Raw genomic sequence first — 72,089 nt, 5'->3', positions numbered from 1 at the left:
TCCCAGATTGAAGATTTAAAGCAGAAATTTTCAGCCTAACAAAAGTTCTATGAGAACATAAAAATATAAAGTTCTTGCACATTTTTCTCCATGAAAAATGGCAGCTTAGAAGATGTTATGTAAACATTTTCCCTTTATTCACTTTACTTTGTAATTATTTGATTGTTAAACTAATGTGAGGTCTCTAGCTATCTAGCCTATGTTGGATTACAGTAACAAAATCAATGTTAATGTCAATGTTCTGAAATAGATTGTGTACTAGATATTCATTTTACCAAAAGGTTCAAAGGTGTGCTAGTAATTTTTATCTACAAATGCCGTTAAGATGTAAATGGATGCTATTGTATAGATATGCATAATATAAATTCTGTACAGCTCAATCCCCTTTATTTATATAACTCTTTAGAGATTAACTATGTGTTTTTCCCTTTTAACAAGATCTGTTAATATTTTAATTTTATTTATATATTTCTATTTTTCTACATTTACTACCCAGGTTATAAGCAAAGCGAGAATACTTTGTGTTGTTCTGTGAACCACTTTTCTCTTTGTACATTCTTATCTGTTCCTGTCCACTGGGGCAGATAATTGGAAAAGGACTCTGTTACCTATCACATTCGAAAAACAATGGAATGTTAATCCATTGTGATTGAGTGGTGCTTTCCTTGTCAGGGCACTAATTGTCTAAAGACTTATAGGACAAGACCAGTGACATGATGCTAATTGTTACTTTCATCACACTAATTTCCAACTTAATGCTTTAAGACAATAAAGCTAATTATGACCAAGAAAGCCTATGCATTTTCCCCAGCCATTTTAATCCTCTTAATTTATATCTACCTTTGCACCATTGTTGTATGTTTCATGTGTATATTCTGAATCCATAGAGTTCAATATCAGCCTGTACTTTTTAGCAATAAATTCATTTACTTAAAATATTTGTAGTATAATAGATATACATAAATTTGAATATACCAATCAATTTTGCAATTTAGGTGAATATATTATTATTGATGCCTCAAAAGCACAGTATAAATTTCAAGAGCTTTTATTTTTGTATTCTGATTCCCCTTTCCCTTATATTCAATTTATATTCTCTGTGAACCTGAATTGAAAAAAGTAGGCTGTGTAGTATATTTGTGATACACAATATATCTATGTATTTAGACTCTAGTGCACATGGCCCTTAGAGTCAAGGCCCAGTGAATACACTGATACTGTGTCTTTGTACAATCAATGTCTGTACAGAGAAATTGTATATTTATTTCTCAAAGATCACTAACAACTTCTTCATTCTATATAGAAAATATGCATACCTTACATAATATGTAGCATAATATTTAAATTTTTGAGGCAATTAATTATAATTTGATGTTTATCCTTCACAATTAAAAAAGTAACAATCTTCTCATTTTTTAAATTTAAAATCAACTCAAAAATGAAAATTTAAAATCTCATTTTACTTAAATAATTAAATATATGTTGCTAAGGTGTATCTGAATACATGGATGAATGAGGACTTATTCAAATGCAAACATATTTAAAACACAATTTTAATACAAAATAAATATCATAGAATACATTTTTCAAATAAATATTTGTAAGCATTTTATAGTCACACTAATATTTACAAAATCATTATAAAAGTAGAGACTATCCTTAACACAAAGAACATACAGAATTTAAAGTTCGATGAATTATTGTATTCACAGTCACCAGTAGAATTAGCAATTTAATTCTATTTTTGAAGCAGATTCTTTATACCCAATCTAATCTTCTGTAATACAGTCCATGTCTTCCAGATTTATTCTTTGTAGTAGTGTTTTTTAAAAATATTATTTAGTAGTCATCTTTGTCTTTGTATATTCTTTACCAGTTACCATCATTATTTTCTAGACAAAAATAAATATATAAACAAACAAATTAAAACAGATAATCTATGAGAAAATATTTATTTATTTATTTATTTATTTGCACCAGTGGAAATGACAAAATAATGCATACCAAGGAAGTTTTGTATATCATGATGCAGTTTATTTTCTGCTAACTCAAGTATGATCATATAAACTAACAATCAAAGTAACTTGAAATATTTCTCTCCAGGAATTCAGGATAGGATAAGGTAGAAGACACACTGACTGGTGAATTTTTTAAACAAAATCCTACTCCAGAAGGGAGAGATTTTGTAGTGTGAAATACCAGTAACAATGTGAATAAAAGTGTGAAGTGCTAAGATAACAACAAGGCAATCTCTCGCTCTCCCTCTTTCTCTCTCTCCCTCTCTCTCTCTCTCACACACACACACATACACAGACACACACTTTTTTTCTCTCATTCTCTCTCTCTCTATCTTGTCTAAGATAATGATTCTTCTGAGTTCTGTATAGTTCTCAAAAAGCAGTATTTCTTTTTGGCTACAGATAGATGCTAATAAGAAGAAGATCACATTTAAATGGTTTCAAGATTTTTGGCCAAACTTGCCCTAAAGTGAACTCAGTTAGGACTGAAACCTCCTATCAGAACAGAAGGAAAAGACCATCCTGATTTGAATTTCAGGCAGTGACCTTGGGCCCCCATTATCCCTCTGACATTTAAAGACTTAATGAAGTCTTCTCAGAAAGTTAACATGATGATCTAGCAAAATCAAATCCCAATGATGCAAATGCTATTTTCCAGTTGTCTTCCAGATGCTCTAAAGTGGAATGAGCCTATTGCACATTGAAGGGGTATACTTATTTCAAGTAGGTGGCAAATGAGAACTATAGAAAGGCAGTACTTCATTAAAATCAAGCGGGAAAGATCTATATTTATGTATTATTTAAAAGCAAGTTAACCACAAATTAAGTATGCAATTCCTTGCAGAAGTGAATTATCTCCCCTAGTTTGTTTCATCCATAGCTATAGTTTTTGGCTCTGATTCCAGTTTTATCAACTCTTTTTCTGACCTAATCATTTTGGTGATAAAATAATATAAATGATATGTAATTGAGGGAGTTATGAGACAGAATATAGCAAAACTGAAAAAAAAAGTTTGTATGATATTGGCTATTTCTAAGACTTACTTAATAAATGCTCATTTTTAACAATTCAAGAAATTCTTGAAGTACCATGGAAAGCCTTCCTCCCCCAATCCAATCCCACCCACATGGTGTTACACCATAACCAATTTAGGTATATGGTCTTCCAGCCATACATGAGGGGCATAAACATTTTTTAAACAGAAAACCAATTACAGTCACTGTACATGATAGTTCGGAATTTACCACATTGTTTTAACAGAGACCGAATAATAGCGACTTAAACAAGACGGACTTGTTTCTCTTTCACATGAGAGCTGGAGCTCATAGGTAGTCCAGGGTGGGTAGTGCCTGTGCCCCTTAAGATCATTCAGGGACTCGGGTTCCCTTTCACTTGTTGTCCCATCATCCTCTAGGTTGTCCTCATCTGCATGGTCAAGTCTATTGTCCTACTTGGGGTCAAGAGCAAGCTGGTTCCTTTTAAAGACATGACCTGAAGATGCACACAACACTTTTACTTGTATCCCATTGATCAGAAATTAGCCATATGTCCACACCTAGTTGCAATTGAGGCTGGGAAATGTTGTCTCTTGATGGGCCCAGATAAAATTTTAGGGGTGTCTATTACTAAAAAGGACAAAGGAGGAAATAATATTGGGGAGACAATTCACAGTATCTGCCACATTTTATTTACCATGGATTGATAAAGTCTATCCATGCATCCATCCAAAAATATTAAGAACCTACACTACATCAAATATTTTCCTGAGCCTGAGGACACAATGGTGAACACATCTCTTGCCTTCATATCCCCCATTCCTCTCCTACCATTAGACTGGTGTCCTCTTTTCAGGATAGAGCCCCAGTCAGTTCCTGGTGAGCATGTTATATCCCCTTCTAAAACTAGGGTTCTTCTCTGAGTTCCAGTCTACCTGGACTGGAACTAAAGTGACTAACCATTCTAACCCTGAGACTGAGGAGTTTCCTAGGACACAGGACTGTCAGTGATAAAACCAGGAAAATCCCAGGTAAACTAGAAGAGTTGGCCACCTTGAATCCAAAATGTTCCGGTTGGCTTCTGCAAGTCCTCTTTTTCCATGGGCTGAACACTTTCTCCCTTTCTATAGCTTCCATTTGCCACCTACTTAAAATAAGTATTACCTCTCCTTCTTGATATTTTCTACCATGCTTCTTCCCCTTAATTAGAATCCATTGACATCCATGCTACCTTATTTATTGAGCAGCTATTATATTCTAGGAGTTGTCCTAACTGCTTTATGTTTTGTAATAATTAAAGTATTACCTCATTTAATCATTATAAAAACCCTCTGCAAGGAGTAGTATCATTATATGTAGATTTTACAGATGAAAAGCTGAGGTGTAACTATGACTTGCCCAATGTCACATAGCATGACAGTGGAACGAATGAGAGATGGGTCTGGACTTATCTTTTAACAGAGATCATGTTTTTAACCATTTAGCTATCCTGTCACCTCTTGAGTGGGCTACTGTAATGTCCTTCTTATCTATTTGCTAAGCTCTCCAACCCAACCTTCCAAGAATATGCAGGTAAGGATTGCAAATACAGATGCCTTTAGGTGGGCCATCAGGTAACATAAACAGTGAAGCAGTCTGAGTGTGTGATAGTAGGGCTCAAGCTCTTCATACTGTGACCAAGCCTAACACCTGCCAATTTTCTTTGTCTTTTAAACACTGTAGGATCCAAAAATAATGTTCACACACAGAGTCCTAAGAAGATCCCATTGTAAAATACAACGTCTGGAACATTGTGGCAAGGCATTTAGCCCAAGTTGCTTCCATTTACCTTTTGCCCTGTTGGATTTCCTACTTGGCCTGATTCTGTCACAGTTCTTTTCTTGTTATAGTAGAAATGTTTACCATTGATTCCTAAACAAAGTATTAGGTTGAGACATATTAAATAGCCGGTTGTGTAGGTAAGAAATAAAATGGCCAATTGTTGATCATTGTACATGGCTTAACCTATATCCTAGGTCTCCAACCTATTATTCAATCAAGCAGGACAACTGGGGACTTCTATACATTTATCATTTGTTTTCCAATGTGATAAATATGGATGGGATTGTCTGTTCAGGCCTCACCACTTCCCATCACTCCTCTCTTCTGGAAACTACCACCATCAGCCACAAAGTTCTTACAATGTTCTTTTCCTAATCTGGCCTCATGGACATGACTAATTGTTCCACTTGGCACCTGATCAGGTTTGGGTTATGAGTTTTTTCTCCCACAGATTTTATAATCATGACACAGAGACTTTTTTATGGAGAGTTTCTTTTTTCGCTTTACTCTCTACCCTTCTGTCCCATTCTTCTCTCCTTGAAGACCAGTTTTTTATGCTTAGTCATCAACTTATATACCTGGCTCAGTCAATCTGCAGTGTCTTCCAATAATGTTCAAACTGGGGCTCTGTTTCTTCCAAACAACAGTCTTAAGAGTACACATGGTACATAACCTGGAATAGGGAGTGAGATCTTGTTGGTTTGAACAGGTCAGTGTGATGTCCCGATTCATCACAGAGTAATATAGGCAGAGAATAAAAAATATTTGCAGAGCCCCTCAAGGGACTGGGGAATAACATGGAAATATTATAACTTCCCCACCTGGGGAATTCCTGATATTCTTGCAAGCATTGGAGACTACCAATTTAATAGACCAAGCCCTTGATCTTGGGGCATGCCATTGTGAAGCTTGTTGCTGCAAAGGAGAGGCTAAGCCTACTTATAATTGTGCCTAAGATTCTCCCCCAGAGAACCTCTTGTTGCTCAGATGTGGCTCTGAGTCTAAGCCAACTCTGCAGGTAAACTCACTACCTCCCCACTATGTGGGACATGACTCCCAGGGGTGTAAATCTCCCTGGCAATGTGGGACATGACTCCCAGGGATGAGCCTGGCCCTGGCAACGTGGGATTGAGGAAGTCCTCTTGGACCAAAAGGGAGAAGAGAAATGAAACAAAATAAAGTTTCAGTGGCTGAGAGATTTCAAATAGAATTGAGAGGTCATTCTGAAGGTTATTCTTATACATTATATAGATATTCCTTTTTAGTTTTTAGTGTATCAGAATAGCTAGAAGGAAATACCTGAACTGTTGAACTGTAATCCAGTAGCCTTGATTCTTGAAGACAATTGTATAACTATATTGCTTACACTGTGTGACCATGCGATTGTGAAAACCTTGTGACTAATACTCCCTTTATCCAGTGTATGTACAGATGAATAAGAAAATAAAGACAATAAATAAATAAATAATGGGGGGATAATGGGCATGGGTTGTTTTGGATCTTCTTTTTTATTTTTATTTTTATTCTCATTTTTATTTTTGTGGGGAGTAACGAAAATGTTCAAAAATTGATTGTGGTGAAGAAATGCACAACTATATGATAGTACCATGAACCATTGATTGTACACTTTGGGTGATTATCTGGCATGTCAAGATATCTCAATAAAATTGCATTTAAAAAAGCAGTGTATAGATTAGAGAATAAGCCTGTGCTGCCCAGTTTAGCAGCTACCAGCAACATAGGGCTCCTGAGCACTTGAAAATGTAGCTGGTCCAAATTGAGAACTACTGTAAGTGTAAAATACCCTCAGGATTATAAAAACTATATGTGAAATAAGGAATGCCAAATATTTCATTAATAAAAAAAAGTGCACATGGTAGAGGATCAGGAACTAGTAAATATTTCTTAAGTATATAAATAAGATATTGTCAGAATAATTCCCTCTCAGTTTCAATGGATTAGATGAAAATAATTATTTTTCATTAAAAGTGGAGAAAGAATTACAAAATAAGTATTACTTTATGCACTCAACTATATTCCATGGGATCTTAAGAATTACACAAAATTTTGACATCTCACAAAAGTTACATTATTTTTACTTATTGGTTAGATATTGATAATACAGCTTTTGCAAGATAAGGAGATAGTATTATTAGGCAGCCCAATAAATTTTTAATTATGTTATTTTCAATAGCTTTTTTTTTCATTTCATCTGCTTGAGTAAATTTCAATTTTGAATTGCAAATAGGGCCAAATTTATCACATAGTGCTTACATGGATAAATAAAATTAGAATAGATCCGTATGGAAAGAGTAGACTATTCTACTACCAACTTTCTCAATTACTCATTAATTTATGGAATTATACATTAAAATTAAAATTGGATAGAAAGAAGCCAGTTACACTTATCTTAACAATATTATTATAACCTAGATCCAGAGTTTGATTTAGTAGAAGCATTAGAGACATTTTGGAAATATAATATTTAATAATTGAAATCCTTTCATCAAGTAATAGACAAAAGTGATTAATAGGCAAATCAGGAACAAAGATATTATAGTATACTAATCTCAGAGTTCAAATGTGTAATGTTTAACTGCAAATTTTCACGGATAAAATAAATTTCTCAAGTGTTTAATGATTAAAGTGAATCAAGTTTTTAATAAGCAGGCATCTGATATTAATGGTACCCTAAGGGTTGGTCAGTATCCTTCAGTTGTGAAGATTGTTTTGTGTCATCCTGCTATGATTATTTTAATGGTTGAATAAGTTTCATTGCAGAAACTTAACTGAGATTAAGTGCTCAAACCTTGATTTTTATTTGAAACCTATCCTGATGGAGGGAAATGTTGATGATTCTCTATATAAAGGGAGGTTGAATAAAATGCTTGTTTAGGAAGCATATTAATATGCTCTCAGTACTTTAAATTGTACTTGTGTACAATTTAATTTGTACTCATGTGCAAGCTAAAGAAATTATCATTCTGATAATGGGAATTGATTCAACCTTACTATCTTAAAAATATCCACTTTCCCCTAGATGAGCAAGATCTGTATGGAAGCTGCCAACATCATTTGGGGAAGTTTGAAAGGCATAGTCAGATAAAAAGCTCTCTCAAATAGCTCTTAAAATGCACCTTTTGATATGGCTCCAATTTTACTGCTTCATTACTTTTAATGATTAAAATAATATTTAATATTGAAAATAAATATATGGAAAGTTTTCAAGCTTAGCTCCCCCAATCATTTCCTCTAAAATACCTTTTTTCCCTGGTCAATGCTGCCAAAATCAACAAGCTCATCTATTTTCTTCAGCTAAAAACACTTAAATTTCTGAATGCTCCTTGTTCTTCTGAAATATGCCCTGCTATGCAAAAGTAGGTTAGATCAGTCCCCTCTCATATTTAATTTTTTTCTTTGTCTTTACTTACTACTTGATAAAGACAGCTGCCCTCTACCTAGATCGATCTTCTTATAGGCATCTGATAATAATTTGATTTCTTTCCCTGCCCTTATTCCATTGCTGTAACCAACTCACCTGCCCTCTCTATAAGTCTCCCTGCAGGTCCTTCCCTTTCCACCTATTTCTTTATGAAGGGACACATCTAACCATAGTTCTGAGTATTATTTTAGACTTTAATACATGCAAAGGAAAACCAGCTGTTTTCCCCTTGTGTGTAATTCAGTTAAAGTTTACTCGCTACATTAATGTCCAAAAAGTTGTATTGTCTGTGCCGTTTTGTACTTCCTGTGTTCTCTTACTTAGAGTTCTTTTGCTGGAAATGAAAGCACTCTACTCTGTGTCTTGGACTCTGGTGGGGTTTTAGGAGTGATAATTAATCACATCCCTGTCTTTCCTCATCCAAGTTTAAAACCAACTAAGTAGATGCAGATATAAGGCAGATGGAGATCAAAATGACAGCCTTGTTATTTATAAAGATGAATTGGAAATTGGCTCAGAACTTCAGACACAATTGGGCTTATTAACGCCTTCCCCCCAAATTGAACATATTCTCCCCAAACTGGCCAGCTGTAGACTACCCATAGGTACAAACAACTTACACATGAGGGAAGTGGCAAACCTACACAACACCTCTAGCCCAAAGAGAGTTTTATAATGCAGAGCTCTTTACATGGATCCAAATCAGAAGCAAATGAAGTAGATAATAACCCATAATTGTTTTCTTCATATCAGCAAAGAGGCACAATCAGAAATAAAGTGTATCTTTAAAGCATTGACATAAGTTGATTTTAGATTAATCAGCTACTCAGTTGTGTGTGTCAGTTCAGATACATTTAATCAGTGAAATCAACTGAAGAAAAAAAATCTGTGTGTTTTTATTATCCTAATGGTTAGGAGTTATTTCAACTCTTAGACCTAGATAAATAAACCATAAAATTTTATGAAAAACTCCCCTAGATGCCTGCACTTACATGATATATGCTAAATTGTCAAAATTTCATTCAATTGATACTTTACAATGGGCTGTGGTTTTTTTTGTTTGCCAAGGATGCCAAGTGGAGGAATTAAATAAAAGAAGACCCAAATAAGTCAGGGATGAAAAGGGCAAGAAAAATCACAAAGGTTAGGGCAGTACATTGAAAAGGTTGAAGGGCTTTGGACCCGGCAGCTGAAAAGATAAGCTATTGATTCAAGTTCAGCCACAGATGAATCCTTGAACATTTGCTACAACTTGGAAGATATTCAGAATGACTGAAATCAAGCATCAGTACTCAGGTTGGCCTGAAAAGGCTTGACTTAATTATTTACTCATTTGATTCCTTTCCTGTTTGATAAAGAATTTCAATTTCAACTTCTAGGCTAGGATTTTCTAAAGCTATTAAGATTCAGAACTGATAGTTGTCCTACTGACTTGCTGAACTATCTTTGAATAGATATAATTTCCACCAGAAATGCAAGCAACAAAATTTCCCTCAATAATTAAATAAGATGAAGGGGTTCTAACCCTGCTAAGATGCAATCACTTAAAAGATCTCCCTTGTTAAAATCATTTGGGTAAAAGAAAATAATACGCTTTTCCTCATATATGAGGATTGCTGTTTTTAATATTTGCAAAAATTGAGTATACTTCCATAGTGCTTGCTTCAGGTCATGTATATGTCAGTTATCCCTCAGGAAATTTAACATTCTCAAAACTATATATGTGTGTGTGTGTGCATGTATATCTATCTGTCTATATATCAAATCTATCGATATCTATTTACCTATTTTTCTATCTATCTCTATCTCTTTGTTGATTCTGTTCCTCTTGAGATCCCTGGTTGATATAATGCTAGAGCAACTTAAACTTTAACTCTAGGTCTACCACTTATTAACCATGTGGTTTAAGTATTTTAGCTTCTTTGGTCTCATGTTCATTCACATCCACTCAAAATTCACTGAAAATACATCCCCCATAGTTTCACAAAAAGGAAGATAAACACCATGATAAAAATTTAACTGCCACAAAACTACTGGCTTAGTGTAATGGGATACATTTAATATACTAAATGTAGGAAATTTTTGAACCTTAAAAACATTTGATTAAAAGCAAGTGTTGAGTATAGTTTACCAGGAGGTAGAAAGAGAGTAGAGAATGGGCAGATGATGCTTAAGGTGTACAGAATGTTTAATAAGTTTGATTGCAAATGTTCAAAATGGGTAGAGGTGATGGTAGCATGATATTGTAAATATAATAAACAGTGCTGAGTGTGAGTATGGCTGAAAGGAGAAGTCTAGGGTTGTGTATGTCACTAGAAGGAAAGCTTGAGGATAAAACATGGGACTGCATGACAGCAAAACCTATTGTAGATGATGACTGTGGTTAATTGTACAAATATAAGAAATTTCTTACATGAACTAGAACAAATGTACATCACTATTACAAGGTGTTAATAATAGATTGGTGTAAGGGAAAAAATACAATTAATGCAAACTAAGTGTGCTGGCTTGAATCTGTTATGTACCCCATAAAAGACTACTTCTTTTAATCCACTCTTGTGGGGGCAGACCTCTTGTGGTGGGACCTTTTGATTAGATTATTTCCATGGAGATGTGAGCCCACCCATTCAAGGTGGGTCATAATTAGTTTACCGGAGTCCTAAGAAAGCTCAGAGTTGACACAGACCCAGACACTTGGAGATGCAGACAGAAAGATGTTTGGAGATGGTAAGCTAAGAGATGAAGCTAAGAGTTTGCCTTGGAGAAGCTAAGTGAGAACCCACAGATGCTTAAACAGAAAGTCACTGGAATCAGAAGCTGAAAGCAATGCAAACCAGGAGCAAAGGACCAGCAGATGTCAGCCAAATGCCTTCCCAGCTGACAGTGGTGTTCCAGACTCCATCAGCCTTTCTTCAGTGAAGGTATCCTCTTGTTGATGCCTTAGTTTGGACACTTTTATGGCCTTAGAACTGTAAATTTGCAACCTAATAAAGCCTCTTTTTAAAAGCCAATCCATTTCTGGTATATTGCATTCCGGCAGCTTTAGCAAACCAAAACACTAAGGATTATAGTCAGCAGTAACATTGTAATATTCTTTCAAATGTAACAAAGGTACTATACGAAAGCTAAGAATCAATAATAGAGGGTATAAGGGGTATGTTTTTTTTTCCAGAGCAATGAAAATGTTCTCAAATTGATTGTGGTGGTGAAGGCACAACTATGTTATTATACTAAGAGCCATTGATTGTACACTTAGGATGGATTGTATAGTGTGTGAATAAAACTGTCAAAAAATAACCAAGCTCCATTAAATCACTATTTTTAAAAAAATGAGTGTCATCACAGTAACTAATTCCAATACATGGGCATAACCTGGTCCTAGTTCAAGAGGTAAAGATATTCTTGAGACAGTTGAGTAAGCCTGGATATAGACTGTGACTGTGGTGTAGGAAATATAAGAAATATAATCTTAAGTATTTAGTGTAGAAATGGCATGGTGTCTGCAACTTATTTTCACAGCATACAGTAAGAAATGCAAGAGAAATAAAGAGACAGACAAATGTGGCAATTCTTTAATAATTTATGAACCTTGGTGGAAAATATAATATTGTTCATTGTATTAATTGTTCAACTTTTGTATGTGTTTGAAAATTTTCATAGTTAGAGGGAGAATTTCCAATTTCCAGTACAACATGTAAACAGCTTTGAAGTATCTTTCCCACCCCCACAAAAAGAGAAAAGCTGGAAAAATGAAAATCAACCACTATTCTTTGTTCCTTCAGAGAACTGAGGTCACATGGAAAACTACTGTAACCTCTAATCCTGGAGAAAAAAGCACATACAGAGAATCACCGCATACTGAGAGCAGAAACCACTGCTGGAGCCAGCTTTAGATATAGATACTTAGAGGGTAATTGACTAATTTCTGGAGACTGGCTGTGGCCTAGCTTGAGATATCAAAACTCCTGGAATCCAAGCCTCAGGGGGATCTCCACAGTTTGTGAGTTTTAATACCAGGAGCCACAACAGGAAAAAATCCCCTAGCAAGGGGAGGGGAAAAGTAACCATTTAAAAATAAATACAGAGCTACTGTTCCTCCTAAAAATGGCCTTCCCTCAAGGGAAATAATTTCACTGGAACCTAACCAACCTGAGTTTTACAAAAGCCTAACCAAAATGAGGAAGGGAGATAACCAACTCCAGCTTTCTCTAGCCTTTGATTTGGGAGAAGAGAAATACCCAGCTCTAATCTCTAGCCTCCCTGTCTTATGTTAGTGGTGAAAATAATCTGAAAATCACTTGTGAAGGCCACAGCCCAGGAGCACAGCTTCACCAAAAGATGGAGATCTAATTATAGAATTACAAGAAGCTCCCATAACTTATTATCACATCAATCAGGCTCTTGTTACAACTGAAAAGAACTGCAAGGCTTGGTACCTATTTAAGAAGGACTCTCTAGGGAAACTGAAAGACAGCAAGAGAGACAAAACAAGGATGCCAGAGGAAATTTTAGCCTCTTATACCTACAGCTACAAGAAACCATAAAAATGCCTAAAATCTAGCCAGCTGTATATAAAAACTCACAGTAAAGACTTATTTACCTCAGTTCCTCTTATCCAATATATCATATCAAACTTTCAACAAAAAATTACAAGGGAAAATTGCAAAAAGAAAAATTCACAGTCTGAGGAGAGAGGACAAGCATCATAACCACAGTAACACATGGTAGAGCTGTTGGAATTCTCAAAGAATTTAGAATAACTATTATTAATATACTAAATGTTCTATGGAAAAAAGTGAGCAAAATGCAAAAACAGATTAGTAATGTAAGAGGAAAGATAAAAATTTTAAGAAATAATCTAAACGAAAAGTTAGAAATAAAAAAAACCATTATAACAAAAGTGAAGAATAGCTTTGGAGTGCTCATCAGTAGACTGAACAAGACCAAGTTTGGAGGTATTTCAATAGAATCTTCCCAAACTGAAAAGCAGAGAGAAAAAAAGACCAAAAAAAGGTAAACAAAATGTCCAAGAAATGTGGACAATTATTAATGGTGAGACACACACCTAATGGGAATATGAGAAAGAGAAGAAAGACGGAAAGGAAGAGAAGAAATATTTGAAATTATAATGGCTGGGAATTTCCCACAATTATTGACAGTCACCAAATCTAGAATCCAAGAATCTCAGACAACACCAAGCGTGATAAATACCAAAAAATCTACACCTGGGCATATCATATTCAAACTTCAGAATATTAAACACAAAGGGAAAAGCTTGGAGGAAGCCAGAGTGAAGAAGAAAACACTTTAACTTTAGAGGAGCAAGGATAACATTGAACTTCTCTTCAGAAACCATGCAAGCAAGAAGAGAGTTGCTTTAGTTTGCTAAAGCTGCTGAAATGTAGATGTCATAAAATGGGTGGCTTTTAACAATGAGGATTTATTAGCTTACAAGCTGACACCTCTGAGGTTGCAAAAATTGTTCAAATCAAGGCATAATCAAGGCCATACCTGGCCTCCTCTGTCAGATAACAAGGAACATGGCCGCATCTGCTGGTTTCTCCTTTCTCTTCTGGATTCCGTTGCTTCCAGCTTTGGCTTAAGTGGCTTCCTCCCTGTTTCTGTAGCTTTCTCTCTTAGCTTCCGTGTTTTTCTCTCTGTGCTTCTGTGTCTTTGTGCTTTTCATCCTCTTATAAAGGACTCCAGTAAAAGGATTAAGACCAACCTGGGGCACACCTCAACCAAAATAACTAATCAAAAGTTCCCACCTACAGTAGATTTACGCCAACAGAATAGAGTAGCTTTAAGAACATGATCTTCTGGAGTCCAAAAAGCCTTCAAATCATCACAAGACTGGAGTTAAATATTTAAAGTGTTGAAAGAAAAAAATGACACCAATTCATATCACTCCATGCTTAGATGGAGTATTTTGGCAGCATCCATTAAGAATGTTCCATTTATAGCCATTATCATTAATATCAATGCATGAGGCACGGAAGAAGATGGCGGCATAGAGAAGAGTGGAAGCTAGTTAGTCCCCCTGTAACAACTAATAAACAACCAGGAGCAACTAGAAAATAACCTGGAATAACTGCGGAGGGACAAACATGATCATCCACTCATTATACACCAACCTGAATTGGGAGGAATGTCTGAGATCACAGCATGAAATGTGTAAGTAAAAACTGCAGATCCAAGCTGGGAGACCCCTCTCCCCATGGCCCAAACTGCAAAGCCTCGCAGTGCTAGAGAGCAGCACTCTCTGAGCAAGCGAATATAGCCCAGCTGAGCTCTAACTGGGGTTTTAATTAACAAATGTGGTCTGCTCAATACAAGATATGAATCCCCAACAAGCAGACAGAGGCATATGGTGATGAATGACCTTAGAGAGCCAGAGGGTGGCTGTGGACTGGCCCTGAAGGGGGCTTTCTGTCCCTTTTTCAGCTCAGTGGAGAAAGCCTCAGCCATTTTCAGTTCCCAGTGCTCTGACCCAGACAAGGGTGGAGATAGCACAGGCAGAGACCATTCAAGTGCTAATGACCTCTCCCTAGGGGGTCTATCTTCCTTAAGAGGAAAGATGCAGTGCCAAGCTCTACAACCCACCTTCCACTCAGAACCAGACCCCAGAGCCTGGGGGAAAACAGCCACGAGCCTCACCTCCTTACACCAGTCTGGAGTGACAGTCTGGAGTGCCCACCTGCTGGGCAGAAAAGCACAGTGACTTGAGGCCTTACAAGCTGTACCAATTTTCTAAGACATACCCTCAGGGAAACCGGATACTGAATAGTTCTTCCTTCTGGAACCTGAGCCTGTTCTGGTTTTGGAAAACCTGATTGAGGTAACCAAGGAAACCAAATGCCTAGACAACAGAAAACTACAACCTACACTAAGAAAAATGAAGCTATGGCCCAGACAAAGGAACAAACTTACACTTCAACTGAGATACAGGAATTGAAACAACTAATAATAAGTCAATTCAAAAAGTTTAGGGAAGATATGGCAAAAGAGATGAACCATATAATGAAAACACTGGGCGTACATAAGTAGAAATCAAAAGTTTGAAAAAACAACTGGCAGAATCTATGGAAATGAAAGACACAACACAAGAGATGAAAGACACAATGGAAATATACAACAGCAGATTTCAAGAGGCAGAAGAAAACACTCAGGAACTGAAGAACAAGACACCTGAAAGCCTAACCACAAAAGAACAGATAGAGAAAAGAATGGAAAAATATGAGCAATGACTCCAGGAATTGAATGATAACACAAAATGCAGGAATGTACGTGACATTGGTGTCCTAGAAGGAGAAGACAAGGGAAAAGGGGCAGATGCAATAATAGAGGAAATAATCAAGGAACATTTCCCATGTCTTTTTGAAAGGCATAAAATTACAGATCCAAGAAGTGCAGTGTACCCCAAACAGAATAGATCTGAATAGGCCTACTCCAAGGCACTTAATAATCAGATTATCAAACGTCAAAGATAAAGAGAGAATCCTGAAAGCAGCAAGAGAAAAGCAATCCATCACATATGAAGGAAGCTTGATAAGACTAAGAACAGATTTCTCAGTAGAAACCGTGGAGGCCAGAAGGAAGTGGGATGATATATTTAAGATACTGAAAGAGAAAAAACACCAACCAAGAATTCTATATCCAGCAAAACTATCCTTCAAATATGAGGGAGAGCTTAAAATATTCTCTGACAAACAGACAATGAGAGAGTCTGTGAACAAGATACCTGCTCTACAAGAAACACTAAAGGAAGCACTGCAGACAGAAAGGAAGACAGGAGTGAGAGGTTTGGAAAACAATTTTGGGGGATAGTAGTACAGCAATGTAAGTACACTGAACAAAGATGACTGTGAGTATGGTTGAAAGAGGAATGTTAGGACCATGTGGGACACCAGAAGAAAAGAGGAAAGATAAAGACTGGGACTGTATAACTCAGTGAAACCTAGGATGCTCAACGATTGTAATAAAGGGTACAAATATGTTTTTACTTGAGGTAGAACAAATGAATGTCAACATTGCAAGGTGTTAAAAATCGGGTAGGATTGGGGGGAAAATACAACCAATGCAAACTAGAGACTACAGTTAACAGAAACATTGTATTATGCTTTCTTTAATATAACAAAGGCAATACACCAAAGCTAAATGCATATGGAGGGGTGGGGAATAGGGGAAGGGTATGGGACTCCTGGTATTGGTGATGTTGTGTGACTATTCTACTTTAGATTAATGCTATCTTTCCTTTTGTTGCTTTCTAGCTGTCATGTTATTTTTTCTTCACTCTTTCTTTTTTCTTTTTCTTTTGTCTCTCTGTCTTCTTTGACTCTTCCTCCTTCTTTGTGGAAGAAATGGAGATATCCTTATATAGATAGTGGTGATGGTGCTGAATACATAAATGCATGACTATACAGGGAACCAATGATTGTTTACTTAGGATGGAATGTATGGTGTATGAACAAAACCATCTTAAAAAATGGGTTGATGAAGAAAGCTTGAGGGCACTATATTGAGTGAAATAAGACAGCCACATAAAGACAAATATTGGAGGGTCTCACTGATATGAACTAATTATAATATGTAAACTCATGGACATGAAATATAAGTTACCAGGATATAGAACGAGGCTAAAGAATGGGGAACAGTTGCTTATTATGAGCAGAATGTTCAACTAGGGTGAACTTAAACATTTGGAAAAGGACAGAGGTGATGGTAACATGCTGTGAGAATAAGTAACTGTTGAATGGTATGTGAAGGTTGTGGAAAGGGTAAGCTCAGAGTCACATATGTCACCAGAAGGAAAGTTGGAGGTTAAAAGATGGGAATGTATAAAGCAGTGAATCTTGTGGTGGACAATATCTGTGATTAACTGTACAAATATTAGAAATCTCTCTCATGAACTAGAACAAATGTATGACATTATAACTAGAAGTTAGTAATAGAAGGGCATATAGGGAAAAGAAATATACCTATCATGAAATATATACTACAGTTAGTAGTATTTTAGCATTCTTTCACCAACAGTAACAAATGTACTATACCAAAACTATGAATCAGTAATGGAGGGGGGCATGGTTAGGGGTATGGGAGGATTTGAGTTTCCTTTTTTTGTCTTTATTTCTTTTCTGGAGTAATGAAAGTGTTCTAAAAATTGAAAAAAAATTAATTGTGGTGATGGATGCATAGCTGTATGATGGTACCATGGGCAATTGATTGTACACTTTGGATCTTCTGATAGTTGTATGGTATGTGAACAATCTCAATAAAAAAATTAAAAAACATATCAATGTACTCCTACTTGTTCTATAAAACACAATAATATTTTTTCATCTATAACTTTATTTTTGGGCTTTTCCTAATATTAGAGTACATTGCATATATCAGGTTTTCTATAAAGTTTGATGAATGAATAAAAGAATGAACAAAGTAGAATGTCATATTTGGAAATGCTAAAGCACTATCCATATTCTTAGTTACCTAATGTAAAGTGATATTTGGAATATATTCCATTTGTTTTCTCTTGGACCATAGTTTAGAATATCCTCTCAAAGTCATGCTATAAAGAATATGTAAACACAACTTTCTAATGAGCAATACCAGTTACACATAAACTACATCCAACATCATACTCCATATAATTTATGGAAACATAGTCTTAAGAGATACCAGCATGTGTACACATTATAATAAAAGTTCTCTGAGACTAAACTGTATACACCAATTTTGTCAACATAATATTTGGTGATTTCTAATTTGACATATTACAGTAGCTGAAAACTAATTTTCTATTAGTTAGCAACCAGTGATTGACAAAAGACAAGTTCTAAAGAGTTATAAATAAAGTAATTACATTGGTGATTTTTTAAACAATAATTAAATGTAACATGGTAAAAGCCTCTAGTTAAATTCCATATCTACTTTAGGGTCTCGTGATTTACTGTGAGAACATCCGTATTAGTTTCCTAGGGCTGCCATAAAATGGTACCACAACTGGATGGCTTAAAAGAACAGCAGCATATTGTCCTACAGTTCTGGAGGCTAGAAATACAAAATCAAGGTGTTGGAAGGGCTGTGCTTCCTCTGAGCAATGTAGTAAAAAATCTGTCCCGTTCCTTTCTCTTGGCTTCTGGTGGAGGCTTGCTGGCAGTTTATGGTGTTCTCTGCTTCAGTCATCATGTTGCATTCTCTCCCATATCAGTACATCTGTGTCCAAATTTCTTCTTCTTATAAGGATACCAGTCATATTGGATCAAGGGCCCACTCTACTCCAGTATGACATCGTTTTAATTTGACTAATTCCATCTGCAATAATCCTATTTCCAAATAAGACCACATTTTGAGGTACTGGGCATTAGGACTTCAACATATCTTTTGGGGGGACACAATTCAACCATAACACCCTCTGATGAAAATCTACTGCAGTTTTCATTTTCATGGTCACCCTAGTGTATATGGTTTTCAGCATTCATGGCAAATGTTTTGGTATCATATCTTTTGGAAACACAGCTAATCATGCTAAAGCTTCAGATATTGTTTTGCAAATTGTGGGAGGAGAAAAGTGATTGAGGTCTATTGACTGATTTCAGTCTCTGCCATGGACCCAGGAATTAGAAAATAGGGCAAAGGAAGGAAGAGAGAAAGGCAGGGCTGTCAGCACTGTCTGGTGGTGGTGGTGGTGGTGGTGGCGGTGGTCGTGGCGGAGTGTGGATATGGGAAAGATCTCAGGAAGGGCTAGAAAAAAAATGATCTCTTGGGACTCTGGACCCAAGATAATGTCTGTTGAGTCAAAGTCGTATTACTGGGGGACTACTGGAAAAACTGATTCCTAACATGGTCAAATAAAACACAACTAATTTATTTAGAACACAGCAATTATGAGCATGACTAGCAAATATACTTTCAAACATTTATATGAACTTTATATTGTTTTGTTGATAAATTAAAATTTGCTGGGAGATATGCATAGCATACAATTCAATATATTTTTAAAATTTAGGAACTCACCACCTTGTTAGTAATGCAAATGATAATACTCCAGGGTGATCCCAAATCAGAATTGCTAAATAGTCTATTAGCAACAAGTTGCTTGGCTTTCTGAATGTACTCCTCATGGTCTGCTGACATCCAGGACAAAATTTCCAAGATTTCTGTTGGTTGTTTGCAGTTTGAAGGTTTTTGTTTGTGGGATTAACCAAGGTAATGACATGAGTGGCATATATGGGAGACAAAACAAAGATAGTTAACATTCTGGTATTCATTACCTAGCTCAATGATAATTCTATAAACTTGACCTTGTGAGTTTCAGAATAAGAATAATCATGTATGAGATAATGACATTTTGCTAAATTAAATAATCCCCAATTCTTTATGTTTGAGACCAAATGTTTTTCAACATTGGATATTGGAAAATATTCCAGTATTAGGAGAAATGTTTGCTAATTATTTTATAACTGCTAAACCCAGAAAAAAAGCTAACATAGTTTAGAAATAATAACAAAGAGCAATAAATCCACAAAGTTTTCATCCATAATATTAACAAGATCCAAATCAAAGATGAATAAATGCTAAATTATGGCTGGAATCTATTTCAAAGCAGAGAATAGTCAAGAGGGTTCATAATTCTCAATCAACCATAATTTCTAATGCCTTTTGATGTACAGCATTCAAATTGTCATCCACATTATCTTTCCAAATCTTTGAACTATAACATCATAATGCAGTTATTTTAACCATATAAAATTTTGCTTACTTCTCTTTACTGTCTCTTGCTTCCAACCCAAAATGACCAAGATTAAAATATTGAGGTTTCAAACCTGTAATAAAAATAACACAATTATTACCACACATATATTATTATTTTTCACAATATCATGGCTCTCTGATAGGGGGAAATTAGCGATATCTGCTGAATTGAATTCAGTTCCTTAATTCAAATTGTTTAATTCCAATAAAGGGCTATGCCTCTGATTATTATACAAAATATATGTAGGTAGTAATTCACCTTAGTATAAAAAAAACATATCAGCACTGTGAATCTGATGATAAATTTAACAACTCTATGTAAATCATGAACTTGTTGTTTCAACAGGGACATATATTTTAGTGAAAAATTCAATGAAAACAACCAACCAAATTTTAATAATTATACTAAACAAAACACATTAAAAATCATGATAGACTTCCCATTTTTTTGAGTTAGCATCTACCTGGTGTATGATGCAGAAAGCCAATTTCCCAAATTTTCTCCTAGGTGATACCATGAAAAATTCTAAGTGAAATGCCAAACTAGGTTTCTCTGTTACTCTGAGGGAATATATTCAAACATCATTGAGAAACAAATTTGATGCAAAAATTTAATGCAAAATTCTGTGAGTTCTATTAAACTGCAATTAGTGAATTATGTTTTAACTCATATTTTTCTCTTGCCTAGATAAATTTCAAACACAGCTTGTGATTAATTGAAATTGAAAAGTGTTCATATTTGACACTCTTGAATTTGTTTAAAAAAATCTAGTTGAAGATACATGCCTTGGATTTGATTATGAGTAAGTAATGCAGAAAATATGTTCATATGGTAGTGATCCATTCCTCTCTTTCTATTCACTGGGGTGATATGTGGCCCACCCAACACCTAAATTCAAATTGATCATCTCCTTAAAATTTTATGTAACTTCCATGAAATTGACTTCTTCAAATATAGTCACCATTTAAATCTCAGGTTAATTACTTCACATGTTGTGGGGCTAACTCCATTTACAAGTTTGTTTTTGACAAGCGAGTTTTTCAGATATCTGTGATTTGGCTCTCTCTCAATTAAAGCATCAAAACTCAATTGTCATATAAAATTATAATAGATTTCAGGTGACAATAAAACATAAATTGAGAAAATTAAACACATCTGCTCAGTGCTTTGAAAGCTAATTTCTAAACCTTTCCAACTTGACAGCCTCTTGTATACTCGAACTTTGAGGTATCAAAACAAGATTTGTAGGCCAATCTTGTTCTGGGCAATACATATTTTCTTAAGTATTTTGCTATTGGTACTTTGACTTTCATCTCTTTTCACCCTCAAGTTTCCTAAATTGAAAGACAATCTCTTATAACAATTAGAAACATATTTAGCAATGACCAATCTTTATTTCTATTCTAAGATAATTTGCAGAAAATGCTGAGTATCCTCCTAAAGTAGACCCACATCTAATTATAATTAGAGTCATAGCTGCTCTTGTCAATCAAAGTAAGAACTAAGCTCCATACACATCAGTCTCATTTCATTAATATGCAAAGTGATTTTAATGTATGGGAAAGCCTGTGGCTTAAAACTGGTACCTACTGAGGTTTACTATAAGGCCAGATTTCTCCCTTTAGGGCTGAGAAAGATAAATAATGCATGGATCTGACCTAGTAATGGTGGCTGAATAAGGTTGGACAACAAGTTTGGGTGGACAAATTAGCAAGGGCCTTACAGAACATGCTAAGGAGCTTTCATTTCTTCTTAAAGGCAGTAAAGTGACATTGATTGTTTTGTTGTTGTTTTTAAGCAGGACAGTGACATACTTAGCTATAGCTATGCAAGAAAAATCATTCTAGCAGTGGGTTGGAAAAGGAACTACAATGAGAAGGGACTGGATGCACAGAGACTATTATGGCAGGATAATCCAGGTAACTGACAATGAGGACCTGAGCTGAAGCAGTAGAGTGGTGGCAGGAATGGAAAGAAGGCACGAGCTTCCATAGGTATTGGGCAGGGACGATAGAGGGAAATTGGTGAATGCCTGTATTAGGAAGGATAAGGCAGAAGAAGAAACGGTGCTATATGTGGATCCACTGGGTCTGTGGATGACCCTTTGCTGAAGTATAAAATTAAGTAGCCAGTAGTAGTCAGTATAATATTTTAAAGTAGAAGCCAGACACAAGGTCACATTTGTATAATTCCATTCATATGAAATATTTCAAACAGGTATATCCATAAACACCAAATGCAGATTAGTGGTCACTGGGGATTGGGGGAAGGGGAATGAGGAATGACTGCCTGAAGGGTACATGTTATCATTCTGAGGTGATGAGAATGTTTTGAAAATAGAGGTGATGGTTGCACAACATTGTGAATGTACCAAATGCCATTGAATTGTATACTTGAAAATGGTCAATTTGTTGTTTGGTATGTGAATTTTACCTCAAAAAAACACAGACAGGGAAAAATTGTATAGGATAGATACTATCATATTCTACCATGCTAAGTAAGGGCATGTATTGTTCATGGTACTCCCATTTCAAGTGTGTGCAGGTGTGTGTGTATGTGTAGTCAAGGCTTGGATAGCAGGTTGGATGGAGAGGAAATTGAGCGAGATAAAGTACACAGAAGGGATTTTTCTCAGAGATAATGAGCATGCAGCACATTCATTTGAATATCAACAATGCAGACAGAGGCATGATTTGGAAGTTTAAGAGGGGTTCCAGATGGAGCTACAGAATCCAAACACACAATAAAATAAAATGCATTTAGTCCAAAATGCATATTTAAAGTGATCATAAGTTAAATAGAACCCCATTAATATTTTCACCATAAATAAAACAATGGCTTTGCAAAATAAAAAAAAATTACAGAAGAAGATTAGTCAACATATGCTGCAATTGTGAAATAAAATAAACTATATTTTCAAACATTTGATAATAAAACACACTGAAAATTATAAGTTTTGGGGGGATTAAAATCAGTTTTATTGAAAATAATTAATAAAAATTGATGACATTTGAATAATTGGAGAATATAACTTGTCAAATTTACCATCTGGCAATATATATATATATTTTTATTCAATTTTATTGAGATATATTCACACCATACAATCATCCAAAGTGTATAATCAATTGTTCACAGTACCATCATATAGTTGTGTATTCATCACCTCAATATATTTTTTGAACATTTTCCTTGTACCAGAAAAAGTGAAAATAAGAATAAAAAATAAAAGTAAAGAAGAACACTCAAATCACACCCCCCCCACCCTATTTTTCATTTGGTTTTTGTCCCCATTTTCTACTCATCCATCTATACACTGGATAAAGGGAGTGTGATCCACAAGGCTTTCACAATCACACTGTCACCCCTTGTAAGCTACATTCCTATATAATCATCTTCAAGAGTCAAGGCTACTGGGTTGCAGTTTGATAGTTTCAGGTATTTACTTCTAGCTATTCCAATACACCAAAACCTAAAAAGTGTTATCTATATAGTGCATAAGAGTGCCCACCAGAGTTACCTCTCGACTCCACTTGGAATCTCTCAGCCACTGAAACTTTATTTCGTTTCATTTTGCATCCCCCTTTTGGTCAAGAAGATGTTCTGAATCCCATGATGTCAGGTCCAGATTCATCCCCAGGAGTCATATCCCACATTGCCAGGGAGATTTACACCCCTGGGAATCAGATCCCATGTACGGGGGAGGGCAGTGAGTTCACCCGCCGAGTCAGCTTAGCTAGAGAGAGAGGGCCACATCTGAGCAACAAAGAGGTACTCAGGGGGAGATTCTTAGGCACAATTATAAGCAGGTTTAGCCTCTCTTTTGCAGTAACAAGCTTCATAAGGGCAAGTCCTGTGATACAGGGCTCGGCACATCAAACTGCCAGTCCTCAATGTTTGTGAGAATATCAGCAACAATCCAGGTGAGGAAGCCCAACACCTCTGCATTTTCCCCTGGCTCCTCAGGGGGGCCTTGCATATATATTTTTATTCTATGCCCAAATTACTTTGGGATGTGTTGCTATTTCACACTAACCTATGCAAACCTACCAGGTCTCACTTCCTATTAAAAGTTCCATGTAATTATGGCATTTGAACAAACTGCAAGTTAAATTGTTTAGGAAATATAGATCTTTCACCAACTAAACATCTCTTCCCTTGGTCTCACATGAATTTGAAGTTTTAAAATGCAGTCAGTATTGTCCTTTATCCTTTGGCCCAATTTGCCCTAGTCCTAACCACATCTGCTTCATTCATATCTCTAGTTGAAGTCTGGATTCTTTTTCAGCTTTTTTAACAGTTGCTATATGTGCTAATACTGGCATTCATATCTGCTGAGTTCTAGCTCTGAGTTTCAGGTGTCACACAGATACCCAAAGTTCCAGGGATCAATCAGGTTATACACAAAGGGATCAGCATCTCAGAATCTGGAGATAGCCATTACAATTCAGGAATAGATGTGACTGCTGTAAGAGCTTACAGTCTAGGGACCGTTACAATAAATGTTCCCCTGATAAGCTGTACTCTACGTTTCAATCCTGACTTTACACATTGTAGTTAGTCAATATTGGTGAGGCATTATAGTATTTCCCTTTGTTTCTGGTGTAGTTCACTCAAAATGCTGTCTACAGGTTCCATTCACCTCATCGCATGTCTCACAGCTTCACTCCTTCTTGCAGTAGCTCAATATTTCATTGTATGCACACACAACACTTCACCATTCTGTTCCTCAGTCAATGTACACTTAGGCCACCTCCACCCATTGCAAATCATGCCTACTCTCTCCCCAAACACCAGTGTGCAAATGTCCATTCATGTCCCTGCTCTCAGATCCTCCAAGTAAATGCCCCCTAATGAGGTTGCTGGACCTTATGGCACCCACATACTTAGCTTCATGTGGAACCACCCCACTGTCCTCCAGAAAGGCTATACCATTCTGCCTCCTAACTAACAGTAAATACGTGAATCCCTCTCTCCATGTTTTCTCCAGCACTTTTATCCCTGCTTATAATTTTGCATACAATTTTATAGAGCTATATTCACATACCATATAATTATCCACAGTGTACAATCAGTTGTTCATGGTATCATCATACAGTTGTGCATTTATCACCACAGTCAGCACTTGAACATACTGATTACTACAAAAAAATTAACAAATAATAAAAAAGATAAAAAGAAAAATAAAATATCATACAATACAATATAATAGAAGGGTCAGAAAACAATACCACTACCAAGAATCCCATATCCCTTCCTTATATCCCCCTCTCATACACATTTAGCTTTGGTATATTGCCTTTGTTAAATTTAATGGAAGCATATTACAATGTTACTGTTGACCATAGACTCCAGTTTGCTTTGATTATATTTTTTCCCAATACCATCCCCTTTCCAACATTCTGCATGGTTCACATTCATTTGTTCTCCCACATGCAAGAACAGTTTTATATTTGTACATTTAGTCACAATCATTGACCACTCCAGTTTTTGCTAAGTTAAACAGTCCCAGTCTTTATCTTCTGTCTTCACCTCAGGTGTCATTCATGCCCTTAGCCCACCTCTTTCAGCTTTACTCACGGACATCTTTGTTCAGTGTAGTTTCAATATTGTGCTACCAACACAGAGTATTATGCTATCTATTTCTGGATCTATACAATCAATCCTGCTGAACATTCTGTAGTCCTTCAGCATCAAATGCCTGATCTCTACCCTCTTTCTATCTCATGGTAGCCTGTGTTATCAGCTTTTAACTCTCAAAGTTTGCTTATTAATGAATGTTAGTTCATATTAGTGAGACCATACAGTATTTTTCCTTTTGTTTCTGGCTAACTCCACTCAACATAATGTCCTCAAGGTTCATCCATGTTATTATATGTTCCATGTCTTTGTTCTGTCTTACAGCTGCATAATATTCCATCATGTGTATATACCACAGTTTGTTTATCCACTTATCCATTGATGGACATTTGGGCTGCTTCCATTTCTTGGCAATCATGAATAATGCTGCAATAAACATTGGTTTACTAATGTCCATTTGTGTCTTAGCTTTCAGTTCCTTTGAGTATATACCTAGCAATGGAATAGCTGGGTCATATGGCAAATCTATACTTAGCTTCCTAAGGAACCTCCACACTGTCTTCCAGAGTGGTTGCACCATTCAACATTCCCACCAATAATGAATAAGTGTTCCTCTTTCTCCACATCCTCTCCAGCACTTGTAATTTTCTATTTTTTAGATAATGGCCATTCTGGTAGGTGAGACATTATATCTCATTGTGGTTTTGATTTGCATTTCCTTAATAGCCAGTGAAGTTGAGCATTTTTTCATGTTTTTGAGCCATTTGTATTTCCTCTTCAGAAATGTGTCTGTCCATGCCTTTTGCCCATTTTTTAATTGGGTTGTTTGTTTTTCTATTGTTAAGTTGTAGGATCACTTGATATATTCGAGATATTAAACCCTTATCTGATGTGGTTTCCAAATATTGTCTCCCATTGTGTAGGCTGCCTTTTTACCTTTCTGACAAAGTCCTTTGATGTGCAAAAGTGTTTAATTTTGAGGAGATCCCGTTTGTCTCTTTGTTCTTTGGTTGCTTGTGCTTTGAGTGTAAGGTCTAGGAAACCACCTCCTATCATAAGATCTTTAAGAAATTGCCCTACATTTTCTTATAAGAGTCTTATGTTCTTAGTGCTAATGTTTAGGCCTTTGATACATTTTGAATTAATTTTTGTATAAGGTGAGAGAGACAGGTCCTCTTTCGTTCTTTGGGAAATGGATATCCAGTTCTCCAAACACCATTTATTGAAGAGGCTGCTCTGTCCCAGTTGCTTTGGCTTGAATGCCTTATCAAAGATCAATTGTCCATAGATGCGAGAGTCTTTTTCTGAGCACTCAATTTGATTCCATTGGTCAGTATATCTGTCCTTATGTCAGTACCATGCTCTTTTGAGCACTGTAGCTTTGTAAAATGCTTGAAAGTCAGGTAGTGTGAGACCTCCCACTTCATTCTTCTTTCTCAAGATGTTTTTGGCTATTCAGGGCACCTTGCCCTTCCAAATAAATTTGGTTATTGGTTTTCCTATTTCTGCAAAGTAAGTTGTTGGGAATTTAATTGGTATTACATTGAATCTATAAATCAGTTTAGGTAGAGTTGACATCTTAATTACATTTAGTCTTCTAATCCATGAACATGGTATGTTCTTCCATTTTTTTTAGGTCCTGTTCAATTTCTTTTAGCAGTTTCTTATAGTTTTCTTTCTTTGTATAGGTCTTTTGTGGCCTTCATTAAGTTTATTCCTAAATACTTGATTCTTTTGGTTGCTATTGTAAATGGAACTTTTTCTTGATTTCTTCCTCTTTTTGCACATTACTTGTGTATAAGAACACTACAGATTTTTGCATGTTGATCTTGTAGCCTGCTACTTTGCTCTATTCATTGATTATTTCTAATAGCTTTGCTGTAGATTTTTCTGGATTTTCTACATATAGAATCATGTCATCTGCAAAGAGTGAAAGTTTTACTTCTTCCTCTCCAATTTGGATGCCTTTTATTTCTTTTTCTTGCCTAATTTCTCTAGCTAGAACTTCCAGCACAATGTTGAATAACAATGGTGACAGTGGGCATCCCTGTCTTGTTCCTGGTCTTAGAGGGAAAACTTTCAATCTCTCCCCATTGAGTACGATGTTAGTTGTTGGTTTTTCATATATTGCCTTTATCATATTGAGAACATTCCCTCCTATTCCTATCCTTTGAAGTGTTTTCATCAAGAAAGTATATTTAAAAGATTGAAATGGGAAAAGATGCAGAAGCAAAAAAGCTGCATGTAGTCTGTGATTGCCAGTGGTCCAAGGAGCAAGATACAAATTAAGAGGTACTTGTTTCAGTCATCTAGAGAAATTTTTTGAAATGGGCTGAATCTAATTTACCTTTTCTTTAAATGCCAGTTGTGCCAATAATTAGACATTATGATTTTATATAGTAAATGCATATATTGAAGGCTGTAATATTTATATTATAAGGGACAAAATGGATGGATTATCTTAATAATTTAAAATGCTACTACTAACTCCTTGAGCTCCTTATTTCTCAATAGTAATGATAAATATTTATTTTCACCAAGATCATTTCAAACTTGCAAATATAAATAAGAAGAGGGAATTAAAATATTATTCCCTATCTGATAAATGAAAAACAAAAATGGTAATTTTAAATTTAACCAACAGTAGCATCTTAAAAATGGATTGTGTGGTTAAGGGTACATGGGAATACTTTATTGTCTTTACAATTTTTTGTGAGTGTTAAAGCTCCACTCTGTGATAACAGGCAAAAAAGAAATAGACCAGTGTTCAGAGGTACCAAATCTGAATCTCAAATCCTCTCTATTCTGACTAGATTAATTTGATTTGGACTGCTTCTCACTTATCTAAACAGACTACCAGAAGCAAAAGTAAACTTCCAATACTCTTTTACATATTTACTTTTTTGATATGAAAAGATTTGATCCATTTAACACAGTTTACTTTCCAGGTCACATCATACTTCTGGTATTGAGCTGTTGTAGTATTTCAATAGTCAATTTCAGTAGATATTGGGGCTCTAAAGTCATATGATGGTAAAAAGTAAAACTGGGGAAGATATGTGTAAAATCTTGTCCATACGTTTAGGTTTCAAAATAAATTTGGCATGAAAACTGTGAAAATTGCTAGAATTATATGCTTTAAAATGCACTGTTGATAACTGCACTATGATAAGTTAAATGCCCATTATGGTATATATATTTTTTAACTTTTTATCTTATGGTGGGAAAGTCGCTTCATTATTATTTTGCATATTTGCAAAAATAGTGCACTTAGCCCTAACACGTGTTAAATAAATGCTCGTCAAACTTAAGCAATTTAAATTTATTGCCTGAACTGTTACAGGAAATTTAATTTAATCAAATTTATTATGTTGAATCAAACTTGTGTATATTTTCATGTGAAGGCTATCAAATGACACAAAGCTCTGGAGGGTTATATTTATAATCAGAATGTGCTCAGCTCCAAGGAAAACAGAGATTTTGGCAGTCTGAAGGCATAACTGTGCTGGTATCCCAGCTCTGTCACCTTAGATTTGTGCAAATTTGACAAGTCAATTAAGATCTGCCAACTTCAGTTTCAATCATCTATAAAATGAGAAGAATGATTCCTACCTCATACATGGAAATTTTATGTGTTTATATATGTGTAAAATGCATGGCCCAATGACAGTAAGTATTAGCCAAGATTATGTCTTTTAGTGTATGCTGATAAAGAAAATTCAAGATTTGTTCTCTGCTCACAAAGTTCATGCAATCATACTGCGGAGATGTAGTAGGTTGAATGCTACCCTCACCCCTTCGCCCCCATAAATAATATTTTCCCATCAAATTCCTAGAACCTGTGAATGTTACCTTATTTGGAAAAAGGGCCTTTCCAGATGTAATTTAGTTAAGGATCTTGAAATAAGGAAATTATCCTAGGTTATCCGGATGGGTACTAAATCCAATGACAAGTGTTCTTAGAAAGGCCGATGGAGATTTGGGACAGATGGAAGAGAAGGCACAGAGAGATAAGGAGACAATGGGACCAAAGAGTCAGAGCCTGGAGTGATGCAGACACAAAGAAGGAAAGCCTGGAGCTACCAGAAAGAGGCAAGGAATGCAGTCTTTCCTAGAGCTGACACGTTGATTTGATTTCAGACTCCCAGCCTCCAGAATTTTGAGAAGATAAATTTCTCTTGTTTTAAGCCACCTGATGTGTGGTAATTTGTTATGGCAGCCCTAGGAATTACAGGAGATCATACTAGCCCACTTTCCAATCATAATTTATCAAAAGCGCCACTATGATAAGTTATATCATTATTTTCTTGCTCTAAATGTAAAATTTCACATGTGAAGTCATTTATTCATTCATTTCGATGATAAATACTTGGTTCTGATTGTACGACAGATCAGGGCCAGGGGCATTGATTTGAATTATTATTACTGTGAAAGAGCTTATAAACTAGCAAAGGACATTTTCATGGAGTATGAAATGCAATGCCATGTACAAATCATGCTTAAGACACTTGTGGTCTTTGAAATATTAATTGATAATTTAGAAATTATCTTTGAAACAAAGTTTATTATTTTACTAAAGTAACTGATTTACATATATATATATCTATATATATATACACATCATAAAGTTTTCAGAAATAAGTTAAATGCTAAAAGATCACCAGTCAGTGATACCTTTTATTTAAATTATCTCTTTTTTTGCCAAGGGGATGCTGTGGTAGGTTGACTTATGCACTCCAGAAAAAAATGTGTTCTTAATCTTAATCCATTCCTGTGGGTGCAAACCCATGGTAAATAGGACCTTCTGAAGGTGCTATTTCCAGGTAAGGTGTAGCTCAATTGAAAGAGGTTGGACCGTAATCCTATTAGTGGAGGCTTTATGAAGAGAAAGCCATGTGGAGGAGCAAAAGCTGGAAGTGAATGGAACCTGGAATAGACAGGAGAGGACACTGCCATGTGCATAGCTATTTGACAGAAAAGCCAAGGGACACCAAGGAGTGCTGGCCAGCCAGAAGAGACTGACCCTGAGAGAAATCCAACCTTCTAGCCTCTGAAACTGTGAGCCAATAAATTCCTATTGTTAAGCTAACCCATTATATGGAATTTGTCTTAGCAGCTGGGAAGCTAAGATAGGTGCTGGATGACTATTGGAGAATTTAAGTGGAAATTGATTTTCCTCAAAGTAGTTATAAAGTTCAATCCCTACTCCTGGTAGAATAAGTTTCACTTGGTCCAATTTTTGTCCTCAGAAATATTTTGTTCACAAAATTTGAAGTGGAAAAAAGGGTATATACAGAAATATTTAGGAATTATTTAGTACAATATTTCATTATTAGTAGGCAGCAAATCACATTTTACCAAGGTCTAGTTGTAGACAAAGGCTTAAACTAAGAAATGGATAGTAACCATTTCAGGCATAAATCAGAAACTGGTAATGGCTATAATTTAGAACAAGGTGATATTTTGACATTTATCAAATCACATTACAAGGTTGACAAGACAACCTTGATAAAAAGATGCTGGGAGAGGTAGTAATGGGAGAGATATTCACAAAACATACCTTCAAAATAGACATTTCGGCTTTGCCCATGGCTATTTCAGAGGAATCAGCTCACAGACTATTTGCTTGAATACCCTTGTGAATAAATGAATGGGCAAATAGTACATTTTAGGAGAATGGAGATAACAATTAAGGCAATGAACAACATCTGGTGAGGAATGTTGAAACTCAAGGGTATACACACATTTACAGTTATATTAGAGAAAATATTTATTAGAAATCTGTTTTAATTGTACATGCAATGGAAAATGGTTATCAAAATAGTTTCAGAAATATTAGAAAGATGGTATCTTAAAATAAATGGGCATTTAAATTCCTACAATAGAATATTCAATGCTCATAATCATTTAGAAGAAGAAATAAAAATATAAAATGTAATGCACTGAATAATGGCATTATGCCATGAAGTTTGCTAATTTCAAAGGAAACCTTTATAGAACTGGTGTAGGACTCAGGCTCCTAGAAAGTTTCTAAGGGTCAAATGAATCAATGACTATAGCAAAGGAATACGCCAGAATGAAAAATACCATCAATCATATATTGGCCTAGAAACCTTGCCCAGGGCTTTAGATGAAAAATTGAAATGGGTTATCTTGGTCTAGACAATTCTTCTGGTCTAGTCCTTAGATATTTTGCAGGGAAGATCAATGTCAGTTCAAGGGCATGCTACAGCTTCTTCACAATAGTGAAAACACAGAGATCTAAACCACTGTGTTCTAAACTATTTTAACTACGACTGGAGTGATGCATTTTACATCACTATCTGATCCATATACACACAGTCTGAAACAAAAGTTTCACAAAACAATATCTACTCTTACCACATGCCATGTTCTCTGACACTTTCTATTCTCCTTTTTTCTATTCTATTCCATAAAAAAAATAATGCTAGTTTTGACCCACTCTTTGTTTGAGATCTGCAAATTGAAAAACCTTGGTCTAAATACAAATAAAGCAGTGGAATATAGAATTGCATTACATCTTATCATCATATAAAACTTGAACACAAAATGAAACAAAACCACTTTAAACCTACTCCTTTCTCAGTGAATTACAACCCATCTAACAGAAGTATGACCTAGTACTACAAAGATGCTATAAAATTCTACTGTTGTCCGAGTCATAAAGGGTAGGAAATGAGACAGCAGCTACGGGGAATTTATGTTACAGCTCCTCCTTCCCACAGCCACAGCAAATATCATAACATCACTTAATTAGACCTATCCACTTGTTCTGGATGCCACCTCAAAATCCTTTAAGAGCAGCACTCCAGACACCATCATGGGTTGATTAGAGCTGCCTGCACTGCAATCTCTTAGGAATCTCAGGAATCAAATTCACTGGAATCTCAAAATCAGCAATAGACACACTAGATATGAATTTTTCATTACAGCAAAAACCTTTAAGCTTCCCATTAACTGTGAGGTATCTCTGCTATGGTAAAAAAATGTCAAATATAGCCATGAGAGTATAAAAATAATTTCTTAATTTAATTATGGTTTGAAGATTATTTTCTTCCAAGTTTAAATATACAAACATCCCTAAATGACATTTTGAAAATGTTATTGTATAAACAATTCATATTGTAAATATCCACCTGGTAAAGTATTGTTACTTCAAAAATATTTTAGGAAATGCTGATTTTCTGTAATATTTCTTAAGGCTATAAAAATTAAATACATTTTAAAGTATTTATTAGACTCAGTAAGTAAATGAGAACAAAATTTTCACCATTCATCATTTTATGAAATGATCAAGAATGTTTAAATTCATTCTTGTAACACCTCCCTTATGTTATCTATAGAATTTCAGAAATGCATAAGTATCTTGAGCAAACTACATGGAAAATAAATTTACAAAAGACCATCTGCAAAAATGATTCATTGTCTTGCTATCTAAACATTCCTGCAGCTCCTCCACACACACCCCATTCCACTCTATGATAAATTGCTCATACAAAACAGGAAGTACAAAGTCAGTTGAATTTCTGTGAGTACTGTATATAAAAAGAGTTTGAAATATTGGATAGTATCTCTGTTACCAATGGCATGTTCTTCCACTTGAATGGGTGGGCTTTTTATGTTAATTCATGTTTAGAAATGTTTGCCTGATTTCTTTTGAAACTCAAATGAAATCATGACTGTACATGTTGACCTTAGAATCTGTCTTTTATCTTCACATGGACTCTTTTAGGTTCAATATTAGAGACAATTCCATTTTAAGGTGTCCAACATATTTCTCCTGTATTTAAAGAGTAGCTTAGCCAGCGTAATGGCTTCACATCCTCTGAGTAAAAGAATTTTTTGCCTGTTTAAAGAAATCGCTTCCATTTTTTCACAATCCTTTGTAAAAGGATTAAATCATGTGTATTAATCCTGTAAAATATAAGATTTTTAAATATGAAGGATATTCAAAAGAAGCTGAAATTTAGAAAATCAAAAAAAATTTAAACACTCAGTAAAGCTCAGAATAGTATCTTAAAATATGAACAAAGGGATATATTGAATTTTGCAAGTGATAAACCTTTCCAGAAGAAATTTGAATACATATAGACATTTTAAAACAAATGAAATACATTTTTAGCATTAAATATGATATAATTTATATGTAATATTCTTACAGAAGAAGAAACATTTGAGAGGTAACAAGCTCTAGACACATGTTGGTGTAAACTACCCAGCTGAACTACTGTTCCAGAGAACACGGTTTGAGAAATACTGTGCTGGATATTCTTTGGGAAAAAAAAAATAACTTGAGTTTATTTTATTAGAGATAAATTTCAAGAAAATTAAGTGTGCTGGTTTGGAGCTGTATTTACCCTAGACAAACATGTTCTTAAAGTTAATCGGTTCCTGTGTATGTGAACCCATTGTAAGTAGGACCATTTGATGAGGCTACTTCAGTTAAGGTGCGACCCACCTCATTAAGGATGGGTCTTAATCCTATTACTGGAGTCCTGTATAAATGGAACGAAGAGAGAGCAAGAGAGCAAGAGCAAGGGTGAGAGAGAGAAAGAAAACCACAGAAGCAAGAAGCTGAAATTAACAAAACCCAGAAGAGAGGGAAGAAATGTGCAGATGCTGCCATGTAACTTGCCATGTGGCAGAGAAGCCAAGGATCTCTGGCAACCCTCCTTTGGGAAGAAAGCATCACCTTGATGATGCCTTGATTTGGACATTTTCTCAGCCTTAAAACTGTAAGCTAATAAAATCCTATTATTTAAGCTAACAACTTTCATGGTATTTGCTTTGAGCGGCCTAGAAAACTAAAGCTTTAGGTATCTTTAGTAAATTCACGTTGGATTTCTGACACAAACAACTGCAACTAGTCAATGATTTGATATGTTTTCAATCACCAATAATGCTGTTTCTAATCTTATAAGGCTAGCTGCAGCTATGACATTGAGTTTCACTCCTACTTTTTCTAGAACAACTTTTGCCAGTTAGTGATAAAGTTCCACAACACTTCAGAATAATTGAATTAGGACACACTTTTCTGAGCACCATGTTGCCTCTGCCCACAGATAACTAGGTCTCTCATTTGAACATTGGCCAAGAGTATATGTCATGTAAATTAGGAATGGTGTAGAAAGTGAACATCCAGTAACCCAAGAATAAGGGAGTTATAAAAACCAAAGCAGATGTTTGGAGACAGATAAAAGGGTTATCCATCAGCTATCTATATTAGTTTCAGGAATATTAGAATGATGGTATATTAAAATTAATGGGCATTTAAATTCCTACAATAGATAAATCTCTTCTTATACTGAGGCATGAACTTTAAAAATTTTTAATTTTAAATTAGTGAATGTCTTTCACCAACATATGACAGATGTGATGGAAAATATTGATATAATTTTATACAATAACCCTATAATTTAATGTAAACAATTGTCTGCTTCAGTTTTTCTTGTATAACCTATATGAAATTTAACCTATTGTCTATTCCACAAGGTATTCTCCAGGGGAAATTATTCTTCATGTCCTCTAAGGCACTGATCAATAGTCTATTCTGTGCATTCCTCCCCAGCTCTACTTGACTTTAGACATTCTAAATACTTTAGTCAGCATTTTCTCATGCATATTTCTTTCTGTTAATATATTTGCTTATTATTGTGTCTTTTGGGGGAATTCTGTATTTATGTATTTGTGACTAGGCTTTCATGTAATTCTTTAAACATTCAAAGACATGAATATGCACAAACACTCACACTTAATTTAACATCACTGAGATTGTGTCATACACATTATTTTATCTTGGATATCTCATTTAAAATTAGTCTTTGTTTTGTTTTTGTTGTTTCTGCTTACTAATCCTCTCCATACCCACAAATTAAATTCATATCCCAACATAATACCTTTAATCCACTCTTTCTTAATGCTTCCAGTTCTCTACCATGGGCTATGATAAAGGCTAATATACTCTTCTCCCCCTCCTCTATCTCCTCCATTATAAAATATTATTCAATAGTTTAATCATTTTAAATTAAGCTTTTTATTTTGAGATATTGTATATTCATATGCTATTATAAAAATAGTAATACAGAGACATTCTGTGTACCCTTTACCAGTTTCCCTCAATGGTAGCACCTTGCACAACTATAGTATAATATTACAACCAGGATATTGACATTGATACAATCTATCAACCCTATCCAGATTTACTATTTTACTTGACATCATGTGTGTGTGTCTGCATGTGTATGTATATACGTATGTCCATCTATTTAGTTCTGCACAATTTTATCACATACATAGATTTGTGTATCCACCACATAGCCAACATACAGAAAAATTCCACATGAGGATCTGTAAGATTGCCCATTTATAACCACACCTACACACCCCACCACCACCACCATTCCCACCATTATGAAATCCGGGCAAGCACCAGTCAGCTCTCCATTTCTAAAACTCTGTCTTTTGGAAAATGTCAGTGTAATGCAATTATAGATTATGCAAGCTGCTTAGATTGTTGTTTTTCCCACTCACCATAATTTCCTAAAAATTCATCCAGGTAGTTGAATGTATCAATTGTTTGTTCTTTTTATATCTGAGTAGTATAAGATGACATGGATATACCACAGTTTGTTTAACTATTCACCTTTTGAAGGACATCTGGAATGTTACCAGCTTTTGTCTATTACAAATATAGCTTATATGAACACTCATGCTCAGATATTTGTGTGATCATAAGTTTTCTGTTCTCTGGGAAAAATACCCAAGAGTATAGTTGTGGGGCCCTACAGTAATTGTCAAACTGTTTTTCAGAGTGGCTGCACCATTTTGCATTCATACCAGCAATGTATGAGTGATCCAGTTTCTTCTAATTCTCACCATCAGTTGGTGCTGTCTTAATGCTTTAAAGGTCATTTTATCCATTCTAGTGGGTATATACTGCCATCTCATTGTAGTTTTAATTTGTGTTTTCTTAATGGCTAATGAAACATATTTCCATGTGCTTATTTGCCATCTGTATGTCCCACTCAGTGATGTATTTTAATCTTTTGGCCATGTTATAATTGGATCTTTTTTGTAAATTGACTTTTGAGAATTCTTCATATATTCTTGATGCAAATTGTTTTACAGATATGTGGTTTCAAAATATTATGTCCCACAGTTTTTTTTCCCCTTAACAGGAAATTTTGCAGAGTAAATCTTTTGAATTTTGGTGAGGTCCAATTTATCAGTGTTTTCTTATGTATCGTGCTTTTGTGTCAGGTCTAAGAATTTTATGCCTAGCCCTAGAGCATGCATATTTCTTCCTACTTTTTTTTTCTAAAAGTTTTACAATCTTTTATTTTACATTTATGTCTGTTATTCATTTGAAGTAAATTTTTTGTATAAGGTGTGAAACTTTGGTGGAAATCATTTTTATGTTTTTGCCTATGGATTTCCAATTGCTCCAGCATCATTTGTTGAAAAGGCCAACATTCCTCTATGTAATTGTTTTTTACCTTTGTCCAAATCAGTCAGGTGTATTTGCAAAATTAATGTTTGTCTTTGTATTGCAATACAAACTGTGACAATATATTAACTTTTGAAGGTTAAGTCTGCAGAAGTTAGAGGAGCTTGGTAAACACCTCTGGCTTTCCAGAGATGCACACTGACAAAGCATTAAACCTTTTGAACACAAGTTCAGAGTGATTAGTTAATACTCATACTGTCTGCTAGAACAAGAATCAATACTGTTCATATGAAGATAATGGAGTCCATCATTTCTATTACATATTATTCAATATGTCCATTTTCAATTAAAAGTATCAAGATATACAAAAATATATAAATTTTATCAGAAAATTGTTCTCAACAATTAAGGAATAAAAGCAGTAAATAGAAGCTGAATTCAAATGGTCCCAATGTTGGACTTGGAAAAAAAGTACTTTTCCAAATATAGTCAATTAATTAAAGGAAAAAGTGTTCAAAGAAATAAAGGTAATTGGATTTTGAGAAACTCTGCAGAAATACAAACCATAACAAAGAAACAAATGAAACTAGAACTGAAAGTAAGAAAATTAAAATGAAAAATTATGGAGATTGGTTCAAGAGGGAAGAAGAGTAAACTTTAAGAAAAAGGAATAGAAATTATCTAACCTTAGAACAGAGAGAAAATTAACTGAAGAAAAATCAACAGGCTCAAGAGCTTGTGGAACAATATCCTAAATGGAAAAGATAGTGAGACTGGTTCAGAAAAAGGAAAAAACTATTTAAAGAAAGAATGGCTGATGAAAAACACCAATTTACAATTCCAAGAATATTGAGAAAACCAAAGCAGGATAAATATAAAGAGAACCAATACTATGCTTTTCATAGTCCAATTGCTATAAACTAAAGAAAGATAAATATTGAAAGCAGAATGAAAAAAAAAGACACATTAGGAAGAGAAGTAACAGTGGAAGCCAGAAGATGGCAAAACAGCACATTTCAAGTGTTCAAAGAAAAAAAAAAACTTTCAACTCAGAATACAAAACTGAATAAAAATATCCCTCAAAAATGGGGGTTAAATAAAGATATTTTCAGATAAGTGAAAGCTGTGAACTTTAGCATCAGGGACCTGTACTAGGAAGCCTGTAAGGAAATGATATAGGATGGAAATGTGAATCTGTAGGATTTAAGGTGTGATAAGCACTAAAAATTGTAAATAATTTGGTATATATAAAGGCTGTTTTCCTTCTTTTAATTACTTGAATGACAAGTAAGTATTTAAAGCAAAAATAATAACATTAAATGGTTGTGTTTATAACATGTTGGTATCAACATTTGACAAAAACTTTACAAAAGTAGGGGGCAGGTAAAGGGAATTACACTTATATATGGTTATTAAATTCATGAAGTGAGTTTTCAAACGATAATTGTGAAGTGGGAAGTAGGAAGAGATACAGTATTGACTTCTTAATAGTGAATGTCATCCCCTATGACAGGGAACAAAGCCAGAATATTTTGCCTTTCTGTATCTATTCAGTTTTGTACCAGAGGTTCTAGTCAGTACAATAAGACAAGAAAAATAAATTAAAAGCATACAAATTCGAAAAGCAGAAGAAAATCTCTATTTATGACTGCTTTTCTGAAAGAAGATCCCAAGAAATCTACAAAAGATAAATTCTAGAACTTAGAAATGAATTTAGCAATGCCACAGGATACAAGTTTAATATGTAAAAATCAATTATTTATTAGCAATAAATGATTATATATAAACTATTATATATATTATATATATAATCAACTATTTATTAGCAATAAACAGTTGAAAAATTAAATTAAAAGTGTTATTTAAAATAGCATCTGTGATGGCTAGGTTCATGTGTCAACTTGGCCAAGTGATGGTGGCCAGGTGTCTGGTCAACCAAGCACTGGCCTAACCATTACTGCGAGGGCATTTGTGGCTGGTTAATAAACCAGAAGGCCGGTTTCTTAAATCATCAGTCAATTGATAGCAGCTGTGACTGATTACATCAACAAAGAGCATGTCTTCCACAATGAGAGAATTCAATCAGCTGGATTCAATCCAATTAGTTGAAGACTTTTAAGGGAGTAGAGAGAGAACATTTACTTCTTCTTTAGCCAGCCAGCGTCTTCTGGGGATTTCATTGAACACCTTCATTGGAGTTGCCAGCTCACTGCCTGATCTACAGAATTTGTTCTCATGAATTTGTTTTCACACAGTTGTGTGAATTTGTTCTCACACATGAATTTGTTCTCACACAGTTGTGTGAGATACTTTTATAAAATTTCATATTTACAGATATCTCCTGTTGGTTCCACTTCCCTAGAGAACCCTAACTAATACAGCATCTGAAACCCAAAATACCTAAAGAAATTATGAAATATATACCATGCTTCTAAAATGGAAAGTACAATACATTGTCAAGAGAAACAAAAGATGTATATAGATGGAGAGATGTACCACCTTCACAGAGTGGGAGACAAATTCTTAAGAGTTTATTTTCCCCCATATGATCTATAAATTTGATGTAATGTCATTCAAATTTAAGCAATCATGGTTTTTAGAAATTGATAAGCTGAAACTAAAAATTAATATGAAAAGGAAAACTACCGAGAACAGCCAAAACAATTTTTATAAAGATAAACAGAGTTGGAGAATTTACACTATCTGAATTAAAAGCTTACTTAATGCTATATTAATTTTTAAAATGTGGTATTAGTGCAAAGTTAAACATATAGATCAATGGAACAGTATAGAAGCTACAGAATTAAACAGACATATATAAAATGTAATTTAATAGGAAATGGATAGTCTTTGCAACATATGGTATTAGAATAACTGTGATATCTGTATGAAAAGGCAAACTCAACAGCTACCTCAAACCACATACATACACACACACACACACACATACACATACCCACATAACAATTTGGATTACAGATCTAAATGTAAACATCTAGAAGAAAACATTGGAGAATATGTTCATTACCCTTTGATTGGCAGAGCTTTCTTAGATAGGACACCATAAGCACTAACAAGAAAATAAAAAGTCAATTAACTGGCCTTCATCAAAATTGATAAATTGGACTTCATCAACCTTAATGATCATTCACTCTTTCAAAGACATGGCTAAGAAAATGAAAATGCAAGTACAGACTTTGCAAAAAAATAGATACATAAGATAATGGTCTTGTACACAGATTTCATAAAGAACTCTAACAAATTAAATATAAAGCAAACAACCTAACTTTTTAAAAACTGAGCTGAGAGCATGAACAAACACGTTTAAAAAGAAGATGTATGAATGAACAATGAACACATGTAAAGATGCTGTAATCAGGTAAAAGGCAAATTGGAACCATGATGAAATACTTCTTCACACCTATTAGAAATGCTAAAATTTAAAAGACTGATCCTGGTGAAAAGGATATGATATAACTAGAACTCTCAAACATTGCAAATGGGAGTATAAAATGCTGCAATCTCTTTCAGAAAGAGTTTAATAAACATCTAAAAAAATTTCCCTGATTTGTAGTGTTTCCCAATGTCCGTGGTGTAGTGGTTTGGAGCTGTATGTACCCCAGAAAAACATGTTCTTAAACTTCATCCATTCCTTTGGGTGTGAACCCATTGCAAGTGTAACATTTTGATGAGGTTACTTCAGCTAAGGTGTGGCTCAGTATGGGTCTTAATACTATTCCTGAGTCCTTTATAAGGAGAATGAGACTCAAGCAGGGAGAGAGAAAGCCATGGGAAGCAAGAAGCTGAAGTTCAGTGGAACCTGGAAGAGAAGCAAGAGGCCAGGACAGGCTACCATGTGCATTGCCATGTGTCAGAGGAGCCTGGGACCAAGGATCACTGGCAGCCAGCCCCAAAATCCAGTCTTTGGGAAGAAAGTATTACTTTGATGCTGCCTCGATTTGGACTTTTCCCCAGCCTCAAAATAAATTACCATGGTTTAAGCCAATCCATTGCATGGTATTTGCTTGAGCACCTAAAGGAAACTAAAACACATGGTGTAAATAAATACTCCACCATGACTGACTTCAAGGTGCCAGCAATCACTGCAGGCAGTGATTATAGATGCAAACTGTCGGCCTTTGCAAGCCTGTTGAAGCCAGCCCCAGTACACCATTGTCTCTATCAGATGCCTCAGCATAAGATGCATAAATTTAGAAGTGAGAAATGAGGAAGCGGGCTAGTGCAGTTTGTCATTCCTCCTAGATCGTACAGCAGCAGAGATAGCCTGGCTATCAGAGGCCAGCAGTGGTGGCATGTTTGCCTTCAACATTATCTGCATGAGTTATGAGATCTGTGAGGGCTACGGCGTTGGCAACACACACCAGCAGCATTGGTATTTCCCCTAGAACACTCTTACGATGCGTTTGGGCAATCTTCTCTGTATGTACATGTTCCCAGCTGACATCAACATACAACTGATTTTTATTTAGTACTGATATACCAATGACATAAGCACACCCTGGGATGAATTACTATATAAATGTTTCTTTTATATTATTCTTCATCAGTAAAGGAAATTACAGAATTTTCAAACTGCAAATCTTTCTTCTCTACTAAAATGTAAAAAACAGATACAGCGTCACTTTTAATAATGCTATGCAGTGCCAAGCAAAATGCTTTGTACATAGTTGCTTAAGATGAAATTAATGAATCATAAATAAATAAATGACGAATGAATACAAATTTTGAGCTCCATATTTTTTCATGTAAAAGAAAACGTTTTAATTAATGTATTTAAGAAATCAATGGTTTTTTTTAAGCATTAAATAATAATTCACCCAAGAGACATTTTTCAGATATAATATTATATAATATTTTTGCTGTTCAAAAATAAGCAGAGTCATGTATAAATTCTGAAAAGAAATGAGGGGAGAATATCTGAAGTGAAAATCCTATAAATCTCTATGAGGTAGAATATGGAGCAGCGGAAAACACAATTTTGATTCACTTCCATTTCAAACAAAGCAGGAAGGTGAACTTTCTGATGCCATGAAGACCAATGCAATATTTTGCACTGAGAAGAAATTTCACTCTTGCAGTATAAAGATAGCACAGGATGTTTTAGCAAATGGTCATGAAAATCTAAAAGAGTTATCTTCAGAGAGCAGGGTTTGGGGTTATTTTTTGTCTTCTTTGTACTTCTTTGCAATGTTATTTGTTAATAATAAAACAAATGTACATTTTTACAAAAGTAATAAAGATATTAAAATCCATCAAGCCCAAAGAAAATGCATTCTTTGTATACCAGTATTGGAAATTATTTCTATATTTGGTCTGAACATTTATGTACATGGTTGTGTCTCTATTTTAAGAGATATTTCATGTTGCTTGTTACATTTTCTATTTATACATGTGTTTGCTCCTTTAAAATTCTTTTTATTTTCTGATTACTGCTTCAGTTCTACTCATTTATGTTTCAGGAGTAGCTTGGGGCCATGAATTGTCAACATGTCTAAAAAATAACCCAAAGCCAAGATAACCTGGGAAATAGGAACTAAGGAATTCTGACGCTGTAGATATAAAGAAGTTAAAAATAAATAACTAAATAGAAAAACAAATAATAACAGTTTGCATGATGTTATAGGGAAATATTCTCTTTTTCATTAAAATTCACATTATACACAGACACAGTTAGATGTTTTAAAGGAGACTGTATCCAGTGTGAGAGAATTAATTATTACAAGAACAAATAAAAGGCCGTGAAAAGCAAAAGCACTTTAGAGAGACTAAAAAGGAAATGACCTAAAATTACAACTATTTGTGAGATGTCACCCTACAAAAAATTACTATTTCTTTTAAAGGATGAAAAAAATGATACTTTCTAAACTGCTGCTTCAAGCATTTCAAAATATCAACCATGCTTAGGTCAGGGGCAAGTATGCTTTAAATTTAAGCTTTCCAATACAGTTACCACTAGCCACATGTGACTATTTAAATTTAAATCAATTAAAATTAAATTAAATAAGAAAAATCAACTTCTCAATTGCAGTATTCATACTTTAATTACTCATAGCAAAATGTGCCATAGTGGCTACTGTATGAGACAGCTCAAAATAGAGTCTTTCCACTATTACAGACAGTTCAATTTGACAGAGCTGTTTAAAGTTTTCATTTTCTTATCTTGCACACTTTACATAAGCATTGAAACTGAGAGAAAAACTGGCAAATATCAAACATATACAAGAGGCAGCTGTAAATTAATTCACATAACCTTTAAAGTGTCTCTTTCGCAATGTAGGCTGAACACAGGCCTCTCCTTTCAAAACTCTGATGAAAAAGACAGTAAAAGAATACAAAATGGGGAAATACATTGGTGAGAAAAACAAACAAAGGGGAATTGGTAAACAAGTGAGAGATTTAAAAAATTCTGAAATACATAATGAAAACGAATGCCAGTTGCAGATGAAACAGAAGAGAAACTATGGCAATGTACTGAAGGTTGCTCCAGGATAGAGCAAGCCAATTTTCTTGCACAGCTCAGTGAGGAGTTCAACTCAGAGTGGCAGTAACAGAGAGGGTGATGGCAGAAGGATGGATTAAACATGGATTAAAACATACAAATAAACACTAAAATAGGATGGATCATCTCTTTTAAAATAATGAATATGAAGAGCTAGAGTTATTTCAAGGCCCTCAGGGTAAATCCTTCTCCTTCTGGCATTTAAGTGAAAGATACAGTCTATCTGCCCACTTCTTGTCTGCTCATTCTAAAATCTAATCAGACAACCTAGAAACCCCATCACTGTCCTGATATTTCCAAGCCAGCATGAATCTTCATGGAAGAGGTCTATGTAAACTTAGACCCAAACAAAGTAAAGTGGCAGAAACCTACTCCAGTTATCAAGAAAATTGGTGTTTCATTCTTAAGTACAAAGGATCCTCAGATGTATGAGGAAAGCCAGGAGCAAGAAGGAAAGAGAGAGCAAGACGGCAAGTAAACAAGAGAGAAGAACTAAGACAAACAAACTGAATGGCTTAGCCAGAAGAAAGAGATAATTTAGGGAACAAAAGAGCACTTTGGAAAAATTACTGTATTTGGTTCCTAACAGAGACTGAGAAAGATGAAGTAACCAAAGAACAAGAATAAGTTGGGAATTGAAAGTGTGAGAAGAAATATGAGAAGAAGTACAAAATGGGAAAGAGTCGCAAGGCAAAATATGAGGAAATCTCCCAGAATATTGAACAGAAAGACAAAAACGTAGGGAAAAAAATGGTGACACAGAGGATTAACTCAGAATTCCAAGATTCAAATAATAGGAGTCCCAAGAAGAGGAAAAATAAAATAAAACTAAACAAGCACAAAGAGGAAATAGAAGAAAATTGTCAAAGCCATTTTATAAAGGAATTTTCCAGAGCTGCTGAAAGAGAGGAATCTTCATAATGAAGAATATCATTGAACACCCAGATGGTTGCTTGAAAAAAAAATCCCCATGAAAGACATATTCTTGGCCTATTTCATACTGCCAGATAAACAGAAAAGTCTAAAATCTTCCAAAGGAGAAACAAACACAACTCTCTTCAAATGGGCAGGACTTCAGAGTTCTCATTGGTAAACACTATATGTTGAGGGAAAAAAAGAGAAATACTTTCAAAGATTGAGAAAAATTTATTTGAATTTAAAATTCTATAACCAACCAAATTTTAAGTATGAGGGAAAAATAAAGTTTCTGGGGACATTCAAGAACTCAAAAAGTTTGTCACAATTGAATAATTTTAAGTTTCCCGAGAGCACAGTCCAGTAAAACAAGAATGAAAACTCGAAAGAAGACAGCATGGGTACTCTAAAAAAACAGGTAACTAACAAGAAGAAAATGAGAGGCTATCTCAAGGTGTCAGATACAGCAGATCTAGAAAATAATGGGTGAAAATTAGAAGAGTAATTAAAATGTTTCCTAATTTTTAACAATTCATGGTATATAAGAAACTAGAAAATTCAATCAGTTGGGTGCTGAAACCTCACATTCTCCCCCACTGACACAGTGGTCTTGACCCTGGACCCACTAAGGAAGAAATATAATTGTAGCTCACCATTGATTCTACAGTTAATATAGTTATGATAACATAAAGGCTGTGTTTGAAATGATTTTATACTCAAAGCATAGAATACTTCCTTTCGTTTTCTGCTCCAAAAACTTTATTGTTTACACTTGGTTCAGGACTTGTTAACAGGGCAGGCAAGGTGGCTGTTTAAAAAGATGCATCCTGGCTGGAGGGAGGGGCTCAGGCAGAAGCCTGGATGCCAGAGGAATGCAGAGGGGCCCCCTAAAGGCGTCTGGGCTCTGGAGGATCCTAGTCATGCTTTGAGAGTGAGCATTTAGAAGAGACACTCGCCTAGCCTGGCCTGCAGAGATTGGTCAGGTGGTTGCCCATCTTCTGGATGAGTTTCACCTCCTCCTCTAGGGAATGGTTCTTCAGGAAATCGCAGAGCTGAGGGTCTGTGTTAACAGAACTTAGGGCATGCTGATCCAATAGGGCCTGGTTCAGGCTCTTCTCCAAGACCAGGGTGACTTCCATGGCTTCCAGGATATTACTCCACTCATCTTGGGACAGCTTCTGCAAGTTCTGGAAGAGTGTGTGGCCACCACGCTGGTTTTGCATCTTTAAGAGATGCTCCACCCCCTGGTGCTTCTCCTTCACCAACTCTTGGAAGAAGTGGTCCATGCCCTTCAGGGCCACATCATCATGGTCGAAATAGAAGACCAGAGAGAGGTAGGTGTAGGAGGCCTGCAGATGCAGGTTGACCAGGCGGTTGACAGAGTCCTCCACATCAGTGGAATAATTCTGACGGATTTGGGAGCTCATGGTTGGTAGACAGGAGCTAATCACATACACTCACATGCACAAAGTGTTAGATGGTTCTGGGAGGAGGGGCTGGCCCAGGAGATGGTCCCAGAGGTTGCAGCTGGAGAAGCAGTTGGAGGGTGATTGAGACTGAAGACGTAGGGGGAGAGTCCCTGGGTCTGTTCTGCTCAAACACTGTTGAAGCATGAGGCAGATCCACGGGAAAGTGATTAAACTAGAGGAAGGGGTAGCAACAGACAAGGTGGAATTTAACAGAAAAAAAAAGAATACTTCTTTATGGTTACAGAACACAGTATAAATGTTCTCATTTATACCTTACAGTAGTTGGAAAGTAGAATTGAGGAGGAAAGGTGAAAGGTACGGTGGGGATGGAAATATCCTCATATCACAAAAAAGGAAGGTGAAAAGCTAATACCGAAGTCTAAGGAATAAATAAGTGGAGGGTGAAATATAGATAGATAGATAGATAGATAGATAGATAGATAGAAAGACAACCAATAAAGAACTTAGTGCTCTTAACCAAATACCACAAATACCAACAGTAGCACTTGTGGACTAAATCCCATCTCCTCTCACCTACCTAAAGATTTTGCTCTACTAGTACTCTCTCTTCTGCAGCTGATTTTTTCTCTTCCTTTAATGCATCGTTCCAATCAGCATAAACATCCGTTTATACCCTCCATCTTAAAATAAAACAAAAGCAATAGCAAAACCTTTGTGTCTCAAATTCCCCTCCAAGTGTAGTTTGGTTTCTCTGTTGACTTTAAAATAAAGTTCTTTAAAGAGCCAGTCCCCAATTCCCCTCCTTCCAATCTCTTTTAAACTCTCTCCAAATAGACATTTGCTCTTATGAACTCCATGGAAATTGTTCTCATACGTGTCAGAACTGATTTGACTTTCATGTTGCTAAATCCAGTGGCCAATTCTCAGTCCACATATTACTGAAACCAATAGCAGCATTTGACGTTATAGAACCACTTTCACTGGCTTTCAGGACAGCATTCTCTCCTGATTTTGCTACGACTCACTAGCTTCTTATTTTCTGTCTCTTTGGCAGTTTCTTTTGTATTTCCCAGATCTCTGTACATTGGAGTGCCACCAAAGTCAGTCCTTGATCCTCTTATTTTTTCTACCTGAACTCATTCGTTTACTGATCTCAAGTCTTAAGGTTATTTCCCCCTTGCCCGGCACATCCTAACCTCTTCACATGCTTTATTTTTCTTCTTTGCACTTAGCGCCTCCAAACATATCATATATATTACATATTGTCTTTATTCTATGCACCCCCACTAGAAGACAAGCTCCCAGAGGACAGGGCTTTTATATTTCAGGTACTGATCTATCCCCAATGCCTAGAGTAGGACCTGGTACATAGTCATCATTCAATAAATGTTTGTTTAATCCTTCTATGTATATATGTTATACTCTACAATAAAAATATGATTTAAAGAAACAATACAACTATCAAAATTGAAGAGGAAGAGAAGATTCAGGGGGTGTAGTTTAGTTAAATCTTCATATTTCATAGTGAGGAATGAAAAATCAGTGAAGAGCTGTAAGATATTAAATACTGAATATTGAAAGTTTTGAAAATAACAGTCTCTGCAGAATGGGACAAGGAGGGGTGAGGCAGAGATTATTGTTTTCCATTATAAAATAATTTGCACTATTTTAAGCTTTACCACATACAGTTTAAAGACATGCACAGAGTTTGCTATATATCAGGCACTGGGATGGGTACTAGGGAAACATAAATATACAAAAGTTAATCATTGATTTCTTTCAAGTTGCATTCATTGTAGCAAAAGAGAAAATAAAATAATGTGGCTCATTAGTTAACAGTCATAAAACTAAAATTTATGAATTGTTGAAGAAAGAACTAAACAAATTACAGCTATGCTAAGGGCTAATGGAGGGAGCAAATTTTAAAGCATAGAACTTGGAGTTAAAGGATCAAGTGAGGTGAGACCTAGACAATTAATCAGGATTCATTTCTCTCAATTACCCTTCAAAACGAAATCAAAGAGCTGCTTCTGAAAAGTGGCAGACCTTTCTCAATTATCAAATTATTTATAATATTCTTTTGCAAATATTTAGACACTAACTGTAACTGAATCTCCTGAAATTTTTTCAATGAATTCATACACATATTGTGCATGTAAAAAAAAGTAGCTTTAATCAAGTAGCTTTGGAAACTGTTAAGCAACTCTATAGAAGTGTCTTTATTGTAGGACTTCTCAGATCCTTTAATGTGACAATGTGCCCTGTGACTCTCCAAAGGTGGGAGAGTAGTGCATATAGAAGTTCCCAAATCACTTGACAAGCACCTCAGCAGCACCTCAGAACTTAGAGTACTGTCAGGAATCTTCAGAAAAGTATTTTGCATTCTAATGGCTTAAGTTTCACTCAACCAATAAAGAGAGTGGCAGAAAAGGATATACCATGATCAAGAATATCACTATAGACATAATGCTACCTTAGTGGTAAAAGCACAGAATTCCTCATATACTATAGACTATAGAGGTTTCACACTTGCAAGTCACAAAAGAAGCCTTTGTCTTTGTTAGGTTCATGCATGTGTGTGACAGGATACAGGTACCAAAATGTTCATAGCAACATTGTTTTTAATAGCTAGGAATTGTAAACAAGCCACATTTCCACCTAAAGGAAAGTGCATAAAGAAATCACATCATATTCTTAAAATTGATTACTATCCTGTACCGAGAATCAATGAAATACAGCTACACATAATAGCAAGCATAGTGAAGGAAAGATTCCAATGACATGAATTATAAATAGAGAAATCCAGATGGGCAAGCTCTGATGAGTCATAGATGTTTCTCTAAATAATGGGTCTTCCAATATGACAATAGCTTTAATAACAATAGTAATCATTTTCAAGTACTTTTGCCTCTACTCAAACAAGGAAAATCTTCATATTGTAAAGTATGAAAGAAACAAACCTTGAAGTCATCATGTTAAGTGAAATAAGCCAGACACAAAAGGACAAATATTATTTGATCTTCTTGATATGAAATAATTAGAATAAGCAAATGCATAGAGTCAGAAACCAGAATACAGTTTACCAGGGCCAGGGTGTGGGCAGGGAATGGGGAATTAATTCTTAATTGGTACAGAGTTTCTGTTTGGGGTGATGGAAAAGTTTTGGTAAAGTAGTGATGATAGTAGCACAACACTGTGGATGTAATTAACACCACTGAATTATATATCTGAATGTGGTTAAAAAGGGGAAATTTTAGGTGGTATGCATATTGCTAGAATAAAAATTAAAACAAAGCAAAATTAAAAACAACCATAGAAACATACAATGTAATCAGTGAGCCCTAATGTAAACTATGGATTCTAGTTAATAGTACAATTATAATATTCTCTAATAAATTGTAACAAAGGCAGCACACTAATGTAAAAGGTTAAAATGTATTTTTGCATGATCTTTCTGTTAACCCACAGCTTCTCTAATAAAAGTAAATAAATTTTTAAAGAACCATAATGTATGAAAAATTCATACCGTTTTCAGCTATTGAAATGATAAATTTTTAAGGGGATTACAGACTGGCAGGCAGAAGGTTAGAGTTGGCCCACGAATTGGTTTTAATTATCCTGCATTGGGTATTTGTGGGGAAATATCCAGAATGACCTTAGACAAATTTGTGTCCGGAAGTCACAAAGTCATCATCACTCCTTGGTTTACTCTTAGTTGCTGCACATACTTATATTAGCTGTTGGCTTAGCATTTGCAGCCCCCTTTCAAGCTCTTACTTGCAAACAGGGTTAAGTACCGGGCAGTTATCATGACTTAATGAACACATAGGTTGTTTGTGCACACCCAGATCAAAACACAGCTCCCCTTATTCCCAGGCCAGGGATCTTTCTGCTACTCCATGCTATCTCAAACTTTTAATAAAGAAGTCTACATTGTTGAAACAGAGCAGCAGGTTGAAAATTTCATCAGTGGTTAAACTGCCTTTGGTGTTTCACACTTATCTTCTACCAGTTTACCATGTTGCTATTTAACATGTCATTGTTCTCCATTGCATGATGATTATACTACATAACCATGGCATGGGACTATAATAGATTACAGTTAAGTGTTATTTTATATATATTGTCTGATTTCATTCATTTGGTTGTTTTTTCAGTCAATGAATATTTATTGAGTTCCTATTCTGTGCAAGGTGCTGTGATAGACACTCAGAATACAGCAAATTAACTGGACAGACACATTCCTTGTGTTAGTGAAACTTATAAACTAGTCAAGTAAACGCAATAAATAGAATTCTTAATCTAGTTGTAATTATAATTATTTTAATTATAACTTCGATAAGTTACAAAGGAGAAGTGCAGAGTGACATGAGAGCATTTCACAGAGATTCTGACCTAAGCTAGGGAGTTGAGAATGATTTCTTTGAATAACCAACCTCTAAAGGATGAATAGTAGATGAATAGTAGAGAAAAAAAGAATAGGAGACAGAGAGAGGAGAACCAGAGGCGGGAATATTTATTCCCAAGAGAAACTAAAAAAAAAAAAAAAAAGGCCCTTGAGGCTGGAGTTTAGAAACTAAGGGGAAGAATCTCAAGATTTTATGTTGGTGAGATGGGCAGGAACCTTCTAGGATATATTAAAGTATTTGGGGTTTACCCCCAAAGTGATGCAGCCTTTGAAATATTCTAAGAAGGAGACTGTCATCATCAGATGGATGATTTTGAAATAATATAATGGGTGCTGCTTGGAAGATGGGCTGGAGGAAGACAAGACAGATCTGGGACAATCAATAAGAAGCCCAATGAATTCAGGTAGTGATAGCAGAGATGGAGAGAAGTAGATAGATTCTACAGATGGAAATTTGATTGGATGTGGATGGTCAAGGAAAGGTTCAAATTCAACATAGTTAATGATGGTCCAATGAGCACTGCTAAACAGAACAGATGCCAACAATAAACAACAATAGCTATGGTAGTAGCAGTGTAACCAGCTGGCTTGTGAACTTCTGGAAATAGTTGTACTTCTCACTGAAAAAGGGAATAGTGGAAGAGGAGCAATTTGAAGAAAATAAGTAAAGACTTAGAGAATGAGTATTTTAAAAAGAAGTTAAAGAAGCAAGTCAAAGTCATAGTGGATTGCCCTTTATTCATTCTGCCATGAAAATTCCAATCAGTGGGTGTATTGTAAGACTGAATAAATTATGCTCCATAATAATCTTATTTTTAAAAGGAGACTCTTCTTTTGAAAATTTCTGTTTGCTTAATATTCACTTCAATTAATTAAGCTGCACGGAAATTTTTTTCCTAAAAAAGAACCTAATCATTTTTGCACTAAAATATATTATGTCTATTATTGCTATGAAATTAAACAAAGCAATATAAAACCCTATTAACCACTGATAGTTTAACAATGACTTTAAAGGTCACTGGAAAAGTCATTTCTAATTAAAAATGACAGGATTTCAAAATACAGCATAGGGCCTAAAAGAAAAGTTAAAAGTGACTTTTTTCAAAATACTTTGATTAAAAGAAAATGAATGTTCCAATATTATATCACATATAGCTCTATGAAGGATTTTTTTCCTTTCTTTTTCTAAACATTCATGTTACTGAAGAATTCTAGTGCATACTCCTGATATATTTATGTTATCCTTAAAATAGCATATTAGGAGCTGTGTAAATATTTGATGAACAAATAAATGAATCAAAGTTGTTTTTTCTATGATTTTTTTCTTCTCCTTTAATGAAAAAAGAAATAAACATGGAGCTCACAGTCAAAAAGCCTGGGTAATTGTTGCATAGCCTGTGTGAACCTGGGTTTCCTGGTTTGAACTCAACACCTACATTTCAGGCTGTACAGGTCTTTACACAATGTTAATTTTTGGTTTTAATCCTTCAAGATGACTGAAAGGAATTATACTCACTTTACTGGCATTAATAGAAAAGTTAAAGTAAACCCTCAATCATTGTTTTCACTCTAAATCACTATTCAGAAACCCTCAAAAAAGTTGGTTACAGGTTCAAGTTGGAACAACAGCAGGAAAATCACCTTGACTTTTTGCACCAGGACATTGGTAGAAAAAGTAGGAGTAATAAGCCCTGACTTTAGTCATTAGTCAAAAAAAAAAAAAAAAAAAACAGAAATAAGCATTTAGGGACTGTCTTGTCTGTTTAAAGTTACTGATAAAGATCATTTGTAGGGCTGTGCTGTCTAATATGGAAATCATTAATTACATGTGGCTTTTAGCACTTGAAACATGATGGCTGGTCTAAATGGAGATATGCTGTAAGTGAAAATGTACACTGAATTTCAAAAATAGTATAAAATAAGAATGTAAAACACCTCATTAATAATGTATTGCATTTAACACACATTGAAATTATAATATTTTGATTATGAGTTAAATGAAATATAATCTTAAAATTAATTTTATTAGTCACATTTTAATGTATCTACTAGACCATTTGAAATTCCATATATGACTCTTATTATATTTCTGTTGGACAATGCTGTTCTAGAGGGCAAAAAACACAAAACACAAAAAAATGAGTGCCCGTACTTTTCTTCGAGTTCTGCCCCAAATAGTATCATGCCCTATTGGGTGTTTGCAAATAGGGCATTTGCACTAATACTCTTTGAGTGTCCATTTGCATACATGAAGCATAAATGAATATATCTACATGAATTGTGTTAAGATCTAGAGATATTTTTATGAAGATGGCTTCTTCGAATTTACATATATTTTAGAGCTGTTAATAATCCCAAAAGCTCACCCTTTTATCTTCAAATATCCCCTGGATTGGAGGTGGGAATACATGCAAATCCTTCTTTCTATTCTCATGTCAAAGAAACTTTTACCTATTAGCAATTTAAGGCAGCCAGTGGGGAAAAAAAAAGGATAAAGAAAGAATTCTGAAATATGAATAGCCAAAAGAAAATGCATTTTTGTATAGTAAATTATTTGCACACATATTCTAATTAGTAGCATTTGGCATGCCTTTTCCAATGCTAAAAGACTTCAAATACTTACATTTCCCACTGTTTGGTAAAGATGTTAACCAAGAATGTGTAGAAACTTGCCTGAAACCTTGTTTGTATTTCTTTTATGGTAGAAATATATATATATATTTCATTAAACAAATAAAGATCCATATTGGTTTTGTTAACTGGAGTATCCTTAGGGACTTTCACAGTTTTTATTGACGAAGTTAAGTGTATTTTCTACTGCCAAGAGTGTTGTGTATTATTGGAGGGGGGTAGATTGCTCTCTTCAGTCTTCCCCCTATTAAACCCCCTTTCCTCCAGTTTTCCATGACTTAATAAATGCCTCTCAAAAGAAATTAATATTGATTCTTATCTTTCACTCATCCCTGGTCATTTTATCCTTTCATGTCTTCAGACTGTCTTCTTCCCTCAATTTCCACCCCTAATACCCTAGTCCAAACCACCACCACTTTCATCCAGATGATTGTAAGTCACTAACAGGTCTCCCTTTTTCCACTCTGGGTTCCTACAATCTATTCAACATAAATCAGCCAAAGTATGTTTCCAAAGTGTAAATCAGATCAGGTCATTCCCTTGTTTATACCCTCAAGTGGCTTGTAATTCACAGGTAATAAAATTCCACACCTCATCTTGTCCTTCCAGGCCCTACAAGATCTGGCCCTGCCAACATCTCTGGCAGCAAGTGATGCCCCTTTCCCATTTACTGCCCAATCTCCAGCCTCAAAAACCTTTTTTCTTTCTTAGAAGGTCTGAGAGTCCCTCCTGCTGGGCCCCTTCCCACCAAGCACAATGACCCTAGGGCTTCTACATTTGTTATTCTCTCCACCTGGATGCACTGTCCCAGTCTTCATGCCATCCTCAATGCTCACCCTGGACTTTTTTTTTTTTCATAGAATTATCACCATCTAAATTTGCCTTGCTCATTTATCGTCTTAGTAATGGACACATTGAATGGACTAAATTTGGTGAAGTGCAATCTGAAAACAGTTGCTTTTCTCTCACTACTGTTCTCCAAACCAGTGAAGGGTCTTCCTTTCTCCACCCCCTGTGGTTACCTCAAGGTAGTTCCCAGGGCTAAAACAGTTTCATTTTCAGATATTTATAGAAATTTAAAACAAATCAACTCTTTTATCTCATATCCAATTGAATACTTTTCCTGTCCTTCCCTCCCAGGCACCCATCCTTACCCTCAGGCTTATCCAGTAATTTCTCAAGCTGCTTGTGAGGAAGGAGGTATACATGGCTTGCTTTTCTTCTCCCCCTGCTCTAAACTTCCTCTCCTCCTTCAGTCACTCTGCTAATATGGCACCTTCAGTGTTACAGGATGTAGATGGGATTACAGCTAAAAAGGCCAAGTCCACGTACTTAATTGGTGTTGGTTGATCTTCTCGAGTTGACCTTCTAGGTTTCTTCTCTCAGCTTCTTTCTTGCATTATTCCACATAGACTTTCTCCTGGGATCTTTTCACCCCAGCAGACTGCCTCAAACAGGCTCTTTTAAGACTACCAAAGACCAGCTGCCTTCCATAGCATACAGTCCACTCTGGCCCTCTAAGCCCTGCCTCATGTCAGTGGAAGTGCATCTTGCTCCCACTCAAGCTGTTTTTTCTCCCTCCATGGTCCAATTGGATGCAGGAGCTCAGGAAAAGCCAATAGGCATTAAGCTGTCAGTTTCCTCTCCTTAAAGAAATCACCCCACTGCCTGAGTAGTTCATTTGAAACCAGCCTCTTTCACTCGGACTGTGGTTGGTAGAAAGAGAAAGAAGTGTAGCTCTCCCTGTTATGTCAACATTTCCTTTCCAAGGAATTCCCTCGTCATCAGTCCCTGGCCTTCTCATATATAGACTGGAAGTGGGTCATAAGCTAAAGGATTTTGGCCTCCCTTGCTATGGCAGAAACATCAGCTGTCTATGAAAAATTCTGTGTTTCCTTTTTCTAGTACAAAGATGTCATTTGGCAGCAATTGTCTAACCAGACACCATATTTCCCAGAACCCCTTATACCCAGGCATACCCATATGCCTAGGACTTTCCAAAGGTATGTTAGTGGAAGTGATGTGTGTCAATTCCATGCCAGAGTGATTAAAAAGCTGTTGGAAATACCCTTCTCTCTTTCTTTTTTCTCCAACCATATTCAGGGGCTTCTGAGTTCTTAAAGGATAAGGGACCCACAAGATGGAAGGAGCTTGGCTTCCTGAATCGCATCAACAAGGAACAAGTGCATCAGAATGTTATAGTTATGAAAAACTTTGATTGTGTTAAGCTACTGAAAATCTGGGTTTTAATTTTTATAGCAGCTAGAAATTCCTTAACTAATACATTTAGCAAGTCCTAAATAAATGGAATAGCAACCTCTTTCATAACATAGAGATAAAATTATCTACGGTTATTAGGATTGTGTTCCAGTTTGCTAATGCTGCCGATATGCAAAACACCAGAAATGGATAGGCTTTTATAAAGGGGGTTTATCTGGTTACACAGTTATAGTCTTAAGGCCATAAAAGCATCCAAGCTAAGGTGTCAACAACAGGGTACCTTCACAGAAGAATGGCCAATGGCATCTGGAACACCTCTGTTGCCTGGGAAGGCACAGAGCTGGCATCTTCTTCCTTTGCTCCCAGGTTGTGCTTCAAAATGGCTTTCTTCCAGGATGGTTCTCTCTGGGTGTCTGGTGGTATTCTCTTAGTTTCTCCCAGGCAAACTCTGGAGTAGCAAAAGTCTACTTTCAATGGCCGTCTTCAAAATGTTTCTCTTGGCTGCAGCTCTAAAATGTTACTCTTAGCAGGCTCCTTCTGTCTGAGCTCTTATATAGGGCTCCAGTAATTTAATTAAGACCCACGCTGACTGGGCAGGGCCACACCTCCATGGAAGTAATCTAATCAAAGGTATTGCCCACAGTTGGGTGGGTCATATCTCCATGGAAACATTCAATCAAGAGGATTAATCAATCTGCCCCCACAAGATTGCATCAAAGAATATGACTTTTTCTGGGGGACATAATATATACAAACCAGCACAGTTTGTCACTTTATTTGAAAATTCAGGACAACAGAAACACTTTCCATTAAATATCCCATTTTCAGTCTAATGCCATTGGAACATTAGCTCCATGTGGACAGAAGCCTTTTTTGTACTGTTCATCATTCTTTCCTAAGCATATAGAATAGTGCCAGGGATAACAAGATGACCAAAAAACATTTGATAAAGAGTAAAAAGACACAATTTATAAGAGGCTTTAAAGTTTGTATATAAATCCAACTATTAATATGTTAAATATTCTGGGTAATCACAACATTTAACTGGATAATGAATCAACTATGCAAAAATATAACTCTGGAGGAATTTAAAAATCTTGAGTTAACCTAGAATGCCCTCCTGCTTGCAAGTTATTTGGCAAAGATAGCCTCAGTTGGAAGAAAGACAGTGGGTTAAAGGGGAACTTTATCACTTAGTTTCTATTTCTGAGCAGGAAAAATTTAATTCACTGTGTATTTGAGCTGAAAAGTTCAACACTTTCCACTTTCATTGGGTCAGAGTAAATAAAGATTATGCTTTTGTTCAAAAAGAGATCAATTGAGTCAATGGCAATTCAATATGCACTAGTGACAAATATTTTTCCTCATATCCTCCCCCACAATATAATCACAAGTTCATTATAAAAGGATTATTTCTGAGGTCCAAGACACACAATAATATTAACTTAAGTAAGGCACATTATTGAGGAGACCTTCACTTTTTTTTTTTTGAAATAAATTCAAAGTTACATGAATAGTTGCAAAAACAATACTAGCCCCATACACAGAATTCCATCATACCCTGACCCCCTCCCCCGATAGCTCAATCCACCAACTTTAACATGCTGTCACATCACTATTTCCTTCCCTCCCTCCCTCCCTCCCTATCATCCATCATATATTTCTCTGTCTTCTGAACATATGAGAGTTAGCTGCACACATCCTTGAACATACACCATAATTCACGTATGTACTTCCCATGAACAAGAACATTCTTTTATGCAATCCTATTAAGCTCAGCTAAGAAGTACAAGAGATTCAACAATGATACAATGCTTACATTCTATATTTCCTTTTCCTTATGTCTCAACTGTGTCCCTTCGAGCCACCTGTCCTCCACCCTCCAATCCCATCCAAGTTCATCCTTAGCATTCAATTGTCGTCTAGTTAGACTTTTTTTTTTTTCTTTTTTCAGTTGTGGAAACATATATACAGCCTAAATCTTCCCATTCCACCCCCTCCCTCGCTTTCTATTAGTGGGATTAATCACAGTTAGAATGATGTTATGCTCTTTCCCACCATCCATTACTAGAAATTTCCCTTCACCTCAAACAGCAACCCTACACTCCTTTCTTAACTCCCCATTGCCCCTTCCCCCATTTCTCTTAACCCAAACTCTACTTTTCATCTCTATGGTTATATTCTCTGATAATTTCTTTGTGGTTACTGTGGGGCTTAAAATTAACCTCTTAAATCCCTATCAATCTTGTTTTTCTTTGATACCACCTTCCCTTCAATAGGGCACATAAACTATGTTCCTATACTCCTTCATTCCCCCACCTTTATATAGTTGTCTAAAATTACATATTTTACATTGAGTTCAAAACCACTGATTTGTCCTTAGAGTTTGTGTATTTTTATCATGTAGGGAGTAAATAGTGGAGTTAGAGTTGAAAAATTATTGACTTCTATTTGTATTCCATTGTGTTTGGAGAATGTTCTTTGAGTATATTCAATTTTTTTTTTTTTTTAATTTCTTGAAGCTTGTTTTATGTCCCAGCTTATGGTCCCTTCTGGAGAAAGATCTGTGATCACTAGAGAAAAATGAGTGTCCTGGTGCTTTGGGATGTAAGGTTCTATATATGTCTGTTAAAATTCTCTATATCTCTTTCTCCTTTCTTTGTCTCTCTGTTGGTAGGGCTTCATTTAGAATCTGAAGTAGGGAAAGTCTTTTATTGGCAAAGTCTCTCAGCATTTGTTTGTCTGTGAAAAATTTAAGCTCTCCCTCAAATTTGAAGGAGAGTTTTGCTGGATAAAGTATTCTTGGCTGGAAATTTTTCTCTCTCAGAATTTTAAATATGTCATGCCACTGCCTTCTCACCTCCATGGTGGCCACTGAGTAGTCACTACTTAGTCTTATATTGTTTCCTTTGTATGTGGTGAATTGCTTTTCTCTTGCTGCTTTCAGAACTTGCTCCTTCTCTTCAGTATTTGAGAGTCTGATCAGAATATGTCTTGGAGTGGGTTTATTTGGATTTATTCTATTTGGAGTTCACTGGGCATTTATGCTTTGTGTGTTTATATTGTGTAGAAGGTTGGGGAAGTTTTCCCCAACAATTTCTTTGAATACTCTTTCTAGACCTTTACACTTGTCTTCCCCTTCTGGGACACCAATGAGTCTTAAGTTTGGACGTTTTATTTTACCTATCATATCCCTGAGATCCATTGCAATTTTTTAATTTTTTTCTCCATTCTTTCTTTTGTTCTTTCATTTTCTGTTCTGTGGACTTCTAGGACACTGAGATGTTGTTCAGCTTCCTCTAGTCTTGTATTGTGAATATCCAGAGTCTTTTTATTTTGGCCAACAGTTTCTTTTATTTCCATAAGATCTTCTATTTTTTTATTTACTCCTGCAATGTCTTCTTTATGCTCTTCTAGGGTCTTCTTTATGGCACTTATATCCTGGGCCATGGTCCTCTTGATGTCCTTTAAATCCTTTGCCATGTTTTCGTTCCTCAATTGTAGTTCTTTGATTAATTGTGCGAGGTACTTTGTCTCTTCCAATATCTTGATTTGTGTGTTTGGAGTTGGATTCTCCATATCGTCTGGTTTTATCATATGCATTAAGATTTTCTGTTGTTTTTGGCCTCTTGGCATTTGTTTTGCTTGATAGGGTTCTTTCAAGTTGTATCAAAAAAAAAGGATATCAATCTAATTTTTCAGAGACACAGTTTGGTGATGTACACTTTCTCTAACTAACCAGCAGATGGCATCTGTGAGTCACCTATATCCCTCAAGTCAGTTCTGAACCTTTTTTCCCACAGAGTGTGGGGAAATGATTCCCATGTGTTCAGTTGGAGAACTCAGCCTGGGTGTGCCACTGGAGCCATCCACCCTGGATGTGGGGCACGTGCATGGGTGGCCAGGGAGGAAGGGCAGTTCTCTCTCGGTGTCCCACAAACCACCGGACTCGGCGCAGTGCCCCCGGGCTCTCGGAGCGGATCCCCCCTCCCAGCCGCGATCCTCCCTCAGCTGAGGGGGATGCCATGCTATGTCATCAGTGTGCGCTGTCCCCCAAGGGAAGCCCCGGGCCACCAGGCCGCGCCGTGGGGCTCTCAGCTCGTTTCAGAATGCAGAATGTGTGAGGCTGTCTTTACTGCAATGCCTTGTGGGCTGAGAACAGCTGAGGTTTTCTCCACAGAGAGAGAGCGAGAGATAGAAAGACTCCCAGGTTCGCCCGTCAGCCAGATATAACACCCGATCCTCTGGGCTCCCTATCCTGCGATTCTCCCAGGTCAGTTGTCACCAAAAGCCTCTGTCTGCTTGTTGAGGATTCGCTGTCTGTATTGAGCAGTTAATATTAAAACCTCACTTGGAGCTGGGCTGAGAAAGTGCACAGCACGGCTTCCATGAGGGAGGGGTTCTCGGCTCTAGGTTCTCAGCTCTCAGCGCGGGTCCCCAGTTTTACTTACAGATTTTATGCTGTGATCTCAGGCATTCCTCCCAATTCATGTCGGTGGATGTTGAGTGTACAGTCACGTTTGTCTCCCTGCTGTTATCCTAGGTTATTTACTGGTTTTTTGTTCATTTATGAATTTTTCTGGGGGAGACTAAGTCTTCCACTTCTTTCTATGCTGCCATCTTCCCAGAATCTTCCCTTCACTTTTAATTTAAAAACATTACCAAGTCAATGAGTACACTGCATCAAAGGGTATTTTGAAAAGTACCATGTAATTCAGAAGAATTGATAAATATAATCAATCTTAGTAATTTTCCTAAATTGAAAAGTCAGTGCCAATGGTTCAGAACTCTGAGGAACCAGGTAGGCACTTGGAAAGTAGAAACACCATTGTCATTTCCTCTGCCACTGCCATCTACTTGTCACTGTATCTACTGAGGTTATGCTGCACACTCCCATCCAAAATCCTCCACCATCTGACATGAGACACACAAAGTACAGAGGTTCAATTAAGGCAGATTGCTAATGCCAAGTTGGGGATGATGCAAGCTGAGGAGGCCTTAATTGGCACAGGGGAGTTATGAAAAGGCCAGAAACCCCTGAAGAGGCTGTGGGTTTATTCGTCTATATTCAGACATTTTCCTTGAGGAAAAGTAAACTGTGGAAAGCAAAAAGTATCTAATTGCAGGGGCATATCCCTAGGAAAGTACCCTTCAGCTTAAGATAAAGTACTTCCTCATTTTATGAATGTGTGTGTAAAACATCAAAATGCTTTGTCTAATGTACTACTTAAATAAGCATTTTAATAACTATTTGCCACAAGTAGAGAGGACAGTGTTCATGAATCTGTAGGCAATAATTCATAACAGGGTGAGTAGATGTGGAAGGTTGAATTATGTACCCGGGGGGCATATTCTTAATCTGAGTCCATTCCTATAGGTGTGAACCCATTGTAAATAGGACATTTTCAAGACACTGTTTGTAGTCAATGTGTGGTCCAACTGAATGAGGTTGGGCTTCAATCCCATTACTGGAGATTTTTGGGGAGAAAGCCACATGGAGGAGCAGAAGCTGGAAGTCAATGGAAACTGGAATAGAAAGGAGAGTTCACCATGTACATTGCCAGGTGACAAAAAAGCCAGGTATCAAGGATCACCAGCAGCCAGCCCCAGAACAGGTCAATCTTCAGGGAGAAAGCATTGCCTTGCTGATGCCTGGATTTTGGATTTCTCCTAGTTTCAAAACCGTGAACCAAGAAATTCCCTTGTTTAAGTCAGCCCATTATATAGTATTTGCTTTAGCAGCCATGAAACTAAGACAATGGGCATTTGCCCCTTTTTTTTTTTTTGGATGGCATTGTTTGGACTTGCATGAATTAATCCAATTGCAGCTGCAATAAATTCTTCTTCGGCCACATTGATAGGAAGTAGAAGAAAGAACTCTTTTTAATAACAGTATATCCAAAAATTGTTAATGCTTTACTGGGAATGTTTTCTGAACTACTATGGGAACAATTGTGTTTCAGAGAGTTGGAATATGGATTTCAAGGAAATAATACTCTGCCAATGTGGAAACCTATATGCGAAGAAATGAAGATGTGACTTTTTTCTTACCTGACCCCTTCCTTAGCATCCCCTGAACACTTTCTCATTCAGGGATATAGAGATATCTCAAAATAGTCATAACTCCTCCTCTCAAAATTCCCAAAGTAGGGTTTGCATTTTAAAAAGCCTTCCTTCTTCATTGCTTAAAATCATAAAATACCTAAAAATCCATAAATTAGATTGTTTCCATCAGAGACCTAGGATTCTTTCATGAAGTATGGCAGGATAATAATTTGTCATTTTAACCCAGTTTGCACATTCCCCCTCCTATTGCTCAGTACCTGCTTCTCCCACCCAAAACACACAAGCACACACAATCGCCATCAATTTCAAATTGCTGCTAAATCTTTCTAAGCCCATTAGCCCTTCCTCCCCTGGGCATGGTTGCTGTAACCTGAATGCAAAGGAAAGAGAGTTCATCTTTTGTCTTCTAATGTGAGCTTTAATATATATATATGTGTACATATATATATTTTACACATTGCTTTGCATTAATTCTGACTTTCTGAAGTAGACCATAGTTATGGAAGGGCACTTACCTAGTCAGCTTTCATAGCCAATAAAGAAGGAATTAAAAGTTTTCCTCAGTTAGGAGTGGCGAAAGAAGATGTACACATTTTTTGAGACTTGATTTCTTCCTGAAGACACGTCCCATCTCAGCTACTTCAGTGACTTTTTTCAGTGGCATTTGGGAAGCTTCCGGGGTACTTTCCTGAGGCCACAAGGAACTCGATGGGGAAGTGGTTCAAAGACAAGACAGTAAGAGTTTTATATTTGCCAACATGAGGATGAGGTTGCTGGCTAGAAGCCCTTCTCTGTCCTCAGAGTCAGGATGCCCTCCCAACCTCCCCTTTATCCAACTGTAACCTCAGGGAGAAAGAAACTAGACAACACTTTGTTCTGATTGAGAAGGCGCAGGATCTGACTGAGTTTACTAGAAAATAAGGACTTACCTAACTTTTGGCTTCTGAAATCTGCTCTTCAGATTTACTCTCCGCCTTTGGAAGAAACAGCTGAATTCCTACTTCCCTGGCATTTCTGCAAGTTATGTTGGTTAGTATCATACCTAATTTGCACAGCAACATCAGTAATTATGAATGAGGCTGGTCAAAAGGATTCATTGTCAGTACCTGGATATTTTGAAATATAGGTCAGTATTCTTGTCACGTGGAGTCTAAATCTTCTTAAGACCTTTATTTATTGAAATGCTATGCCAAGTATCTGCTGACCTGAAAAGTGCTTGTGTTCAAATTGGAAAAAGAGACAATGTCAGAACATATGACTTGGCCAGCATATCTGACTTTTGTGCAAAAAATTTTTTAAAAATTTCAAAAAACAGTGACAGATAGATGATAGATGGAGATGGATGGATGGATGGATGGATGAATGGACAGATTATAGATGGATAGATAGGAACAAAGGTGTTCTTCCCCCGGCAGGATACATGATTTGGAAAGCAAAGCCCCCCTTCCCCACTGCTGGGAGCCTCTGTGAAGTGCAGGCAATTGAACCCTATGGCATGGCCTTTATTCCATAGGTTGGTTAAAGTATAAGTGGGCGTTTACTGCTGTTTGTTAAAGCCATTTATATTAAATACAAAAACAATAAGGAATTTACAGATAAGCAAATAATTCAGGAAATACATTGACAGTTAATCAGGATATTAATACTGAGCAATCTAGTTATATAACTTTAGGAAGAATGATATATCTTCTAGGAACCAGTGAATGCTTTAAATATTTTTAAATAATTATATAAGCAGGATAACAGAGATGAGATTTTATCATAATTCTAATCTTTGTAGTTTTTTTGGTGTATGACTGTTTGTTGTAGCATTAGCCAAAATAACCTCCCATAGCTATATCTATTTTTGTTGTTGTTGTTGTTATTTAACTCCTATAAGCCAAACATGAACAACATGACATTCAAGAATTTCTGGAGTTCAAACTAAATGGAACAGCATATATTACACATTAAAATTTCCAGGAGAACTCCTAAATACTTTATATCAACAAAGAAGGCAATACTAACAACCAATTATTATTTCCAGATAATATGATCAGATAATATAGTATAATATAATATAGATAATAATACAGAATGTATTGCAGAACATATTACAGAATTTAAATGGCACATACAGAATACTTACATAAGCTATAATACAGAATATAAGATAATATAATGTTTTCTAGAAAGTCCTGTAAGAAATATCTGAATTTATGTGTCTTGAGAGTATACATATTTCTTATATAAACCCTGCTTTACAGAGATTTTGATCACTTATTCATCTCTATGAAAGATGTAGCAATTGGGGTAAATGCAATGACAGCTGATAAGCAGATGGAAATCAGAGATGTCTTACTACCTTGAAAGCTCCATTGTCACATTGGAAGATCTAAGATTTAAATAAACTACTGCTTAAGTGATTTTGCAAAACAGCAACTGCAGTCAAAAATATTAAGAAACAATATATGTCAGGACAACAAATTTATTGCACTTCTGAAAGTATTTAGAAGGCCTCTTCTTCAAGAAATGTACAAAAATTTTGTATGATGGAATTATTTAAAAGAAACCAGACCATCTCACCAACTAAATCTTCAAGCTAATTTGGTAAAGAGGGCATAAGCCTTTACCTCATACAATTACAGTTAGAAGGGTTGGGAAGTTTAATAACTTGACAACAAAATTATTATCAACAGTAGCCTATGTGGGTAGAGTTAGCCAAAAAAGACTTTGCTTCTCCATCAATCTCAATTGAAAGGGAGCATTTAATCAATACAGCAAATGCCCCTAGATTGCAAACAAAACAATCTAGCAGCTGATGAGTGCTAAGAGGCTTTGCTCTTGTGTTATAATGTAAAACTACTCAACAGAATGGGGGCTCAAGAAGATTTTCATCTATGTAGATTTTGAAAGAAAATTATTTAAATTCACTTATGAAATAACTATGTTAACTCTTCACAATGAAAACAGTAAATAATACATTTGATAACAATCAGAAATATATGCGCAAATGAGTTATAGATATCCCATCCTGGTATCAAAATAAGGAGAAGTTTGCATTACAAATTGAAAGGAACTCAATGCAAACTGATTTGCATTACATTATAATAATGGAATTTATTGCCTTTGTGGTTAGGTGGGGGAGCAGGCTTTTCATGGAAAATGGACAAGGGTCATTATTTTAAAGTACATTATTTATGAAAATATGTTCCTGAAATCATATATGTAAATCTTAATTTTAAAAATCAAAACCTATTTTAATTGCACTAAAAGAGAAAGGTGGTGGCTTCTTTTAGTTTTTTGCTTAGTCTTCTTACTTATCCACAAAACGTACCCTGATGGTGTACGTCTTTAAATCTGTGTTACATCCTTCCACATTCAAAACTGAGAATAATAAAACTCTAAACTTCCATCAGTATTTTCTCAAAGGGCTAACAATTCTTCCAGAAAAGGGAGGGAGGGGTGGTTAACTACCACTTACAGAGAAGATTCAACAGTTGTTTCTCCACAAGTGGCTTTAGAATTGCACCTATTTTTGCTGGGTTTTATTGTGTTTATTTACTCATCTCCGTCTCTAATGTATACATACAGTTAATAAGGAAGATAACGTCCCCTTTTCTGAGGCACCACCTTATGCTCCCCAATTTATCCAGGGCCATTATTTTATTTGAATTTTTTTCCTGTGTCCTGAGATAAGGAGATTCATTTTAATTCAATGATCACTTTCCATGGTAAGCGGCTTTTTTTTCAATTAAAGCTATGTTATTTAAAATTAATATTTAAGAAAAATTTTATGCTACTAATAACTCTAAGGCAGTGTGTGTGTTCAGAGAAATAGACTGACTGGCCTATGCACAATGTATGCTTTTTGAAATGTTTGCGTGCTAGAAGAATGCTATTATATTTTCCCTAACATTTTTCTCCCTAATAAAAATTTGTCAGAAGTGTTTCAACTATAACCTCATGAAAAGCATTGAAGAAGTACTTTCATACCAATGAAACACAAGGCTTTGTTTGTCCTTGTTTTGGCTTCCTTGGGCTGCTGTAGCAAATTAACACAGAGTGGCTTAAAACAACAGAAATTTATTCTCTCACATTTTGGAAGCCGGAGTCTGAAATCACATTGTCAGCATGCTGCATTCCCTTGAGAGTAGCTAGAGATGAATCCTTCCTTGCCCCTTCAAGCTTCTTTTGGCTCCAGGCATTCCTTGGCTTTCCATGGTGTAACTCCAATCTCTGCCTCTATGTTCAATGGCTTTCTCCTCTATGCATGTATCTTCTCTATTGTCTCTTTTAAGGACACTTTGTCACTGGATTTAGGGTCAACCCAGATAATCCAGGATCTTGAGGTCCTTAACAATGCATCTGTAAAGACCCCTTTTCTAACTAAAATCGCGTTTACCGCTTCCAGGAGGTGGGCTTATCATTTTGGGCACCACCATTCAACCCACTACAGTGTTTATGACAATTATATCATTAACCTGGTGGTGAAGTCTCCTTCCTGATGATATAACTCATTCTCCATAACAACAAGTTAGCCTTTCTGCAGAAATCATAGGCACAGAATTAAGAGCAGTCATTAAAACAGATTTTCACTGAGTGAAATGGTTCCAGCATCATCATCATATTAAATAATTTCCACTTAGAAGAGAATGCTTTTGCAAGCTATGTTTAAGTGCATTTTAGTATTTTGGCCATCCATTTTTTATGATTCAGTGGAGATTTACTCAGAAATCAAGTGGATATGTAATCAATTTATAGACAACACTTTTCAAATATTTTCTTAGAATTTGAGCAACAGTTCAATATACTAAAGAACCAATTCTATGAAATCTATAAAGGATATTTATGTACTGTGATTAATGATGAGTATTTATGATTTAGAAGTGGCAAACTGACACTTTATATTTTTCTTTTTAACAGCTTTGTGGAGATATTGGGGGAAGAAAAGACAAACAGGGTCAGGTAGTTCAATTCTGTATTTCCTGGCTTTCTCAAAATTTCCTAAATATAGATAGCTATCATAATTCTGAATGGTTCAAAAAAGCTGCCTTTCAAGTTTTATTTGTTTTTTTTACATTTTTGGTTCTTACAAAGAGAAATTAATTTGTATAAAAAGCACAGAATTTGAAATCAAGGATTCTGGACCTGGAAAATCATACAGATTCAGCAACCTGCTAAATTCAAGGAAAAATGAACAAATTATTATTCCCATTAAGACTTTCCCAAGTTGGGGAAAACAGCTACTCCTCCCCTCTCCAATTAAACTACTAGAGAAAGAAAAAAATAATCCACACTAAAATGTGATCTGTGGACTTCTTGCTGGTGGGCATATTGAGATGGTGTTCGTTTTGGTTCTTTTGGTTGCAAACAACAGAAAGGAAGGCAGGCCAGCTCACAAACAAAAGGAAAATTATTGGTAGGGTATTAGGATAACCTATTTAATAGAACCAAGAGTTGAATAACTATACAAAGAGAAGTACAGGGTGGGATTTGAGCCTCAAGAATACCTGGAATCAGAAAACTCAAGGCCAATAGGACACTGTCTCTCACATTTATACATTTTTTATGTTTTTATTTTATTTATTCATTTTTATCTGTTCTCTCTCTCCCTGTGTCTATCTCTGTCTTCCTCTCCATCTCTTTCACTCCCTCCCCACCCCTCCTTCAATTTCATTCTTTCTCAAATCAGTCCAGAGTCTTTTGCAGGGTAGAGAGTATGGTGGCTGAAATTCCAGTATCTCATCTCACATCCATGGCTAAAGAAGAACCCAGTTATTCCTTTGTGCACTATTGAAAATCCCAGAGATGAATGCTTATTACTCAGATTTGGTCACATCCCCACCATTGCAGCAATCAAGGAAAGAGGGATGAGGACATGTAAAGCAAATACACAGAAAAAATGATAGCAGAATAGGAAAGACAAGTTGTACTGGCAAAACAAAAGTTATCTGCTCTATCAAGAGAATTGCATGGATTTCAGAAAGTTGGAGGCTGAGTATAATGATGTAAAGCAGAATGGCAGGTGGACTCCTACCAAATGCTGTCAACAGTTTATAACGTCCAAGTTTCAGGTACTTTCCAATTTTCTGCCTTGCCATCTTTAGCATGTTGGCTATGCCCCGGTGGTCTCAAGAGGTTCTGCAGTTGTTCCAGGCATCAAGATCTCACACATTATCCACAGAGTAGAAGAGGAGTGACCTTTCACTGTTACACCACATGCCAATTCCTGAACTAATCAGTAGCAAGGGGAATAAAATAGCATTTGGGGTTAGAATAATTGAGATTCATCTTCGTTTCCCTAAAGTACACAGCCATATGATACCTGAGGTCAACAAAGGTCTGTTATCAAGAAGGGATGGCTGTGGAGTGGGGAGACAGGCAGGAGTGAAGGGGGGTAAGGTCATGGGTCATGGAGCTTGGAGATTTGGGATCAGAAGATATGCACGTGTCCAACACTGTCCTTGAAAAGTTTTTTCAACCTTACAAAACAGTTTTGTAGTAACCTTAGTAAGAAAAAGTTGCTGTATTTGGGAAACAATAGGAAAACAATGAAAGTTGGGGGCATGGGTAAATATATGCAAAATTCAAAACTATTGAACATAAATAGGAACATTTGAATTCTCTCTTAGTGTAAGGTAAACTTCCTCTGCTGTATGTAGTTATAAAAATGGGATTTTTGTAAATGGAATTTCAGAAAAATATTTTTTATCCCCAAATAGATTATCATTAATTCTATGACTATGAATATTCATTTACATTTGAAAGGGGCAAGTTTGATTTCTTCTTCCTAAAATACATATTCTATTAGGTCATTGGGAACCCTCAGATAACTGAGGATATAGAGAGATTCACAAAATATTCAAGGAATAAAAATGAAAGGATGAATTGTACCATGCATGAACTAAATCAGTATTATTCTCAACATGCAATATTTATGAGTGTTCTATCTACTCATTTAAAAATTGAAATAACAGTTATTTGATTACCATAAGCTAAAATATATTATCAATAAAGAAATTAAAGTTCATTAAAACAATAGTCATCACTAGCCATTACGGAAATGCAAATCAAAACCACAAGGAGATACCACTTCATACTCACAAGAACGGCTATTATTTAAAAAAAAAAAAAAAACATAAAACAACAAGCATTGGAAAGAATGCAGAGAAACTGTAACTTTAGTGCATTGTTGGTGGTATGTTAAATGGTGCAGCCACTGATATGACAGTTCCTCAAAAAGTTAAACAGAATTAACATGTGACCTGGCAATTCCACTTCTTAGGTATATAACCAAAGAAAGGGAAAAGAATGTATTCCCAATAGCCAAAAGGTGGAAACAACCCAAGCGTCCACCAGCAAATGAATGGCTAAACAATATTTGGTACTTGCACTCAAAGGGAATTTTATTCAGCCGTAAGAAAGAATGAAGTTTGGAGACGGCTGCAACATGGAAGAAGCTTGAAAAATTATGCTCAGTGAAACAAGGACAAATATTGTATGACGTCACTTATAAGCGATGTCTAAAAATAACAATTTCACAGAGACAAAGTAGATTAGAGGTCATTAGGGGTGAGGGAGGGGGAAAGGGGAAAAACCAACACCATTCTTAGCAATGAAAAGTGGCTTTAAAACAAGTCCATTATAGCGTTATCCCTTCCGCATCACTGGGGTTATGGGTGCGACAGCGATCTGGAGTATCTGCTTAAATTTTTTTTCAGGGTCTCAGGATCAGCAGACACTGCCTCTCCCATTACTTTTACATTGCATGGGCTAAACCGTTTTTTTGTTTTTTTGTTTTTTTGTTTTTTTAATGTTCAAACCAGCCTTTGCTGGCCTCAAAATCCATAGGGGTAGACCCTTCCCCTCTTCTGCAGCTTCTGCAAAACTCCCCAAAAATTCCCACTTAATTTCTTATGCTGCCCTGTGATGTACGGAAACTGCGATGGGGAAAGGCGTGATGTGGAAAGGATAACTGTAGTTGCCTTTATTAAATAATCCTGGACACAGATTTAGTAACATTTTAATAATTCATGTTAAGACAATCCTATGTTGCCTAAAACCCCATATATAGGCCAGCCCCCCCAAACATATGTTTCAAGAAAAAGGCCTGCTATAGAAATCAGGAAGAATCAATACTGAAAGGAGACCAGAGAGCTCAATTCTGCTTTTATCATATACATGAGGACAAGTAAGTATTTAGGTTAATTTAAGCAAGCTCTAGCAAACTGTTCAAACATGCAGGTAGACTACTCATCAGTGCAGTCTCTACAGAATATCATATAACTAAAAGAATATTTCCCATGAGAATTTATGGGAAAATTAGAAAATTGCTATAATTTGAATAATTTATCCTGATGTGTTCAATTAATATGGACATTGCATAGGGTTAGCAATTTAAGCGTACTATGTGAAATTTCTAATTTTGCAAAAAGACAGTCAATGAGCATTTTATAGGCTCTTGCAAGTCTTATAATTTGGACGCCTCACTTAGTAAATGAGGAAACTGAGGTCCAGAGTGGTTGGCAATTTACTTAACCGAGTTGGGATGGGATTAGTGAATGATTTATTAATGAGGAGAACAACAAAAACTATTGGTTCCTATGTGACTACATTATTTAACTATAAGCCTTAAACATATAACTTTTTTTTAACATGTTTTTTTCTATAACATTCACTATAGCAATTTGAGAAATTCCTGAAAAATATAAAGGAGATGAAAATTAGCCATAAACTCATAACCAAAAGAAAACCAGTTAATATTCTGTTGCAAAAACTTACAGGTTTGAAGAGTTCTCACTTAAATTGGCCAAAAAGAAAGAGAAAGGTGGTTAGAGGATCTAATTTTACTGTTATTATTAATCAAAGAAACAAAATGAACCCGTGTTACTTCTTTGTGGTCCAGCCAAGAACAAAGGATCCTATGTACCCCAAATTTATACTGTTGCATTGTTTGGCTTTATTCACTGTGCGAGTATGTCTCTCAGGAACAGGACTATAGTGTTAATAAAAAGAGATGGCTGTAACTTGAAAGGTGAAATCACTGCCCTCCCCACTACGTGGGATCAGACACCCAGGGTAGTGAATCTCCCTGGCAACGTGGAATATGACTCCCGGGGAGGAATGTAGACCCGGCATCGTGGGATAGAGAACATCTTCTTGACCAAAAGGGGGATGTGAAAGGAAATGAAATAAGCTTCAGTGGCAGAGAGATTCCAAAAGGAGCCGAGAGGTCACTCTGGTGGGCACTCTTACGCACAATATAGACAACCCTTTTTAGGTTCTAATGAATTGGGGTAGCTGGTGGTAAATACCTGAAACTATCAAACTACAACCCAGAACCCATGAATCTTGAAGACAATTGTATAAAAATGTGGCTTATGAGAGGGGACAGTGGGATTGGGGGGGCCATAGGGATCACACTCCCGTTTGTCTAGTTTGTGGATGGATGAGTGGAAAGGTGGGGGAAGGAAACAAACAAACAAACAAACAGACAAGGGCACCCAGTGTTCTTTTTTACTTTAGTTGCTCCTTTTCACTTTAATTATTATTCTGGTTATTTTTGTGTGGGGGGTAATGAGGGTGTCGGGGATTGATTTTGGTAATGAATGTACAACTATGTAATGGTACTGTGAGCAATCAAATGTACGATTTGTTTTGTATGACTGCGTGGTATGCGAATATATCTCAATAAAATGAATAAAAAAAAAAAGAGATGGCTGTGTGGCTATGTGCACAATCATGAATCCACATCAATGATCTCTTTTCCATAACATCAGTTCTAGCATTTTAAATAAAAATATAAATATGAAAAAAATCTTGCAGGTTTAATATATCAATATAGATATAGATAAAAGATTTATATAACTGGAATACATAGCATTTATATATCTATATATACATTATTTATATACATACATATATGGTATTAATCAGAATTCATTTTATTTAAAATTTTAGTTTCCATTTTTGAACTTTACAGGTTATACAATGAGGGACCACTTTATATAAAAATCATTGTGCACCTTTATGATTATTTTCTGCTGACAAATTCCTTACAGCAAAATCAGTGGTTCAAAAGGGTTGAGCAATTTTCAAGACCTTGAAATATTTTGTAAAACCATCCTTCAAAAACATTGGATCAATTCAAATTCCCATTACATATACAGAATTGCCTTTTTCACCTGATCCTCCTTAACATTGAGTATTATTATTTTTCAAATTTGTCTATTGCAAATTTATTTAATTGTTAATTTTATTGATTTGATAAGTGGAAAGGATTTGCGTGACCACATAGCTTTGTACTTTCTGTTCCTACTGCCTGCCATAGTCATAACTATGATCTCTTTCTGGAAGAAAACCACATGGATCCTGACTCTTGGAGAGCCGGCAGTGTTCTGATACAAAAGAGCTGTACTGGAGGAATTTGCAAGGTGTTTTTAAGCTACTCTACTACATAATTCTGGTCCCAATACATAATATTTGACTATCAGAAGAGGAGAAACTCTATAAAGTGTTATTCACATGTTTCACCTGCATCCTCCCCATATTTAACTTTCTTTCTGCATTTTTTTTCAGGGACTATTTCTTCATGAAATAAAACGTGGCTGGGAAAGTACGTGATGATTGGGGTGGTAGTTTAATTTGTGTAATAGACAGGAAGGAGAAAGATGCTGAGATATTATGTGCTATGGAAGTAGCACATTCTGGGAGTTGACATTCCCATATATTGATTGCAACAGAAGTTTTGCAGAAATATACGAAAAAAATAACAGAAATAAGACAATCTATACACTACATTTAATAGAAAACATGGGCCTATAGAGATCACTCCTTTTTTG

General features: G+C 35.7%; 1 protein-coding gene across 1 annotated transcript; it reads right to left on the bottom strand.

The window, feature by feature from the left end:
• Positions 1–45,467: 45,467 nt before the first annotated feature.
• On the bottom strand, positions 45,468–45,962 carry LOC119522075 (ferritin light chain-like). The gene has a single exon (XM_037820777.1). It carries the CDS (start codon positions 45,936–45,938, stop codon positions 45,468–45,470), a length of 471 nt encoding a protein of 156 aa, XP_037676705.1. The 5' UTR covers positions 45,939–45,962.
• Positions 45,963–72,089: the final 26,127 nt, after the last annotated feature.

Source organism: Choloepus didactylus, chromosome X, assembly GCF_015220235.1.
Source record: "Choloepus didactylus isolate mChoDid1 chromosome X, mChoDid1.pri, whole genome shotgun sequence".
In the NCBI taxonomy this organism is placed as follows: Eukaryota; Metazoa; Chordata; class Mammalia; order Pilosa; family Megalonychidae; genus Choloepus; species Choloepus didactylus.
Note: the sequence above shows the minus strand (reverse complement) of the source record. Positions and strands in the feature narration are given on the sequence as shown.

Bases quoted from the DNA above. Each gene is read 5' to 3' on its own strand.
- LOC119522075 (XM_037820777.1), bottom strand. From the start codon at position 45,938: ATGAGCTCCCAAATCCGTCAGAATTATTCCACTGATGTGGAGGACTCT.